Consider the following 70204-nt stretch of genomic DNA (forward strand, 5'->3'; position numbering starts at 1 on the left):
AGGGGCCAGCAGCCAGAACCCCAGAGCAGCAGCGGGCTGAGCGGCTCAGCCTGCCACCATTCTGGGGTTTCCACCACTGGCTCCTGCCAGCTGGGGTCTCAGCCCACTGCCGGCCTGGGGTTCCTTCCCCCAGGCCAGCAGCGGGTGCTGAGTGGGGCTGCGGCATGGGGGGGGACCCCGGCTGGCAAGGGGCCAGCAGCGGGAACCCCAGAGCGACAGACTGAGTGGCTCAGCCCGCCCTGCATGCTGTCAAAAATCGGCTCGCGTGCCACCTTTGGCACGCAAGCCGTAGGTTGCCGACCCCTGGCTTAGGTTATGGCTTTAACTGTGCATTTCAATTTTGCCATGTTTTGGAAGGAGTTTGCCTTGGTATGTAAACAGGATCAGGGCCTAATTTATGTTTGTCAGTTTCTTATATTAAATAAACAGTAACCTCTAGTGGGCCCATATGTCATTAGGTTTAAATGGCTATTTTATATATTTATTTCTGAAAAAGCGACAGTGTTCTCTCAGGGTTTTTCCTCTTAAAGAAACACAGAAAGATTTATCACTTCCCCCCCACTTCAGCACTGCTCTTTGCCTGGGGGAATTTAATATCGGTCCCTTCACAGAGAGCTTTGCATTTCTCTGCACACTCTCCAGAGCCTGAAAATCAAACAGGCTTCCCCCCCAGCTCAGCCAATGAGAAAGACCCTAAGTGAACAAACACCCAATTGCGGCTGCAGTCTAAAGGCAGGAAAGTGAAATGAAACCTGTCACTTTCCCCCGCTGGGAGCCATGGCTGCAGACAGCCCTGTACAGAGGCTCCAGGATGAAGCTTCTTGTTCCATCTGTCTGGAGTATTTCAAAGACCCGGTGTCTATCCACTGCGGGCACAACTTCTGCCGGGCCTGCATCACCAACTACTGGGAGGAATCGGATACCAACTTCTCCTGCCCCCAGTGCAGAGAAACTGCCCAGCAGAGAAACTTCAGACCCAACAGGGAGCTGGCGAAAATTATCGAAATAGCCAAGCGGCTGAGCTTACAGGCAGCCAAAGGCTCAGGAGGCGAGCGAGTGTGTGAGAAACACCAGGAGACCCTGAAGCTGTTCTGCGAGGAGGATCAAGCCCCCATCTGTGTGATCTGCCGAGAGTCCCAGGCTCACAGAGCTCACACGGTGGTTCCCATAGAAGAGGCTGCCCAGGAGTACAAGGTAGGGAAGCCCAGTCTGTTGTAACAGGCAGGAGTTTAAATAAGTAGAGCATCACATAGAATGCGATCTTCCACTGTGAATGTCTAGACTTGCACATATTTAGGTTTCTCGCTAGTTTAATCTGAATGCCTCATTTCCTGTGTGTGTATATATACACACACACATACCATTAAGAAGACAGGAAATGACACTCTTACATTAATTGATCTCTGTTCTCAACCTCTTGCTGAATAACGTCTGGGAGTTGGATCAAAGTGACGCTGAACTTTTGCTACCTAATAGTTCTGTTCAAAATGACATTGCTCAGGAGCTGAATAAAACTGACAGCGCTAATACAGGGCCCGATTCAGCAAAACGCTTCGGCATGAGCTTAACTTTAAGAGCATGAATTGTCTGACTGAAGACAATGGAGCTATTCCCTTAATCTAACGCAGTGGTCACCAGCCGGTAGATCACGATAGACTGGTCAATCCTGGAGCCTCTGCCAGTCAATCGCGATCTCTGGCTGCTAAAAGTCTGGCAGCACAGCGGGTCTAAGCAGGCTCCCTGCCTGCCCTGTCCCCACGCCACTCCCAGATGCATGTCTCTGTGGCATCTGAGGGGAGGGGGCAGTGGGTCTCTGTGAGCTGCTGGTGCCTGAAGCACCGCCCCCGCAGCTCCCATTGGTCATAGTGCCCGGCCAATGGGAGCTGTGGAGTTGGCACTAGGGGGGCAGGGCCAGTGGCAGCGCAAGGAGTTGCCTGCTGCCCTCTCCCCCCTGGGCCGCAGAGACATGCCAGCTGCTTCCCAGAGCGGTATGGGACCAGGACAGGCAGGGAGCCTCCCTTAGACCTGCTGCACAGTCAACTGGGAGCCACCTCGCACCCCTTCCTGCACCCCACCCCCTGCCCCAACCCAGAGTCTCCTCCTGCACCCGATCTCCCTCCCAGACCCCACACTCCCTCCCACCCCCCTGCCCCATCCCTGAACCTGCACCCAAACTCGCTCCCAGAGCTTGCACCCTCACTCCCTCCTGCCCCAGCCTGGAGCCCTCTTCTGCACCCAAGCTCCCTCCCAGAACCTGCACCCCTCCCTCCTGCACGCCAATCCCCTGCTCCAGGCTCAATCTGGAGCCACCTTCCCAGGGCCGGCTTTTGAGTTAAATCAGCTGCAAAGAGTTTAAACAAATGCAGTCGTATCCATGCAGCTGGGTTGTAGGGACTGGATTCTCCCTACGCTGCTATCCAAAGAAGGGAAAAAAAGTTGAACACCCAACATTATTTCTTTGCTCAGGAAAAAATTCAGATCCAATTACAGATTCTGAAGGAAGAGAGAGAAAAGCTGATGGGATTGAAAGTGACCAAAGAGGCAAGAATCTGGGAGCATCTGGTAGGTACCAGTTGTTATTATCCAGCAAGGACGTGTAGGTGCGTGTCCCTCCCAGGGTGGGTATCACTCTGGTAGTATGGGGGTCCCGGGGATGGGAGAGTCTGGGTCTCATGCTGTGACCACGTGTCACTGAGTGAGATCCTGTGTTTCTATGTTCCCCTTTGGGGATGTCCCGTCTCTGCCGGCTGGATTGTGGCAGAGACTATGTGTCTTGTACTCAGGCTGGTGAAAATGCTCCTGGACTCTGATGTGTGAAGGGGGAGAGATGCAGTGTGTGATCCTGGGCTGGCTTGCACCAGGCATGAGGCCATGGCCTGGCTGCCTTCCTTCCCTCTCCTGAGCAGCCAGAAGCATCACATCTGCTCCAGGGGCACAAGGCAGCTCGTGTGATACAGAAAGTGCCTGTTCTCCCCCCATCCCTGCCAAGTCCAGGCTCAGTCTGGGTCTGTGTGTCTGTGTTTGGACATGCCGGGAATTTCTGGGGGTTCCTGTTTGCACCCCTAGATGTCTACATGTTTGGGCATCTCTGGGAGCTGGGCAACTATCCGGATTTCCTGAGTTAATGTATTAGCGCAGGGGTCGGCAACCATTCAGGAATGCGATGCCAAGTCTTCATTTATTCACTTGGATTTAAGGTTTCACGCGCCAGTCATACATTGTAATGTTTTTAGAAGGTCTCTTTCTATAAGTCTATAATATACAACTACACGATTGTTGTAGGTAAAGTAAATAAGGTTTTAAAAATGTTTAAGAAGCTTCATTTAAAATTAAATTAAAATGCAGAGCCCCCCGGACCAGGGGCCAGGACCCGGGAAGTGTGAGTGCCAGTGAAAATCAGCTAGCGTGCCGCAAGTTGCCTACCCTGTATTAGAGGGTTAAGCTGTCTGTTGAGTTCTCTTTTGTTTCATTCTTTTTTGTTTGTTTGCTTCCCCCAGCCTCTCTCACTCTCAATGTCATCCAGGGTCTGTCTACAAAGTAACTAGACACCCATGGCTGGCCCGTGCCAGCTGACTGAGGTTTGCCGGACTCAGGCTGTGGGGGTCTAGGACCCTGAGAAGTGAAGGGTCCCAGAGCTCAGGCTCCACCCTGAGCCCTGAAGTCTACACAGCCATGAAACAGCCCTGCAGCCCAGAAGCACCGACTTTCTGTTTTCCCTGTGGGTGCTCGACCCCCGCTCTGCCCCACGCCCACTCTCACTTCCCCACTTCCCCCAAGGCCCTGCCCCATTCCACACCCTGCCCCGAGTGTACCCCAGCCTCGTTCCGCCTCTTCCTGCCTCCGCTTCTCCCCCTCCCTGCCCCAGCGCATCGTGCATGCCACTGAACAGTTGATCACTGGCATGTGAGAGGCGCTGTGTGAGGAGAAGGAGCTGATCAATGGGGCCGCTGGTGGGTATTGAGCACCCACTCTTTTTTCCCTGTGAGTGCTCCAGCCCTGGAGCACCCATGGATTTGGTGCCTGTGCTGCAGCCCAAGCCCTGCAAGCCCAAGTCAGCTGGCACAGGTCAGCTGCAGGTTTTTCTTTGCTCTGTGGATATACCCTCAGAGTCCTGTCTTAACTTCTCCTTCAGGGACCTACCTGAAAGGTCACAGACTCTCTCGTGTCAGGCACATAGACTCAACAGTCAGATTACAGCCAGCAGGGAACTGTAGGAAAATCTTCCCCCTAACAATACTGGGAACTAGATAAATTCCTGGAGAATTGGTCCATCAATGGCTATTAGCCAGGATGGGCAGGGATGGTGTCCCTACCTTGGTTGCCAGAAGCTGGGAATGAGTGACAGGGCATGGATCACTTGATGATCATCTGTTCTGTTCATTCCCTCTGAAGCACCTGGCATTGGCCATTGTTGGAAGACAGATAGTGGGCTAGATGGACTTCTGGTCTGACCCAGTCTGGCCGTTATGTTTTTATGGGAAAGTTTCTCTCAAGCACTATTTAAGATTGCAATAAAATACCCCTTCCCCCTCCCCATTGAGTACCCAGGGTCTCACCTGGAGCTGCCATGAATTGGCAGAGCTGCCTTGATGTTTGTAGAGTTAAACCAGCTGAAGATCTGGCCCCAGGTGACTCACTCTGTGGGGCCTGCCCTGCCCTTTCCCTTCCTCATTACAGGAGCAGGTAGAAACAGAGAGGCTGAAGATTCTGTCTGAATTTGAGCAGCTGCGGCAGTTCCTGGAGGAACAAGAGCGACTCCTGCTGGCCCGATTGGAAGAGCTGGACAAGGAGATTGAGAAGAGAAGGGATGAGAACATTGCCAAACTCTTGGAGGAGATTTCCTGTCTAAATGACATGATCAGCGAGCTAGAGGGGAAGTGCCAGCAGCCAGCGAGTGAATTCCTGCAGGTGAGATACTGGATCCTTGATATACAAGAGCCTTGGAGTCCAGGAGTCAAACACTAGAGTAGAACTCACAGGTTATGCAGCTGAAATATAATTTTTTACTCTTTCTATCCATTAGTATTGTTATTTGCTTCATTGTTCAGAGAACCTGGGTATTTTAAATCAAATATAACCTATCTAAGTACTCAAATGTCCCCCATGACCATCGGATCTGCATGCCTCCCCAAAATTAATGCATTGATCCTCTTCTTAGGGAAGGATTATTAGCTGCAATTTACAGATTGGGTGGACTGAGGCAAAGAAACCTGGATCCCAAAGGGACTTGTCATTGCAAGGTCTAACTTTCAGGTCCTTAGAAAATCACTGTAACAACAGTGGGATCCACAATGTTAGGCCCCCAGGCTCCCTGCATGAGGCACTGGCAGAGCTAGGCACCGAAGGACAGGAGCCACAAAAGCCAGCATGCTAGGCAAGGAGCCTCCGAAGCTGGCCAATGGGAGATGCCAAGGAGAGGGGTGTGTCTCACGCCCACCACTCTTACAAAGAGAGGTGCCCAAATCTGGACTGCAGGGGAGGTGCCTGGCTCTTGCAAATGGGAATCCCTTACCTGGAGACTGGTGGCTTCTGGTGCTTAAATCGTTCTTGTGGGAAAGAGTCAGGTGGGTAACTAGTGCCCAACAAAGCCACGCTGGTGGCAGAGCTGGCTTGCGCTTGTAACCTTTAGCTCAGTAATTAGGGTACTCGGTCGGGAGGTAAGAAATTCTGGTTCAATCCCTGTCTGATGAGAAGAAGAGATGTGACAGGGGTTCCCCACCTTAGAGATACACACCCTAACTCCTGGCCTAAAGAGCGGATTTCAGTTTGCTTCTTTTCTAGCCTACTCGAAGGAAGGGGCACAATGGACTAAGCAGTTAGGTACAAAGAATAGCCCTAAGGTTATATCCTGAACTCATCTAAACAGCGACCGAGATTGGTTTCTGTTGCATCTCGTTGATTTCACTAAGGTTCCTTCTCTCCCTTCCCCTTCTAGGATGTCCGAAGCACCTTGAGCAGGTATGTGGCTCCTTCTCACTCCCACTCACAAGTTTCCATTCTGTTCTTATTATCAGTTTGTATTGTGGTAGTATTTAGGGGGCCCAAACCACAGACTAATAGGGCTCCATTATGCTAGGCAATGGACAAAAACGTAACAGACACTCCATGCCATAGGCGCCGATTCCATGGGTGGTCTGTGGCTGGAGCACCCACGGAAGAAAAATAGAGGGTGCTCAGCACCCACCGGTGGCCCCACTGATCAGCTCCTCCCCATCCCTCCAGCTCCCGCCCAATGCGGATCAGCTGTTCGGTGATGTGCAGGAGGCACTAGGGTGGAGGGGGCAGAGAGAGGGCGGGGCGCACTCAAGAGAAGGGGTAGAATGGGGTGGGAAGAGGTGGTCCGGGGTGGGGTCTTGTGGGAAGGGATGGAGTGGGGCAGAGCGTGGGTTGAGTACTCCCGGGAAATGAGGAAGTCAGCGCCTGTTCTGCCATACACCTCACTGGGAAAGGATCCCTCCTTCTTTGCCCTTTTGACTAGGACAAGCATCGGTGTCCTACGCTCCAGAAAGCCTTACCTTGCAGGTCCCTCCGAATGAGGAGACTTGGGTGCTTTCCTCCTCCTAGAGGGAAGGCAGAGTGAATTTTCAAACACACAGTGGCTCTCGTAGTGAAACAAGATTTATGTGAACATAGAGCAAGAAGATAATTTTTTTTAAATTGATGATCTCCACTTATCTATGTTTATATCTCTACTGGCTGAGAGCAAAATTCTTGGCTACCTGATAACTTTTGGGTGATGCATGAGGCAAGCTGGAGCTGTGGCGTTCTCGCAGTCCACTTCCAAGTGCTTAAATGGCCACATCACAAAGATGTACAGCACAGACGTCATATTTTTTGCCCACTTATTGGTAAATTGCAGCAGGAAAGCCAAGGATCGAATTGGCCGTGGGTTCAGATGGGTTTTGTCTGGTCCATATATAAAACTCTGTTAGGGAAGCTTCAACTGAGGGCTTGTCTACACGGCCACCTTACAACATGAAACTTGCTTGGTCGGGGTGTGAAAAAACACACCCAGTGGTGAGCTGGAGCCGGTTCGCACTGGTTCGTGGGAACCGGTTATTAAATTTAGAAGCCCTTTTAGAACCGGTTGTCCTGCGCAGGACAACCAGTTCTAAAGGGGCTTCTAAATTTAACAACCGCAGCAGGTAACCCGGGGAGGCAGACACGCTCCCCGCCCCAGCTCACCTCTGCCTCCCTGGGCCTGAGCACGAAGCCGCTGCTTGCTTCTCAGCCCTCCCAGGCTTCCTGCATGAACAGCTGATTTGCGGGAAGTGTGTGTGTGTGGGGGGGGGGGCTGCAAGCTCGGCCTGACCCACTGCTCCAGGCGCTGCGCAGTGGCGTGGTCCGGCTCCAGCCGAGCGGCACGGCTGTAGCGCTGCCAGCCACCTCCAGGCAGCACAGTAAGGAGGCAGGGAGTGGTGTGTGTGTGTGGATAGGGCAGGGGAGTTCGGGGGGTGTGTGGTTGAGGGTGGAGTGGGTGGATAGGGGTTGGGGCGGTCAGAGGGCAGGGAATGGGGGGTTGAATGGGGGCAAGGGTCCCGGGGGAGCAGTCAGGAAGGAGGAGGGGTTGGATGGGGCGGTGGGAGGCAGTCAGGGGCAGAGGTTCCAGGGGCGGTCAGGGGACATGGAGAAGGGGTGGTTGGATGGGGCAGGAGTCCCGGGGGGCCATCAGAAATGAGGAGGGGTTGGCTAGGGCATTCAGGTGACAGGGAAGGGGGGTGGATGGGGCAGAAGTCCCAGAGGGCAGGGCGGGCCACGACCCCCTTGTGCAGTGAGAAGGGAACCAGTTGTTAAGATTATGGCAGCTCATCACTGAACACACCCCAATGAGTGATGCAAGTTTCAGCGCTGTAAAGCGGCAGTGTAGATAGTGCACCAGTGCTGGGAGCTACTCCCCTCGTGGTGGGGGTGGGTTTTTTACAGCACTGGGAGAGAGCTAGAGCTGGAGCCGCGTCTACACGGCCACGTTAAAGCACTGCCACGGCAGTGCCTTAATATTGGTAGAGAAGACATACCCTGAGGCTGGGATACACAAAGGCAGTCTAGGGGTAGAATCCTGGCCCTGCTGAAGTCAAAAGAAATTTTGCTATGGACTTCACTGGGCTCAGGGTTTCACCCCAGTCCTATCAGGACAGCGGGGTTCCATAGCATAAAAGTCATGGGGAAAGATTTTTTTTTTTTTAAAAAGCAAACAAACAATGGAGAATAAGGCATAAACTAAATAATGAATTAGAAGAGTCTTTCTTTCCAGGTGTGAGCTGGGGAAGGTCCCGCAACCGGAGGAGGTTTCTCCTGAGCCAGAGAAAACCCCCAACAGCATCTCTCATAAAACTATTGCTCTAAAGGAGACGCTGAGGAAATTCCAAGGTACAGAGAAGGGATCTGGGAAGAGGGGAACTTGACGTAAGACAGTGGGAGGAGATGGACCAATTAGCTGTTCTTGTAAAGTCCAGACAATAACAGTAAACCATGATGTTGTCATTACTGAACTCTGTAAGGGCCTAGAGCAGAGGTTCTCAACCTTTTTTTGGCTAGGACCCGCTTTGAAAATATTTGAAAAAATGACGACCCCCCTCCACACCTTCCTTCCTTCCTTCTGTGCTGCTGCTGGCGGCGACGCTGCCTTCAGAGCTGGGAGCCACACCCGCCACTCCTGCGAGCCCCCCCCCAATGGTCTTGTGATCCCCTTTTGGGTCGGACCCCCACAGTTTGGGAAATGCTGGACCAGAAGAGATTCCTTGGGACTAGAACGTGGGATGAGAGCTGGTTGGAAAGTGAGAGGTGTTCTCTCTCTCTCTCTCTCTCTCTCGCACACACTTACTTTTGAAAATGTTTCTTTACAAATAATTCATAAGTATTATCGAAATTTCTTTTTCCCATGGGGCAGTTCTATCCTCCCCAATGCCCTCACCTACCACCCCTGATCCCTCCTTTCACCCTGCACCCCCCCTGGGCTAGCCTTTTCTCTACTTCTACCTCTTGGCTGAGGGACCCACCCAGGCTGCTGATGCTGGTGTCCCTCCTCTGAGGGCCGGCCTTAGGGAAAATGGTGCCCTGGGCGCATGGGCGGCAGGTGAACCCTGCCCTTTGGGGAGGGTAGCCCCCAGCCCTGCCCTCCCTGTGCTGACAAAGCCCTGAGCACCCCAGCTGCACCTAGAGTGACCAGACAGCAAATGTGAAAAATTGGGATGGGGGTGGGGGGTAATAGGAGCCTATGTAAGAAAAAGATCCAAAAATTGGAATTGTCCCTATAAAATCAGGACATCTGGTCACCCAAGCTGCACCGGCCCAAGCTGCCCCAGCCAGCCCAGCCCCTGGCCTCCAGTCCGAGCTAAGTCCCTGCCGGCTTCAGGGGAACGTGGGTGGGGCCCCAGCCTGGGTTAGGGAGGCTTAGTCTCCCCTAGCCTTTGATATCCACTGCCTGTGCCTGGGCAAACTTGTATTTTGGTGCCCCTGTCCCCCACAGGTGCCCCACCACCCTATTGCCCCGACCCCACTGGTCCCCCCATCCAGGCCCCGCTGCCTTTCCTCAGTGCTTAATTTGTATTGAAAGAGATGCTGGTGCTCAGCCCTGGCACAAATTAAGCACTGGCTGTCGGCAGGACAGGGGGTAGGAGGTACCAGTCCGGTGTCGCCTTAAATACCACGCCTTGGGCGGCGGCCCAGCCCACACACCCACCTCTAAGGCCAGTCCTGCCTTCACTCTCCCCAGCTCTGTGGCTAGGAGTGGGGCAGCAGGGTGGGAAGCAGAGAGGCAGAATCTGCAGCCAAAACTGCAGCTGTGACAGCACCTCTAGTGCCTGGGAGGTGGGAGCCACAGTGAAATCCCCGCTCTGCCCCAGCAGAGGCAGCTCGCTGCAATCCGGGACAGAGAAGCAGGAAATCAGGGAGGGTCCCAGCCAGGATGGGGCTGCTGAGAAATGGTCCCAGCCGCCCCCAGGACTGAGCTCTGCCCCTAACACTCTGATTCTCTCTTGGTCCCCCCTAGCGGATGTGACTCTGGATCCGGACACGGCTCATCCCCGCCTCGTCCTGTCTGAGGATGGGAAACGCGTGAGATGGGAAGACACGCGCCAGCACGTGCCTGACAATCCCAAGAGATTTGATTCTTCTCGCTGCGTGCTGGGCCTGGAGGGCTTCTCCTCGGGGAGGCATTACTGGGAGGTGGAGGTGGAGGATGGGGGAGCCTGGGCTGTAGGGGTGGCCAGAGAGTCTGTGAGGAGGAAGGGACGGGTCAGTGTTAACCCAGAGGAGGGCATCTGGGCAGTGGGTCAATGTGGGACTCAGTACCTGGCTCTCACCTCCCCCAAGATCCCCCTCTCCCTTGCTGAACGGCCCAGAACGATCGGGATTTATCTGGACTGCGAAGAGGGGCGGGTGGCATTTTTTGATGCTGATAATGAGGCCCCAATATTCACTTTCCCACCGGCCTCTGTCCCTGGAGAAAAAATCCTCCCTTTACTGTGTTTGGGGAGAGGATCCCAGTTCAGACTGTGTCCCTGCATCACAGGGTATAATGTAGAGCCTTAGAAATACACATGGTTAGCCTCACACAGCCCAAGTTGTCCTGGAGGCCAAAGGGTATTTGTGCATGTCAAACCCAAGAGAAAGGGGAAAAGGCATCGACCTGTCTGTGTATCCCAACACTGATTCTGCAGGATTCTAGCAGCTTACAGGGGCATAGACTGGGACGGGGGCAACCGGAACCAGAAATGGGGCATTGGAGAAGGGTAATTGGGTAGGGGGGGAACGGGGAGGAGGTGGATACTGGAGAAGTGGACCTGAAAGGGTGGGAGCTAATTAATAATCTCCAGTTTTGAATGGGATTTTACAGGTGCATTTTTAAAAAAAGCGAATGGATTCTACATTCTTATGATCCATGGAATAATTGTATTAAAGTGAATTGTAAAGTTCCCAAGGTCCTTTTTAATCTCCTGGTGGGTTTAAAAAGAAAAAAAATGGATTAAGTGAAACTGCAATAAGGGAGGCAGTGTGGCCTAGTGGATACAGCACTGGATTCAGGAGAGCTGGGTTCTCTTTCCAGCATAGCCACTAGCCTGTTGGAAGAGTTTGGGCATGGCTCTGTACCGCTCTCTCCCCATCCGTGAAATGCGGCTGATACTGGTCTCCTTTGTAAAGTGATCTGAGATCCTTGGTTGGAAAGTGCTGTCTGAGAACTACATAGAGGCTTGCATCAGTGTGACTGAATCTGTTTCAAGCAACACCCTTTTAGTTGAGCCTGTGAAATGCTGTGTGTAGACAAGGCCATGCGCGCATCACGCTTGTTAGCAGAGACTGATACTGGGCTCTTGCACAAACACAGCACTATCTTCACTGGGGGACAGGAGCTGGTTGTGTCTGATGTATTAAAGCGGAGCTCCAGACCTGTCCCCCTCCCCTCCCAAGGTCTTTTCCATTGGATGCAAAACAGACTCCCAAACGGGTGAAAGCTTGTGTCCCAGGGGCAATCAAGAACCTCCAGGATGAGGAAGCAAGAGATTGGAGATGGATGGCATGGGAGAAAAAATATCCCTTGGATTTCAATGTACTGCTATTCTAGCTCTGACAAAGGAAGGAAGAATGGCCGTGTAGTTCAGATGTTAGCTTTGGACTCAGGAGAGGCAGGCTCCTTTCTTGGCATTGCCTCAGGATTCCTGTGTAATTTGAAGTGAGTCATTAGACCGCTCCATGCCTCAGATTCTCCATCAGGAGTGTGGGGATTGCACACTTTCCTGAACTCACAGAGGTTGTGGGAGGTTAGATTAGTTCGTGAATGTGAGCTACTAACACACTACAAGATGAGACAGCAAATTGGTCACACATGGTTTGAAAGTGTGAGTTCTCCACCTCGTCGCAGCGATATGGGGGTTATTGGAACAGGAAAAATGTCCGAAACTTCCAAACGGAGTGATAGAAAAAGACAGAAATTAGAAAAATTCCCATATACATGGTTGGGAAATGTAATTCACCTACTGGATGCATATGGGTATTTAGCCTGTATATAAGGTGTCTATGGCTAATTTGGATATATGGGATTGTGCTTGCACATTGGCACCAGAGTCTCAAACGCACACTATGCTGATGTTTCATTATGCATATCTCTTAAATTTATAGTTATGTTCACAGGCGCCAACTTTCCCATTTCCCCGGGGGGTGCTTTATCCCTGCTCCGCCCTAGGACCGGCCCTCACTCCACACTGTCCGCCAAGGCCCCACCCACCTCTGGACCCAGAGAGACAAAAGATTCTTGCCTTATGCCAAAGCTATAAAAGGGGGTGAAGGAAGACAAAGGGGCTGCCAGTCATGAGAAACCCGCTGCTTACCACCTAAGATGTCTGCTGGAAGTAACAAGGACTGTACCGGGGAAAGGATTGGGCCCAGACTAGGAAGGAGTCTAGTCTGTGAAAGAAGCTGTGAAAAGTGGAAAAAAACCCACCTTGGGTCAAAGTGGAATTATGCTTCCCGTTCCTCCGTCAGTATCACCAGGGAAACATACCAAAATCCCAAGAGGAACAACTCTTCTCTGTTTTATTTACCCCCACCGCAATCATCTCTGCTTCTTCTGCCTCCCTCGAGGCTCCTCCAGGGACAAAAATCATTGAGCTGATAGGATTTGGGGGATAGAAACGGAGAGAGGGGGGTTGATACCTCCTGAGAGGATGTGGCCACGATAGAACAGCTCTCTCGGTTTTAGAAGCCTCCTAGCCTGGCTCTTTTGTTGTCAATTCTGTGCCATCGGGAAGCAGCGAAAGCAGGGTAGGTAGGGCACCCGGTGACGTTGCACTCCATACGTTTTATGAAAGGATGCTTATAAGTGTGAGTATGATGTAACTGGACTATGCTTGATGCAAAAGGTCTCTTGTAAGGTATCATAACAAAGGTTCTAACCTACTGAATATATGCCTCCTATTTGTATGCATGTCTCATTCTTGTATCTGAAGCTGGAAATATGAAGTCTAACTCTGAGGTCCTATTGTAATTATGCAAAGCATGGGCCACTAATGGTGGTTTAAAACCTTGACGGCTCCCATTGACAATTGGTTGTAAATGGTTTATTGACCTGCAAACCTTCCTGTGTACGTGTGGGCCAACCCAGGAAGAATGGAAATTAGGGGTCTTACAGAGACCACGGTACTGGAATCCATCTTAAATCTGGTATTTTTCCATTTAGAAGGAAGGGTGAGGACCCGGAGAGACAAAAGATTCCCGCCTTATGCCAAAGCTATAAAAGGGGGTGAAGCAGGACAAAGGGGCTGCCAGTCATGAGAAAACCCCTGCTAACCACCTAAGATGTCTGCTGGAAGTAACAAAGACCAAAGCAGGGGAAAGGATTGGGCCCAGACTAGGAAGGAGTCTAGTCTGTGAAAGAAGCTGATTGGAACACCTCTGAGGGTGAGCTATTCCCTGGAATCAGTTTCTTAATGTATTATGCTTAGGCTTGCGTGTTTTGTTTTCTTTTGTTTGGTGACTTCCTTTGTTCTGTCTGTTATTACTTGAAATCACTTAACTCCTACTTTTTATACTTAATAAAAATGACTTTTGTTTATTAATAAACCCAGAGTAAGTGATTAATCCCTGGGGGAGCAAACAGCTGTGCACATCTCTCTATCAGTGATCTAGAGGGTGAAGAATTTAGGAATTTACCCTGTATAAGCTTTATAGAGAGTACAAGGGATTTATTTGGGGTTTTGGATCCCACTGGGAGCTGGGTGCTGGAGATAGGTGCTGAGCTGTTTTGAGTTAAAGTCTGCAGCTTTGGGGGTGTGGCCCAGAGCCTGGGTCTGTGTTGCAGCAGACTAGGGTGTCTGGCTCAACAAGGCAGGGTTCTGGAGTCCCAAGTTGGCAGGGAAAACAGGCTCTGAAGTAATTTCAGTCCCAAGGGGATCTCTGTGACCGAACCTATCACAGTGGCGTAGTCGAGCAGGATATGCGCACAGCTGATTGCTTTGAGACACTGGTAGTGATTTTTAAGCATGTTGCCCGGAGGACAGACAAAGTGCTTATTCGGGAAAGGGAAGATGACAACTTTGGTTGCAAAATTGGCTGAGAAAGCTCTGGATATATTCAGTAAGATACCTATTGCTGATGCTTCAAACTATGGTCTATTTAAGGAATTGGTTTTGAAACAGTTTCAGATTATGCCCGAAAACCTAGAGGGTTAAATTCACAACTCTTTCAACTCCCAGAGCCCTTCTACAGCCCAGATGATTTGTATACACCTTCACCGTGAGCCAAATTTGCAGGTTTCCGGGAGCCCTGTGAGTCCGATGTTGTTTTAGTCTCCCTGCTGATTAATTAGGAGAATAAAAGATGGACACCAGAACTGAGGCAGACTACGGACACCGCATTCTGAGAAAACAATGGTGAACCTCCAACTCCAGCAGTGTGGGTCACATAGACAAGTAACCAGCACCCACAATCTTGACAAGCTTTTTTCCAAAATAACTCATCTTTTGGAAAAACAGGTTAAGCCTTTTTGACAATCTGGCTAAAGATTTTTGTGCCTAACTGGGAGCCTAGTTCTTGTGAAAATCTGGCCCTAGTGGTGGGTGTGAGACCTTCTGAAAATTCTGGCCAATGTGTCTGGAAGCTCCAAGAACCATCACAACTTTGAGCATTGACTAGACCAGGATGAAGAAAACCTTCCTTCCTTGACCTACAATCACCTTGATTCCAGGTTGAGGTTTCAAGAGAATTGATTTGCTTCTTAGATGCAATGCGAAACAAACACCCCCCTGTAGACATTGGAAGAGGGAGGCTGAAATGGATCTGCCACTAAACCACGTTGCCTTTCATCAGTAGCCACCTGAGCAAGAGGGTAACCATTGGCCTAGAGGTGAAAGGCCCATAGCCCATGCTCAGAAGCCTTCAGCGGCTAGATCTTAGGAATGGAAAAGCTTAACGATCTTTCTCCGGGGTGGTTACTTCCAAAGACTTGTATATAGCGCTGGGTGAAAGGTTTTTGGATGAATATTATATTTAGTGAAATATTTTGGTGGACCCAAAATGATTGTTTGGTTTGGTTTGGTTTCACCAAGAAAAGTGAAAAAGAAAAAAAAAGATCTTGGGTGAAAGTGCAATGTTGTTATAATTTGGGTAAGGCTAGGTAAGAAGGAAAAACTAAATTGTTTGCACAAGTAAGTGTATTTGTGTAAAAGGGTGCTGCGGCTGGGCTTTAAGGGGCAGAGAGCCATATTGTAGCAGTTGGAAGCTTTGCTTTCCCCATGGCCTCCAAAGAGTTTTCAAGCCTTCTGAAGGAGGCCAGGAAGTTGCCTTCTTCCTGTTGAATTCCAAGTGAGGAAGGAAAGGTGGACTTTTGTTGAAGAGGGTAACTTAACTCCCTGACTGGGAGTTGAACCCAGGCCGTGGCAGTGAAAGCGCCAAATCCTAACCACTAGACCACCAGGGAGATTGTATGTGGGCTGTTGGGCATGACTTTCTAGACCTACTTTCTGTCCAACTGAGGCCATTCATTCGTCTTCAAAGGAGGTTAACACAAGCTCTGAGCTCTTCGTTTCCTTACGGTTCCCTTCCTATTTTTAGCACAGTCAACTGATATGAAAAAGAAACAGAAAACATATTAAAACAATTTCCAGTATTGTTATACATTGAGGACACGTCTTTTTATTTTTTTTAAACAGTTTGATTGCTATCTTGTTTTACTCTCCATGGGCTTACAGAAATGTACGAGGGATGAATAAGATGTGGTTGGAATCTTCAGCCTTAAGCAATCTCCATCCCAATGAAGAGGGCTGGTGGAGGATTTGAGAAAGAAGCAGTTATCTCAACTACTGAGTGCTGGCGAAGATCTAGAAAGAAGTAGAGAAGCTATAGATCACTGCTGGGGGTGGGGTGAGGGGCAACCAGTTTCCAAAAGGTTATTTTTTCCCTCTCTTGCCTGGGCTAGAAGAGACTCAACTCTCTTAGGACCATGGAATTGTCAATTTGTCTTCTCTTCATGATGTACTGAAGGTCCCAGACAGCCTCAGATGGTTGAGTGGACTTCCTTGGGTCCTGAGACTCTAAGGGAAAGAGTGATGTCGAAGAGTGCAAGATCAAACGCCCAACGTGGGGCTCGAACCCACGACACTGAGATTAAGAGTCTCATGCTCTACCGACTGAGCTAGTCGGGCTAGGCTTGAAGGTGTTGCAAAGGCACAGACAGTACAAAAGAAGAACGAAGGAAGTTTCTTTGCGTGCTGAGATTCGTTTCCTGACATTTGCCTTCTTTCCTGGTTCCTTCACTCTCCAGCTAGCAAACAGGGCCCGTTTCAAGGCTAGTTAGATGCTGGTGTCTAGACCAGAGAAGTGGGGTTCATCTAGCAGCTGCTTAGAGAAACCTGGGCGGGAGGGTGGAATTTAGGATTCTCCCAGCAGGAGGAGGTGCTGTTTCTCAGAAAAAGCTTCTCAGCACCCAAAGAGGGGGCAGACAAGACAGTTCCCCGCCGGCCGCCAGACACATCTTTTCGCAGGGAATCAGAACCCCCTGGGGTAAAACTCCTCCAAGGATGCGCGGCTCCAGGAATATCAGAGAAGGGAAGGACTGTTTGCTTTAGGAGGTGGGTGCGGAAACCTGCAGGTCCTTAGGTCCCTCCAGCCTGCGACGAAACCATTTGGGGGGAAGGGGCCGGGGTAGACAAAGAGAGGAAAGAAGGGCTTGCGGCTCCTGTGCAAACACCATGTTCCCAGCGGTCCAAGAGAAGCGGGTGGGGGTTCGAGCATTTTGGCTGCTTCCTGAGGGCACAGAACTCACAACCTGGCAATGCTCAGATCCCCGTTCCTCGGGAGTTTTCTTTGTGTTGGTCTTGTGATGCTGAGGGAGGAAGCTGAAGCATCATTTGAGTTTGTTTCAGTGCCTTCGGTTGGGCTAAGGTTGTGACCCTGAGCACAGGGGTTCCAGCTCTTAACCCCTGAGGGGAATGGACAATGGACCAACTGTGACGAAGTGGGACTGGTCGCACTGGGGGCTGGGTACACTTCCTAAGTATCTAGCAGCAAAAGGCCATGCAGCCAAATGCCTGACACTCTGTCTCCTAGCAACTGATGTCCGGGCCCCTCCCTGCAAAGGTGCGGGCTAGAGGTGTTGGAGACAAAGGGGTCAGGTGACCTCCTGGCCCGGGAAAGAGGCAGAGCAGGGAGGAGGGGCCGGAGGGGGGCTGGGCAGATTGGAGTTGGCTGGAGAACAGAGGGGAGGCAGAGAGACCGGGCTCTGATCCCCGAGGGGGCTGGGAGGCCCCCCAGGATGGACCTGACAGGGGGGGATCCGGTTATCTGTGCCTGCAAGACCTGTGTTGGACTGTGTTCCTGTCGTCTAAATAAACCTTCTGCTTTACTGGCTGGCTGAGAGTCCTGGTGAATCGGCAGGGAGGCCGGGGGTGCAGGGCCTGACTCCCCCACACTCCGTGACAACTGGTGGTAGCGGTGGGATCGACTGCACCCCGCGGACGGCGCTTCCTGCAGTAAGTGACTGGGGAGCAGTAAAACGAAGGGGCGATTCACCCCTGGGCGAGTGTGACCAGAGAGAAGGACTTTGCAGTAACAGGGTCCCCCGGGGGATCACAGCGAGCGATCCCAGGGGCGGAGGAGGCTGCTGCTCGACCCTGGCAGAGAGGTGGTGACCTGAAGGACTGGCACGCTAGGGGTCCCCCTGGAACCTGTGGGGAGCGGCGAGCACCCCGGCCTGCGAGTGGCCAGCAGGAAGATGTATGCCACGCAGCGCAAGTGTGAGCTGGTGGAGCTGTGCAAGCAGAGGGGGCTGCACTATGGGAAGCTCACCAAGGCCCAGCTGATTGCCCGGCTGGAGGAGAGAGACCGCGTCAATGAACCGGACCCGGTCTCTGAGGGAAGCAGCCCGGCAGATGTAGCGCAGGCACCAGCGTCTGTCCCCGCTGGGAGTGGTCAGCCGGCCGCTGAGGGCCCCCCGAGACCTCCCACCCCTAGGCGTAGGGGGAGGGGGAGGAGGAGCCCAGCTACGGAGGGCACCGTGACCCCCCCGACCAGCCGGGAATCATCCCGGCGACGCTCGGCCTCCGTGGATCTCAGGCGGCTGGACTTGGAGAGAGAGATCAAACTGAAGGAGATGGAGATGGAGGACCGGCAGAAGCAGCGTGAATTCGAGGAAAGGGAGAAGGAGAAGCAACGCGAATACGAGGACAGGGAGCAGCAGCGCAGAAATGAGCTGGCCATGGCCCAGCTGAACAACAGTAAGGCCCCGGCTGCGGCGAGTGAGGGGGGGGGCCAAGCCTACAAAGAGCTTCGATAAGAACTTCCTGGCCCGGCGTAAGGAGGGGGAGGACATAGACACCTTCCTGACGGCCTTTGAGAATGCCTGTGAGCTGCACCAGGTGGACCCTGCAGACAGGATCCGGTGCCTCACCCCCTTACTGGACTCTACCGCCGTGGAGGTGTACAGCCGAATGAAAAGCATGGAGGCGGGGGACTACAACCTGTTCAAAGAGGCCCTGCTCCGCGAGTTTGGGCTGACCCCGGAGATGTACCGGAAGAGGTTCCGGGGTCAACGTAAGACCCGGGAGGTCACCTACCTACAACTGGTCAACCGGGCGCAGGGATATGCCCGCAAGTGGACGGCTGGGGCCCAAACCCGAGAGGACCTGCTTGACCTATTCGTACTGGAGCACCTGTATGAGCAGTGCCCATCGGACCTGAAGCTGTGGTTGATGGACCAAAAGCCGGAGAACCCGCAGCATGCAGGCCAGCTGGCCGACCAATACATGGACAGTCGGGCAAGGGATAATAGGGAGGCGTCTCGAAGTAGCAGGTCGGCCTCGACGCAGAGGGAGATTCACCAGGGGACCTCCCAGAAGGGGCCGAGGGAGGACCCCCACCAAAGGGAAACATCTGGCGTCAGGTCCAGCCGTCCCACTCGAGGGGACCCACGAGACATGGGCTGCTATCAATGTGGCCAACCGGGCCACATACAGGCCCAATGCCCCAAGCTCCGGGACAAACTGAGCAGACCGACCCCACACCGGGTCAACTTGGTAGAGACCCAGCAGGATGAGGGGCAGTGTTCGCAGGGAAGGGGGGCTGGCCGCGTAACCCCTGCGAAGGAGGGAGGGGGGCCCCGGGTTGACCCCTCCGAGGGGCTGGATGCTCCCAGCCCTGAGTTTTGGGTTTACAGGGTGGGCACAGGGCTGCCCCTCCGGAGCGAGTGCCTTGTTCCCCTGGAGGTAGATGGGAAGGAGGCCACTGGGTACTGGGACACGGGCGCAGAGGTGACGCTGGCCCGGCCGGAGGTGGTGGGCTCGGATCGGATGGTGCCCAACACCTAACTGACCCTGAGGGGTGTGATCGGGACCCCATTCAGGGTGCCTGTGGCGAGGGTGCACCTAAAGTGGGGGGACAAGGAGGGCCCCAAGGACGTGGGGGTGCACCCGCATTTGCCCATGGAGGTGTTAATGGGGGGGGATCTCGAGGACTGGCCCAGTAACACACGGGGTGCCCTGGCCGTGAACCGTAGTCAGAGTCGGCGCAGGGCTCTGCACCCTGACACCGGGGAAGGCACTCTTCCCGGGGCACCGGACCCTGACCCGGTGGGGAGGGAACACCCCGGGACAGGGCTTAGAGAGGCTGTGGCCCCAGACCCAGCCGGGAAGAGAGAGCAGATCCCCGCCCCTGCCCCAGCGGCTGAGTACCAGGCCGCGGTGCGGGAAGACCCCTCCTTGCGGAGGATAGGGGACCTGGCCAGCCTCGCGGGGGGACAGACCATGGGACGAGGTGGCCGGAAAAGGTTCCTGTGGGAGAAGGGGCTCCTGTACCGAGAATGGGCTCCCCCAGGGAAGATGGAGTCAGGGGGAATCAGGAGGCAGCTGGTGGTACCCCAGGAGTATCGCCACCAGCTGCTGTGCCGGGCCCATGACATTCCCCCCTCAGGGCACCAGGGAGCCTGGCGTACCCAGCAGAGGCTGCTACAGAACTATTACTGGCCTGGGGTCTTTGCCCATGTCCGGCAGCACTGCCGCTCCTGTGACGTCTGCCAGAGGGGGAGGAAGGCCCGGGACAGGGGGAAGATGGCTGTAAGACCCGGGCCCCGCCCCGAGGAGCCTGTCCAGAGGGGGGCCAGGGTCAGGAGGGGGGCTCTGAACCGAGAGAGCCCGAATCACAGCCCCCCAGACTGGAACGTGGGGAGAAGGCCCCAGCCCAGCGTGCACCCCAGGGGTACTGGGGTGGGGAAAGGGCGCGGGCGGCATAAGGCTTCCCCCCTGCAACCTGCAAGTGCCCTCGAGTCCCCCCGACCTACAGGGGGGCAGGAAACTGGAATGACCTGGGGTAACTCTTCCCTCAGAACGGGGGGGACCCTGGGGCCTCTGTGGGAATGTAGGTGGGTTCGAACTTCCCCAGGTCACTGGCTGGAGTGACCCCGCTCAGTTCGGTCTCGAAGGGGGGAGAGGTGTGACGAAGTGGGACTGGTCGCACTGGGGGCTGGGTACACTTCCTAAGTATCTAGCAGCAAAAGGCCATGCAGCCAAATGCCTGACATTCTGTCTCCTAGCAACTGATGGCCGGGCCCCTCCCTGCAAAGGTGCGGGCTAGAGGTGTTGGAGACAAAGGGGTCAGGTGACCTCCTGGCCCGGGAAAGAGGCAGAGCAGGGAGGAGGGGCCGGAGGGGGGCTGGGCAGATTGGAGTTGGCTGGAGAACAGAGGGGAGGCAGAGAGACCGGGCTCTGATCCCCGAGGGGGCTGGGAGGCCCCCCAGGATGGACCTGACAGGGTGGGATCCGGTTATCTGTGCCTGCAAGACCTGTGTTGGACTGTGTTCCTGTCGTCTAAATAAACCTTCTGCTTTACTGGCTGGCTGAGAGTCCTGGTGAATCGGCAGGGAGGCCGGGGGTGCAGGGCCTGACTCCCCCACACTCCGTGACACCAACTTAATCTGTTGGACAGAAAGTAGCCTGAAAAAAATCAAATGATGCTTCCGGTTCCTCCATCAGGATCACAAGAGAAACACAAAAAATCCCAAGAGGAACAATTCTTCTCTGCTTTAGTTACCTCCATCGCAATCCTCTCCACCTCTTCTTCTGCCTACCTAGCGGCTCTTCGATGGAGAAAGATCCTGGAGCTGACAGAATTTCTGAGATACAAACTGAGAGAGAGGCTTTGAGACCTCCTGATAGGATGTTGACACAATCTAACAGGGCTCTTGGTTGTAGCTGCCTCCTATCTCTGCTCCCTATGTTGTCAATTCTGTGCCCTCATGAAGCAGCCAAACCAGAGTACGTAGAGCACCCAGTTTAGGGCTCAAGCCCAAACCCTGAGACCAAGAGTCTTACCTTCCCTTTATCAGTGTCTACTGTACTGCTCCCTTCTTCCTCCACCTGTATGTTTGACATCCATACCTGCCCAATATCAAGCAATGCCAACTTTCTGGTGGGGAATAAACTGGAATTTACCCAACTAGGTGCCTTGAGCGCATCGATTCTGAAGGTATTTACAATTCCCTCTAACTTCTCTTGCCGCTACTCTAAGAAAACTCCTAAACAAGGGCCATTGAAACCAGGCCACCTCTTGAGGTGGAATCAAGAGGCTGTGTCAGGAGTGGGATTTGAACCCACGCCTCCTGCGGGAGACCAGAAGCCCCAATTGTGGGAAAGACAGAGCCTTGAGTCTGGCGCCTTAGACCACTCAGCCATCCTGACACTGGCACAAAACCATCTCTCTCAACCCTCCTTTTCTTCAATATTCTATGAGCCGCTCAAGGAGGCCAAGACAGCATCTCTCTTTCAACACCTACATCACATCTGGTTTTTAGACACCATCACCCTCATCTAAAGTTGCAGGTTTCCTACAACCCTGTGCGTTCTGAGGTGTTCTAATCTCCCCCCTCACTTATTAGGGGAATAAAAGATGGCCACTAGGATAGAGGCAGAATAGAGATACTTAGCTTAATGAGAACCTCAAACTCCCGCACGGTGGGCCACACAGTCAAGCAGCCAGCACTCACAATCGGTACCGGCCTTGTTTTTTTTTTTTTTTTCCAAAATAGCTCAGCACTCAGGGTTTTGAGCCCTTCTGGAAATCTTGCAAAAGAGTTTGGAGCCTGAATGGGAGTTGAGTTCTTAAGAAAACGATGTTTTTTTTTGTTTCCCCAAGAAAATTGGGGAAAAAAGATTAATCTAGGGTGAACCTGGATGTTTATTGCTGTTTTCGTTCAGCTCCACTAGGCTGTTTCGAAAGCTGGCCCGTTCCCCATTACAGAGGGTCCAAGCAGAGAGAGTGAAGGAACGCCTGTGCTCAGCGTCACAACCTGAGCCCGAGGAAAAGCATTGAAACACGCTCAAATGACGCTTTAGGTTCATCCATCAGAATCACAAGAGCAAGACAAAGAACTCTCAAGAGGAAGAGTCCTCGGCTTTCATTTACCCCATCGCAACCCTCTTCACTTCTTCTTCTGCCTACCTAGAGGCTCGTCCAGGAAGATCACTCAACTGATTATAATTTGGGCAGAGAAACCCAGGGAGGGCTTGTGCTCCCCCTCCATGTGAGCGGATAGCATTCTGACCTCGTCTACGGGGTCTCTCAGCTTTGGCTTCCCCAGTTTGTCAACTCGGTGCAGGCAGGAAGCAGGCTCTCCTCGGCCTTGGCAAGCCACTTTCTGTCCAAATTGGGAAACCCGTCCAGTCTCCATTCCCCTGTGAGAACAAGAGCAGAGAGTTCACCAACTGAACCCAATCTGAGGCATTGAAGCAAATGGAATTATGCTTCCCGTTCCTCCGTCAGGTTCACCAGGGAAACACACCAAAATCCCAAGAGGAACAACTCTTCTCTGTTTTATTTACCCCCAACGCAATCCTCTCCGCTTCTTCTGCCTCCCTCGAGGCTCCTCCAGGGACAAAAATCATTGAGCTGATAGGATTTGGGGGATAGAAACGGAGAGAGGGGGTTTGATACCTCCTGAGAGGATGTGGCCACGATAGAACAGCTCTCTCGGTTTTAGAAGCCTCCTAGCCTGGCTCTTTTGTTGTCAATTCTGTGCCATCAGGAAGCAGCGAAAGCAGGGTAGGTAGGGCACCCGGTGACGTTGCACTCCATACGTTTTATGAAAGGATGCTTATAAGTGTGAGTATGATGTAACTGGAATATGCTTGATGCAAAAGGTCTCTTGTAAGGTATCATAACAAAGGTTCTAACCTACTGAATATATGCCTCCTATTTGTATGCATGTCTCATTCTTGTATCTGAAGCTGGGAATATGAAGTCTAACTCTGAGGTCCTATTGTAATTATGCAAAGCATGGGCCACTAAAGGTGGTTTAAAACCTTGACGGCTCCCATTGACAATTGGTTGTAAATGGTTTATTGACCTGCAAACCTTCCTGTGTACGTGTGGGCCAACCCAGGAAGAATGGAAACTAGGGGTCTTACAGAGACCACGATACTGGAATCCATCTTAAATCTGGTATTTTTCCATTTAGAAGGAAGGGTGAGGACCCGGAGAGACAAAAGATTCCCGCCTTATGCCAAAGCTATAAAAGGGGGTGAAGCAGGACAAAGGGGCTGCCAGTCATGAGAAAACCCCTGCTAACCACCTAAGATGTCTGCTGGAAGTAACAAAGACCAAAGCAGGGGAAAGGATTGGGCCCAGACTAGGAAGGAGTCTAGTCTGTGAAAGAAGCTGATTGGAACACCTCTGAGGGTGAGCTATTCCCTGGAATCAGTTTCTTAATGTATTATGCTTAGGCTTGCGTGTTTTGTTTTCTTTTGTTTGGTGACTTCCTTTGTTCTGTCTGTTATTACTTGAAATCACTTAACTCCTACTTTTTATACTTAATAAAAATGACTTTTGTTTATTAATAAACCCAGAGTAAGTGATTAATCCCTGGGGGAGCAAACAGCTGTGCACATCTCTCTATCAGTGATCTAGAGGGTGAAGAATTTAGGAATTTACCCTGTATAAGCTTTATAGAGAGTACAAGGGATTTATTTGGGGTTTTGGATCCCACTGGGAGCTGGGTGCTGGAGATAGGTGCTGAGCTGTTTTGAGTTAAAGTCTGCAGCTTTGGGGGTGTGGCCCAGAGCCTGGGTCTGTGTTGCAGCAGACTAGGGTGTCTGGCTCAACAAGGCAGGGTTCTGGAGTCCCAAGTTGGCAGGGAAAACAGGCTCTGAAGTAATTTCAGTCCCAAGGGGATCTCTGTGACCGAACCTATCACAGTGGCGTAGTCGAGCAGGATATGTGCACAGCTGATTGCTTTGAGACACTGGTAGTGATTTTTAAGCATGTTGCCCGGAGGACAGACAAAGTGCTTATTCGGGAAAGGGAAGATGACAACTTTGGTTGCAAAATTGGCTGAGAAAGCTCTGGATATATTCAGTAAGATACCTATTGCTGATGCTTCAAACTATGGTCTATTTAAGGAATTGGTTTTGAAACAGTTTCAGATTATGCCCGAAACCTAGAGGGTTAAATTCACAACTCTTTCAACTCCCAGAGCCCTTCTACAGCCCAGATGATTTGTATACACCTTCACCGTGAGCCAAATTTGCAGGTTTCCGGGAGCCCTGTGAGTCCGATGTTGTTTTAGTCTCCCTGCTGATTAATTAGGAGAATAAAAGATGGACACCAGAACTGAGGCAGACTACGGACACCGCATTCTGAGAAAACAATGGTGAACCTCCAACTCCAGCAGTGTGGGCCACATAGACAAGTAACCAGCACCCACAATCTTGACAAGCTTTTTTCCAAAATAACTCATCTTTTGGAAAAACAGGTTAAGCCTTTTTGACAATCTGGCTAAAGATTTTTGTGCCTAACTGGGAGCCTAGTTCTTGTGAAAATCTGGCCCTAGTGGTGGGTGTGAGACCTTCTGAAAATTCTGGCCAATGTGTCTGGAAGCTCCAAGAACCATCACAACTTTGAGCATTGACTAGACCAGGATGAAGAAAACCTTCCTTCCTTGACCTACAATCACCTTGATTCCAGGTTGAGGTTTCAAGAGAATTGATTTGCTTCTTAGATGCAATGCGAAACAAACACCCCCCTGTAGACATTGGAAGAGGGAGGCTGAAATGGATCTGCCACTAAACCACGTTGCCTTTCATCAGTAGCCACCTGAGCAAGAGGGTAACCATTGGCCTAGAGGTGAAAGGCCCATAGCCCATGCTCAGAAGCCTTCAGCGGCTAGATCTTAGGAATGGAAAAGCTTAACGATCTTTCTCCGGGGTGGTTACTTCCAAAGACTTGTATATAGCGCTGGGTGAAAGGTTTTTGGATGAATATTATATTTAGTGAAATATTTTGGTGGACCCAAAATGATTGTTTGGTTTGGTTTGGTTTCACCAAGAAAAGTGAAAAAGAAAAAAAAAGATCTTGGGTGAAAGTGCAATGTTGTTATAATTTGGGTAAGGCTAGGTAAGAAGGAAAAACTAAATTGTTTGCACAAGTAAGTGTATTTGTGTAAAAGGGTGCTGCGGCTGGGCTTTAAGGGGCAGAGAGCCATATTGTAGCAGTTGGAAGCTTTGCTTTCCCCATGGCCTCCAAAGAGTTTTCAAGCCTTCTGAAGGAGGCCAGGAAGTTGCCTTCTTCCTGTTGAATTCCAAGTGAGGAAGGAAAGGTGGACTTTTGTTGAAGAGGGTAACTTAACTCCCTGACTGGGAATTGAACCCAGGCCGTGGTGGTGAAAGTGCCAAATCCTAACCACTAGACCACCAGGGAGATTGTATGTGGGATGTTGGGCATGACTTTCTAGACCTACTTTCTGTCCAACTGAGGCCATTCATTCGTCTTCAAAGGAGGTTAACACAAGCTCTGAGCTCTTCGTTTCCTTACGGTTCCCTTCCTATTTTTAGCACAGTCAACTGATATGAAAAAGAAACAGAAAACATATTAAAACAATTTCCAGTATTGTTATACATTGAGGACACGTCTTTTTATTTTTTTTAAACAGTTTGATTGCTATCTTGTTTTACTCTCCGTGGGCTTACAGAAATGTACGAGGGATGAATAAGATGTGGTTGGAATCTTCAGCCTTAAGCAATCTCCATCCCAATGAAGAGGGCTGGTGGAGGATTTGAGAAAGAAGCAGTTATCTCAACTACTGAGTGCTGGCGAAGATCTAGAAAGAAGTAGAGAAGCTATAGATCACTGCTGGGGGTGGGGTGAGGGGCAACCAGTTTCCGAAAGGTTCTTTTTTCCCTCTCTTGCCTGGGCTAGAAGAGACTCAACTCTCTTAGGACCATGGAATTGTCAATTTGTCTTCTCTTCATGATGTACTGAAGGTCCCAGACAGCCTCAGATGGTTGAGTGGACTTCCTTGGGTCCTGAGACTCTAAGGGAAAGAGTGATGTCGAAGAGTGCAAGATCAAACGCCCAACGTGGGGCTCGAACCCACGACACTGAGATTAAGAGTCGCATGCTCTACCGACTGAGCTAGTCGGGCTAGGCTTGAAGGTGTTGCAAAGGCACAGACAGTACAAAAGAAGAACGAAGGAAGTTTCTTTGCGTGCTGAGATTCGTTTCCTGACATTTGCCTTCTTTCCTGGTTCCTTCGCTCTCCAGCTAGCAAACAGGGCCCGTTTCAAGGCTAGTTAGATGCTGGTGTCTAGACCAGAGAAGTGGGGTTCATCTAGCAGCTGCTTAGAGAAACCTGGGCAGGAGGGTGGAATTTAGGATTCTCCCAGCAGGAGGAGGTGCTGTTTCTCAGAAAAAGCTTCTCAGCACCCAAAGAGGGGGCAGACAAGACAGTTCCCCGCCGGCCGCCAGACACATCTTTTCGCAGGGAATCAGAACCCCCTGGGGTAAAACTCCTCCAAGGATGCACGGCTCCAGGAATATCAGAGAAGGGAAGGACTGTTTGCTTTAGGAGGTGGGTGCGGAAACCTGCAGGTCCTTAGGTCCCTCCAGCCTGCGACGAAACCATTTGGGGGGAAGGGGCCGGGGTAGACAAAGAGAGGAAAGAAGGGCTTGCGGCTCCTGTGCAAACACCATGTTCCCAGCGGTCCAAGAGAAGCGGGTGGGGGTTCGAGCATTTTGGCTGCTTCCTGAGGGCACAGAACTCACAACCTGGCAATGCTCAGATCCCCGTTCCTCGGGAGTTTTCTTTGTGTTGGTCTTGTGATGCTGAGGGAGGAAGCTGAAGCATCATTTGAGTTTGTTTCAGTGCCTTCGGTTGGGCTAAGGTTGTGACCCTGAGCACAGGGGTTCCAGCTCTTAACCCCTGAGGGGAATGGACAATGGACCAACTGTGACGAAGTGGGACTGGTCGCACTGGGGGCTGGGTACACTTCCTAAGTATCTAGCAGCAAAAGGCCATGCAGCCAAATGCCTGACACTCTGTCTCCTAGCAACTGATGTCCGGGCCCCTCCCTGCAAAGGTGCGGGCTAGAGGTGTTGGAGACAAAGGGGTCAGGTGACCTCCTGGCCCGGGAAAGAGGCAGAGCAGGGAGGAGGGGCCGGAGGGGGGCTGGGCAGATTGGAGTTGGCTGGAGAACAGAGGGGAGGCAGAGAGACCGGGCTCTGATCCCCGAGGGGGCTGGGAGGCCCCCCAGGATGGACCTGACAGGGGGGGATCCGGTTATCTGTGCCTGCAAGACCTGTGTTGGACTGTGTTCCTGTCGTCTAAATAAACCTTCTGCTTTACTGGCTGGCTGAGAGTCCTGGTGAATCGGCAGGGAGGCCGGGGGTGCAGGGCCTGACTCCCCCACACTCCGTGACAACTGGTGGCAGCGGTGGGATCGACTGCACCCCGCGGACGGCGCTTCCTGCAGTAAGTGACTGGGGAGCAGTAAAACGAAGGGGCGATTCACCCCTGGGCGAGTGTGACCAGAGAGAAGGACTTTGCAGTAACAGGGTCCCCCGGGGGATCACAGCGAGCGATCCCAGGGGCGGAGGAGGCTGCTGCTCGACCCTGGCAGAGAGGTGGTGACCTGAAGGACTGGCACGCTAGGGGTCCCCCTGGAACCTGTGGGGAGCGGCGAGCACCCCAGCCTGCGAGTGGCCAGCAGGAAGATGTATGCCACGCAGCGCAAGTGTGAGCTGGTGGAGCTGTGCAAGCAGAGGGGGCTGCACTATGGGAAGCTCACCAAGGCCCAGCTGATTGCCCGGCTGGAGGAGAGAGACCGCGTCAATGAACCGGACCCGGTCTCTGAGGGAAGCAGCCCGGCAGATGTAGCGCAGGCACCAGCGTCTGTCCCCGCTGGGAGTGGTCAGCCGGCCGCTGAGGGCCCCCCGAGACCTCCCACCCCTAGGCGTAGGGGGAGGGGGAGGAGGAGCCCAGCTACGGAGGGCACCGTGACCCCCCCGACCAGCCGGGAATCATCCCGGCGACGCTCGGCCTCCGTGGATCTCAGGCGGCTGGACTTGGAGAGAGAGATCAAACTGAAGGAGATGGAGATGGAGGACCGGCAGAAGCAGCGTGAATTCGAGGAAAGGGAGAAGGAGAAGCAACGCTAATACGAGGACAGGGAGCAGCAGCGCAGAAATGAGCTGGCCATGGCCCAGCTGAACAACAGTAAGGCCCCGGCTGCGGCGAGTGAGGGGGGGGCCAAGCCTACAAAGAGCTTCGATAAGAACTTCCTGGCCCGGCGTAAGGAGGGGGAGGACATAGACACCTTCCTGACGGCCTTTGAGAATGCCTGTGAGCTGCACCAGGTGGACCCTGCAGACAGGATCCGGTGCCTCACCCCCTTACTGGACTCTACCGCCGTGGAGGTGTACAGCCGAATGAAAAGCACGGAGGCGGGGGACTACAACCTGTTCAAAGAGGCCCTGCTCCGCGAGTTTGGGCTGACCCCGGAGATGTACCGGAAGAGGTTCCGGGGTCAACGTAAGACCCGGGAGGTCACCTACCTACAACTGGTCAACCGGGCGCAGGGATATGCCCGCAAGTGGACGGCTGGGGCCCAAACCCGAGAGGACCTGCTTGACCTATTCGTACTGGAGCACCTGTATGAGCAGTGCCCATCGGACCTGAAGCTGTGGTTGATGGACCAAAAGCCGGAGAACCCGCAGCATGCAGGCCAGCTGGCCGACCAATACATGGACAGTCGGGCAAGGGATAATAGGGAGGCGTCTCGAAGTAGCAGGTCGGCCTCGACGCAGAGGGAGATTCACCAGGGGACCTCCCAGAAGGGGCCGAGGGAGGACCCCCACCAAAGGGAAACATCTGGCGTCAGGTCCAGCCGTCCCACTCGAGGGGACCCACGAGACATGGGCTGCTATCAATGTGGCCAACCGGGCCACATACAGGCCCAATGCCCCAAGCTCCGGGACAAACTGAGCAGACCGACCCCACACCGGGTCAACTTGGTAGAGACCCAGCAGGATGAGGGGCAGTGTTCGCAGGGAAGGGGGGCTGGCCGCGTAACCCCTGCGAAGGAGGGAGGGGGGCCCCGGGTTGACCCCTCCGAGGGGCTGGATGCTCCCAGCCCTGAGTTTTGGGTTTACAGGGTGGGCACAGGGCTGCCCCTCCGGAGCGAGTGCCTTGTTCCCCTGGAGGTAGATGGGAAGGAGGCCACTGGGTACTGGGACACGGGCGCAGAGGTGACGCTGGCCCGGCCGGAGGTGGTGGGCTCGGATCGGATGGTGCCCAACACCTACCTGACCCTGAGGGGTGTGATCGGGACCCCATTCAGGGTGCCTGTGGCGAGGGTGCACCTAAAGTGGGGGGACAAGGAGGGCCCCAAGGACGTGGGGGTGCACCCGCATTTGCCCATGGAGGTGTTAATGGGGGGGATCTCGAGGACTGGCCCAGTAACACACGGGGTGCCCTGGCCGTGAACCGTAGTCAGAGTCGGCGCAGGGCTCTGCACCCTGACACCGGGGAAGGCACTCTTCCCGGGGCACCGGACCCTGACCCGGTGGGGAGGGAACACCCCAGGACAGGGCTTAGAGAGGCTGTGGCCCCAGACCCAGCCGGGGAGAGAGAGCAGATCCCCGCCCCTGCCCCAGCGGCTGAGTACCAGGCCGCGGTGCGGGAAGACCCCTCCTTGCGGAGGATAGGGGACCTGGCCAGCCTCGGGGGGGGACAGACCATGGGACGAGGTGGCCGGAAAAGGTTCCTGTGGGAGAAGGGGCTCCTGTACCGAGAATGGGCTCCCCCAGGGAAGATGGAGTCAGGGGGAATCAGGAGGCAGCTGGTGGTACCCCAGGAGTATCGCCACCAGCTGCTGTGCCGGGCCCATGACATTCCCCCCTCAGGGCACCAGGGAGCCTGGCGTACCCAGCAGAGGCTGCTACAGAACTATTACTGGCCTGGGGTCTTTGCCCATGTCCGGCAGCACTGCCGCTCCTGTGACGTCTGCCAGAGGGGGAGGAAGGCCCGGGACAGGGGGAAGATGGCTGTAAGACCCGGGCCCCGCCCCGAGGAGCCTGTCCAGAGGGGGGCCAGGGTCAGGAGGGGGGCTCTGAACCGAGAGAGCCCGAATCACAGCCCCCCAGACTGGAACGTGGGGAGAAGGCCCCAGCCCAGCGTGCACCCCAGGGGTACTGGGGTGGGGAAAGGGCGCGGGCGGCATAAGGCTTCCCCCCTGCAACCTGCAAGTGCCCTCGAGTCCCCCCGACCTACAGGGGGGCAGGAAACTGGAATGACCTGGGGTAACTCTTCCCTCAGAACGGGGGGGACCCTGGGGCCTCTGTGGGAATGTAGGTGGGTTCGAACTTCCCCAGGTCACTGGCTGGAGTGACCCCGCTCAGTTCGGTCTCGAAGGGGGGAGAGGTGTGACGAAGTGGGACTGGTCGCACTGGGGGCTGGGTACACTTCCTAAGTATCTAGCAGCAAAAGGCCATGCAGCCAAATGCCTGACACTCTGTCTCCTAGCAACTGATGGCCGGGCCCCTCCCTGCAAAGGTGCGGGCTAGAGGTGTTGGAGACAAAGGGGTCAGGTGACCTCCTGGCCCGGGAAAGAGGCAGAGCAGGGAGGAGGGGCCGGAGGGGGGCTGGGCAGATTGGAGTTGGCTGGAGAACAGAGGGGAGGCAGAGAGACCGGGCTCTGATCCCCGAGGGGGCTGGGAGGCCCCCCAGGATGGACCTGACAGGGGGGGATCCGGTTATCTGTGCCTGCAAGACCTGTGTTGGACTGTGTTCCTGTCGTCTAAATAAACCTTCTGCTTTACTGGCTGGCTGAGAGTCCTGGTGAATCGGCAGGGAGGCCGGGGGTGCAGGGCCTGACTCCCCCACACTCCGTGACACCAACTTAATCTGTTGGACAGAAAGTAGCCTGAAAAAAATCAAATGATGCTTCCGGTTCCTCCATCAGGATCACAAGAGAAACACAAAAAATCCCAAGAGGAACAATTCTTCTCTGCTTTAGTTACCTCCATCGCAATCCTCTCCACCTCTTCTTCTGCCTACCTAGCGGCTCTTCGATGGAGAAAGATCCTGGAGCTGACAGAATTTCTGAGATACAAACTGAGAGAGAGGCTTTGAGACCTCCTGATAGGATGTTGACACAATCTAACAGGGCTCTTGGTTGTAGCTGCCTCCTATCTCTGCTCCCTATGTTGTCAATTCTGTGCCCTCATGAAGCAGCCAAACCAGAGTACGTAGAGCACCCAGTTTAGGGCTCAAGCCCAAACCCTGAGACCAAGAGTCTTACCTTCCCTTTATCAGTGTCTACTGTACTGCTCCCTTCTTCCTCCACCTGTATGTTTGACATCCATACCTGCCCAATATCAAGCAATGCCAACTTTCTGGTGGGGAATAAACTGGAATTTACCCAACTAGGTGCCTTGAGCGCATCGATTCTGAAGGTATTTACAATTCCCTCTAACTTCTCTTGCCGCTACTCTAAGAAAACTCCTAAACAAGGGCCATTGAAACCAGGCCACCTCTTGAGGTGGAATCAAGAGGCTGTGTCAGGAGTGGGATTTGAACCCACGCCTCCTGCGGGAGACCAGAAGCCCCAATTGTGGGAAAGACAGAGCCTTGAGTCTGGCGCCTTAGACCACTCAGCCATCCTGACACTGGCACAAAACCATCTCTCTCAACCCTCCTTTTCTTCAATATTCTATGAGCCGCTCAAGGAGGCCAAGACAGCATCTCTCTTTCAACACCTACATCACATCTGGTTTTTAGACACCATCACCCTTATCTAAAGTTGCAGGTTTCCTACAACCCTGTGCGTTCTGAGGTGTTCTAATCTCCCCCCTCACTTATTAGGGGAATAAAAGATGGCCACTAGGATAGAGGCAGAATAGAGATACTTAGCTTAATGAGAACCTCAAACTCCCGCACGGTGGGCCACACAGTCAAGCAGCCAGCACTCACAATCGGTACCGGCCTTGTTTTTTTTTTTTTTTCCAAAATAGCTCAGCACTCAGGGTTTTGAGCCCTTCTGGAAATCTTGCAAAAGAGTTTGGAGCCTGAATGGGAGTTGAGTTCTTAAGAAAATGATGTTTTTTTTTGTTTCCCCAAGAAAATTGGGGAAAAAAGATTAATCTAGGGTGAACCTGGATGTTTATTGCTGTTTTCATTCAGCTCCACTAGGCTGTTTCGAAAGCTGGCCCGTTCCCCATTACAGAGGGTCCAAGCAGAGAGAGTGAAGGAACGCCTGTGCTCAGCGTCACAACCTGAGCCCGAGGAAAAGCATTGAAACACGCTCAAATGACGCTTTAGGTTCATCCATCAGAATCACAAGAGCAAGACAAAGAACTCTCAAGAGGAAGAGTCCTCGGCTTTCATTTACCCCATCGCAACCCTCTTCACTTCTTCTTCTGCCTACCTAGAGGCTCGTCCAGGAAGATCACTCAACTGATTATAATTTGGGCAGAGAAACCCAGGGAGGGCTTGTGCTCCCCCTCCATGTGAACAGATAGCATTCTGACCTCGTCTACGGGGTCTCTCAGCTTTGGCTTCCCCAGTTTGTCAACTCGGTGCAGGCAGGAAGCAGGCTCTCCTCGGCCTTGGCAAGCCACTTTCTGTCCAAATTGGGAAACCCGTCCAGTCTCCATTCCCCTGTGAGAACAAGAGCAGAGAGTTCACCAACTGAACCCAATCTGAGGCATTGAAGCAAATGGAATTATGCTTCCCGTTCCTCCATCAGGATCACCAGGGAAACACACCAAAATCCCAAGAGGAACAACTCTTCTCTGTTTTATTTACCCCCAACGCAATCCTCTCCGCTTCTTCTGCCTCCCTCGAGGCTCCTCCAGGGACAAAAATCATTGAGCTGATAGGATTTGGGGGATAGAAACGGAGAGAGGGGGTTTGATACCTCCTGAGAGGATGTGGCCACGATAGAACAGCTCTCTCGGTTTTAGAAGCCTCCTAGCCTGGCTCTTTTGTTGTCAATTCTGTGCCATCAGGAAGCAGCGAAAGCAGGGTAGGTAGGGCACCCGGTGACGTTGCACTCCATACGTTTTATGAAAGGATGCTTATAAGTGTGAGTATGATGTAACTGGAATATGCTTGATGCAAAAGGTCTCTTGTAAGGTATCATAACAAAGGTTCTAACCTACTGAATATATGCCTCCTATTTGTATGCATGTCTCATTCTTGTATCTGAAGCTGGGAATATGAAGTCTAACTCTGAGGTCCTATTGTAATTATGCAAAGCATGGGCCACTAAAGGTGGTTTAAAACCTTGACGGCTCCCATTGACAATTGGTTGTAAATGGTTTATTGACCTGCAAACCTTCCTGTGTACGTGTGGGCCAACCCAGGAAGAATGGAAACTAGGGGTCTTACAGAGACCACGATACTGGAATCCATCTTAAATCTGGTATTTTTCCATTTAGAAGGAAGGGTGAGGACCCGGAGAGACAAAAGATTCCCGCCTTATGCCAAAGCTATAAAAGGGGGTGAAGCAGGACAAAGGGGCTGCCAGTCATGAGAAAACCCCTGCTAACCACCTAAGATGTCTGCTGGAAGTAACAAAGACCAAAGCAGGGGAAAGGATTGGGCCCAGACTAGGAAGGAGTCTAGTCTGTGAAAGAAGCTGATTGGAACACCTCTGAGGGTGAGCTATTCCCTGGAATCAGTTTCTTAATGTATTAGGCTTAGGCTTGCATGTTTTGTTTTCTTTTGCTTGGTGACTTCCTTTGTTCTGTCTGTTATTACTTGAAATCACTTATCTCCTACTTTGTATACTTAATAAAAATGACTTTTGTTTACTAATAAACCCAGAGTAAATGATTAATCCCTGGGGGCGCAAACAGCTATGCATCTCTCTACATATCCCTAGAGCCCCGAGCAGGGGTATTCTATCTGCTACCCAAGATCTATAAACCTGGGAATCCTGGATGCCTCATCATCTCAGGCATTGGCACCCTGACAGCAGGATTTTCTGGTTATGTGGACTGTCTCCTCAGGGCCTTCACTACCAGCACTCCCTGCTATCTTTGAGATACCACTGACTTCCTGATGAAACTACAATCCATTGGTGATCTTCCTGAAAACACCATCCTAGCCAGTATGGATTTTGAAGATCTCTACACCAACATTCCACACAAAGGTGGACTACAAGGAATCAGGAACAATATCCCCGATAATGTCACACAAACTTGGTGGCTGAACTTAGTGACTTTGTCTTCGCCCACAACTATTTCATATTTGGGGATGATTTAAACCTTCAAGTCAGTAGCACTCCTTTGGGTTCCCGCATGCACCCCGAGTTTGCCAACATTTTTATGCCTTACTTAGAACAACGCTTCCTTGGCTCTTGTCCCGTAGCGCCCCTACTCTACTTGCAGTATGTTGATAATATCTTCATCATCTGGACCCATGGGAAGGAGGCCCTTATGGAATTCCATGAGGATTTCAACTATTTCCACCCCACCATCACCCTCAGCCTGGACCAGTTCACACAGGAGATCCACTTTCTGGACACTACACTGCAAATAAGCGATGGTCACAAAAACACCACCCTATACCGGAAACCTACTGACCGCTATACTTACCTACTTGCTTCCAGCTTTCATCCAGACCACATCACCTGATACATTTTCTATAGCCAAGCCCTAAGATACAACCGCATTTGCTGCAATCCCTCAGACAGAGACACACACCTACAGGATCAAGCAATACCCACCTTGGGTACTGAAGAAAGAGATTGACAGAGACAAAAGTGTACCCAGATGTCACCTACTACAAGATAGGCCCAACAAAGAAAGTAACAGAATGCCACTAACCATCACCTACAGCTCCTAACTAAAACCTCTCCAGCACATCATGAAGGATCTACAACCACCCTGAAGGATGATCTCTCACTCTCACAGACCTTGGGAGACAGGCCAGTCCTCATTTAGAGACAGCCCCCCAACCTGAAGCAAATACTCACCAGCAACTACACACCACACAACAAAAACACTAACCCAGGAACCAATCCCTGCAACAAACCCCATTGCTAACTCTGTTGGCATATCTATTCAAGGTACACCATTATAGGACATAACCACATCAGCCACACCATCAGGGCTCATCCACCTGCACATCTACCAATGTGATATATGCCACCATGTGCCAGCAATGCCCCTCTGCCATGTACGTTGGCCAAACCGGACAGTCTCTATGCAAAAGAATAAATGGACACAAAGCAGACATCAAGAATTGTAACTTTCAAAAACCAGTAGGAAAGCATTTCAGTCTCCCTGGACACTCAATAACAGACTTAAAGTGGCGATTCTTCAACAAAAAAACTTAAAAATAGACTCGAATTAATTTGAAAATTTGCCACTATCAGATTAGGCCTGAATAAAGACAGGGAGTGGCTGGGTCACTACAAAAAATAACTTTCCCTATGTTGATACTCACACCTTCTTGTCAACTGTTGGGAATGGGCCACTTCTACCATGATTGAATCGGCCTCGTTAGCACTGACCCCCCACTTGGTAAGGCAACTCCCATCTTTTCATGTGCTGTATATTTATACCTGCTTACTGTATTTTTCACTCCATGCATCTGATGAAGTGGGTTATAGCCCCCAAAAGCTTATGCCCAAATAAATTTGTTAGTCTCTAAGGTGACACAAGAACTCCTCATTGGTTAAATTAAGGACAAGTAATTGCTGATATAACTATTGTGAATATGTTTATAGAAAATGAGGAAGGCAGAAGCAAACTAAACTAACTATTGTGGGTATGTTAATAGTAAATAAAGTAGGCAGGAACCTTCTGAACTGGTAAGATTGCCTTAGACAATCTGCAAAGTGATTGGTGTATACAAAATTTGCAAAGCTATTGGTCGTTACATACAAGACGCATAGATATTGGTAGCTAGGAAAGATGTCTATTAAGTGTGTAGTGTTTGATATGAATTGGAACTGTGGTATCACCTTGCACCTAAGCCCCCTGGATCTGGGCCTGGCCAGCATGGGCAAAGAGCTGTTACATGCTTAATAAAAAACCTTAGTGTTGAGCTGGAGTTGAAATGAGATGGGTTCTTTTTGGATCCCAGAGAAATGGATAAAGTGTTCCAGAACTGGATGAGGTGTTCTGGATAAGCCAAGTGGAAAGGTCTTGGAGGGAATCCCAACAATGGTATCAAAGTTTCCCAACACAATGAAGTCTTCTGAATGTCATCACCATGTCAGATACATATTAGAATCTTCCTCAACTCCTCCAACAAGGCTTTGTTAGTTTGGGATTGACAGATTAGCAGGTTGAATAGGAAAATCTTGAAAAAAACTCCAGATGACTTTAGTGAGGGCATAACAAAGGCCATTTTTCTACTTTTCATCTGAAAAATTTCCATCACACTCTCAGTCATGTCCGTAGGGGGTGAAGTCTTCCAGGTACAAGTCATTACCAAAACATGGTAGAGTGGGGACATTTGCTCACTTCTTTGCCACACTGATGCTCTGAGTTGCTTTGGTTCTGTTCATAAATACTATACCCCCTGCAAAATTGCATCTAATTTGCTAAATCTGTTTTAACCCTTCACGGTCTAATGTAACCATTAATCACAGTGAACAAATTCAGAAGCATGGTGGACCAGTTCAGTGGTTTTAGTAAAAATAAAATAAATAAATAAACAATCCCAACAACAATATTTGCTAACCAGGGTTTTATTTGTTTAGGCTGGGCTATTCAAATATATTGAATGGAAGTTGAGTGCCTAACTCCCTTAGGATTTTTGCTTTATTTATTTTCCCAGCAACTCCTGCCTGCTTGACTTTGTTCTCTGTAGGGAACTCTTGCCTTGTTATGCACATACCAGTGACCCTCATGTGGTTCAGAGATTCTGCCCCAGAGGAGCCATCTAGAGAATGGAAATTGGTTCTCCCCTGTGATTTAGACTGTGAATATGATAAAAAGGTTCATTTGTTCCACAGATTCAGCACACCATCCAGAAGTTCATTCAATAGGAGCTTGTTTCTCTCTTCTATTCTGAAAAGACAGATATTCCTGTTATTTTTCTTCAGCGCCCTTTGACACCAGTCATTGTTATTGTTTCCATTACAAGGATGACCAAAGTGGCCCCTGGCTGAGCTTTGAGGGAACAGCATGAGAGAGTCACCAAGGGTAGGAGTTTCAAATTGCCTCAGACTCCTTTTGAAAAGCTCCTGATTTTGGAAATGCAAGTAGCCCTAACAGCCAGTGCTTCAGAAACTTGTGTATTACCCCCAAAATTAAGGTAGGCTTCTAGACTAGGAGTTTCAAAACACAGCACGTTTAGAAGGTGGCATAGGTTTCCTAGATTCATGAATTTCAAGGCTAGAAGGGACCATTATTATGATTTAGTCTGACATCTTGTATAACTAGGCTTGGAAAAATGCAATTTTTAAAAAATATATATATTTTTGATGGATAATATCAATGTTTATTTGTAAACATTTTTATCAATTTAAATTTTCACAGCTGTGGGAAATTTATGCGGGGGGGGGGAAGGTCAGACAATAATTATGTAATGACAGTGGACATTGAGATTAAAAAAGTTCAATTTTTATAACCCTTACAACACAAATTGTCAATGTAACACGTCAAAATATATGAATAGCCTTAAATTAAACTCAAATGAGTTCTCAAGCAACATTTTTCTTCTGTTGCCTAGCCATACATTTCTATTATCAACAGAAATATTTTTTCATTGTTTTGTGTGTGTATGGTGAAATTGATGTTTACCAACATTTACTGATAAAAAGCTGATACTTTCGAGCCTGCGTATGCAGCATTCATTGTAGCTAATTTTATACACATTAAGATTTGACTCTAATAAATGTTCCAGCAGCATTTTTCTACTTTTGCCTATGTCTAAATTTCAATTATCAATGGCAATATTTTTCCGTTGGTTTGCGTGTGTACATTGAAATCAATGTTCACTGTCATTTACTGATTAAAAAATAAATGCTTCCAAGCATATGTATAACATATGCCAAAGAATCCCACCACATGATTCCTGTATAACTTGTATGTGAAATATAGCAGATAGCAATGCGGGTTTTTAAAAAAAAACAAAACAGCCTAGTTTAGTGGCTAGAACGACCAACTAGGACTCAGGAGACCTACACTTTACCCCAGCTCAGCCATTCACCTGCTGTGTGACTTTGGGTAGATGGTTTCCTCCCTTTGTTTCACCATACACCCTTTATTTAGCTTGTGAGCTTGCTGGACTGGGGCAGGGCTATCTCTCACTATGTGTCTGTACAGTGTAAACAGGGCTCTAATCTCAATTGTCACCTCTAATTGCTATGGTATTACAAATCATAGCGGACATGATGGGAAATGCCCAACTGAATTGTTATTAGGCATATTGATCCCTAGATGTAGCTTCCTGTTAATGTCCTAGGATTCTAAGCAGATGTCCTCCAGTCTAAGCTCCATTATGAGTGTGCCAGACATGGCAATTTCCTGCAATATCCTTGGGATACCTTACTGGATTAAGTTTAAATATTTTGGAGGTCCATTGTATTCAATGAATGGTTTCTGTATTATTGTGGGTCAGAATTGTATGCAACCTCTCAATAGGGGAGATGTGACAGGTGTGAGAGGTAGGGGATTCAACAGACTATATTGAAAAATGTGCCAGACAAGAACAGATTTTTGAGACAAAAGTGGGGGATATCCATGAGGACTATGTAGGGGGAGGTGAATGCAAATTCCTCACCTCCAGTTATGCAAATTCCCCACCTATGCTTATGCAAAATCTCAGCCATTTGTAGCTACATCCTGAGCAGTGAGCCATTGTCTGCTGATGACCTGTTACATGATGATAAGATCAAAGGCCCAAGATATCTAAAGGAAAGATGGAACTTTTCATGGTTGTTCTGGTTCTGAATCAGTTATGAACTTGTAACCACAGGGAATACCCAGTTGTGGATCTGATGGACTGACACCTACCAGAGCCTGAGGCTGACCTCTGTTAGTCTTTTTAGCATGCATGTAGGCTATTTTATTATTTTTAATATGTTTTCTCCATAATGCTTTCACCCTACAATAAATGTCCTTGCTTATAAAGAACTTCATGGTAACATAACTGTGAGCCATTAAGCTGTTCATAGTCTTCGGAGAGAAAACAAAGCACTGGTACTGGCATGTTTAGGCAGTCTGCTTTCACTTTCTGTTGCTTTGTCCTCTTCCTCCTGCAGGGATGGAGAACCAGACAGAGGTGAGCGAGTTCATTTTCCTGGGCCTCACCAATCTGAGGGGTCTGCAGTGCTTTCTCTTTGCCCTCTTCCTGCTGCTTTACATGGCCAGCGTTTTGGGGAATGGAGTCATTGTGGCTGTGCTACTGGCCGAGCCCCGGCTTCACACCCCCATGTACTTCTTCCTGGGAAATCTCTCCAGCCTAGACATCTTCTACTCCACAGTCACTGTGCCCAAGATGTTGGCCGGCTTCCTCTCAGGGCACCAGACCATCTCCTTTACCAGCTGCCTGGCACAGCTCCATTTCTTCCATTTCCTGGGCAGCAGTGAAGCCATGCTGCTGGCTGTCATGGCCTATGACCGCTACGTGGCCATCTGCAACCCACTGCGCTACACACTGGTCATGAGCCCACAGGCCTGCCTGCTGCTGGCAGGAATCACCTGGGCCACTGGCTTCCTGCATGCCCTGATGCACACGGTCATGACCTCCCGGTTGCACTTCTGTGGCCCCAACCGTATTCACCACTTCTTCTGTGACATCAAGCCCCTGCTGAGCCTGGCCTGCAGCAGCATCGGCCTCAACCTGAGCCTCCTCCACACCGTCACTGGGATTATTGGTGTGAGTCCATTCATCATCACTCTCCTCTCCTACCTCTACATCATCTCCTTCCTCTTCCTGAAGGTACGGTCACGGGAAAGCAGGAGAAAGGCCTTCTCCACTTGCACCTCCCACCTCACTGTGATAGCAATGTACTATGGGACAGTGATCTTCGCCTACACGCGTCCTTCTTCAGGAAGCTCCAAGGGAGAAGAGATGATCATCACCCTAGTGTACAGTGTCATCACCCCAGCTCTGAATCCCCTCATCTACACCCTGCGGAACAGTGAGGTGAAATACGCCACCAGGAAATTCATCACTAGAAAACTCTTCCCTGAAAGGAACTAAATCAAATGACTGCTTCTTGTTTTGAAGTGAAAAGGAGAGATGTTGACCAAAGGAATTATAATGTAGGGGATCTAGCTTCAAAATTCCATGGAAAAATAGACTATAGGTGACATTCTTGCAGTGACCAAGATGGAGATGGAAAAATGTCCTCCCAGGATTTCTTCATCTCTAATTGTTAGAAATTTGGTACATAGGTCACATTTGAATATTTATTAGTTGTAATTCTCGTTTCCTCCCATTATTCATCATAAATGAAATTTCTTTCAGTAGAAATCTCTACTCTGGCTTGTATTCACAGCTGGCAACTAAACATACAATTGTGATTGAGGTATTTTAATGTCTGTGCAGCCAGCTTAAATGAACCTAATTTTTAAAGCTCCATTGATTTGTTTCTTTTTCCCACACCCCTCTTCTTGTCACAACAATGGAGAGTTAAGATTTTTTGGATGCCCCAACTGTGCATGTAATAAACCTTGTGTGATTATTTGTGGTATCTCTCTTGGTACACTTAAGAATTGGGGATGATCTTATGAAATGTCTTTATCTGTACGAAATTTCTGACAGTGGCTCAGCCCCAACTTTCCACCCCAATGTCCTTCTTCCTGGGCAAAACTTCTTCTATTACACAGTCACCATACCTAAGATGCTGGCCGGCTTCCTCTTGGGGCACCAGGCCATCTCCTTTAAGAGCTGCCTCACCCAGTTCCATTTCTTCCACTTCCTGGGCAGCAGGAAGCCATTCTGCCGGCTGTCATGGCCTGTGACTGCTACATGGCCCTCTTTAACCCGCTGCACTACACGCTGGTCAGGAACCCACAGGCCTGCCTGTGGCTGATAGCAGCCACCTGGGCCACTTCATCTCTGAACATGCTGATGCAACAGTCATGACCTCCTGGCTGTGTTTCTAGTGCCTCAGCTGCTTCTATGACTTCCTCTGTGACATCAAGCCCCCGCTGAGCCTGGCCTGCTGCAGCACCTTCCTCAACCTGAGCCTCCTCAAAATCATCACTAGGAGCTTCTCACTGGGTTTTTTTGTCCCCAACGTCCTGCTGTACCTCTACTTAATTTCCTACCTCTGGACAATCATGGGAAATCACGACCAATATCTTTTCTACCTGCACCTCCCACCCCATGATGGTGTCTCCATGCTATGTACCAACTCCCCTGGGGTCTCCTCTGAAAGGAATATTATAGTCATCCACATATACAATGTTGTCACCCCAATTATGAACCCCATGATCTATCTCTCAGGAAGGAGGAGGTGAAATTTGCCCTGTAGAAATTGCTGAACTGAAAACTCTTCCATGAAAGAACACGAATAAAAAAAAAGACACATAAAACCCTTTAAAATTATGATTAAAACCTTTTAGTCTTTTTGGACTCCAAGATTTTGAAGTACACATTAGATTCTCCCTCTCCCCTCATTTTTCCCCCCTTCAAGGTGTCACTATAGGGCAGTGCTAAGTTTGTTTGGGTGCCCTAATATCATTTCTTGCTGTAACATGTATGGATATTGTTTAACTTTAATTTTGAATTTCCTGTGGGATTTTGTGGGGAAATTACACCTTGTAATAAATTCTATCCTAAATTAAGGAGATGTTCTCTAAACCTTGACTCCATCTTAATGACTGCTGATAGTGAAACTTTGAAGAATAATGGTGAGGAAATTGCCATGAACTATACAAAAATATTAGTAATATATTTCCTATATGCAAAATTTCATTGTTTTAACTAGATGGGAAGTTGGAAAAAATATGATAGGGCAGAGTTAAGGTTATTTTGGTGGCTTAACTGCATTTTCATTCCTTACTATGTTTGGATTTAAGTTTAACCTTAAATTGGAAATTCTTGGGTTTTAGCACTTTATTTTGTATAATTACAACATCCCTGCAATGCATTTTACCCAAATTTCCTGGTGTAAAACATTATCTCTGTTTTAACACAGATTTTGTGTTGTACTTGCAAAGGGAATATGGCAATGGAATATATAACAGCAGCAGGCAGTCTGCACTGGACAATGAAAAACAGGTTGTAGGGGACAATCCTGGCCCTTGAACATAACGAAAAGTTGGCAATGAACTATGTAATGTGGGAGAACAATCTGTGTTAGCCACTGAAAGATTGATTCTACAAGTAAATCACAATGGCAAAAAGGGGTGGAAGGAGCTGAACAAATATCATAGCAGGACTCTCTCATCTCTACTAATTGTGGGGCAAAATTAGATGAATTATTATTATTTATTATTATTACATTAACCCCTTTAGGCATCAAATGAGATCAGAACCCCAATGACTTGGAAAAGTGAAAAAAAAAACAATAGTGAGAGCCAGTCCCTGCCCCCTAGAGACCTTCCAAAGTACAGTGTTTCAAAGGGAAATATGAGATTTAGGCAACCATGGGCTAGATACACTAAAGAACTTAGGTGCTTATCTGCTATGTTAGGTGCCTAAATCCCAGTATCAGGCCACACTGGGAACCACCTGTTCAGCTGCCTCAACTCTCCTGGAACCTAATTTTTTTCAGGAAAATTTGCCTAGGCACCTATGATTTGCCTCTGAGCATGAGAACTGCAGCCCCATGCAGGGCCGGCTCCAGGCACCAGTCTACCAAGCACGTGCTTGGGGCAGCACCTTGGGAGGGGGCGGCGATCGGGGTCTGTTCGTGTTGTTTTTGGTTTGGCCAGGCAGCGCTGGGGGGCGGGGACTTAGAATCATAGAATCTCAGGGTTGGAAGGGACCTCAGGAGGTCATCTAGTCCAACCCCCTGCTCAAAGCAGGACCAAACCCAACTAAATACTCCCAACCAGGGCTTTGTCAAGCCTGACCTTAAAAACCTCTAAGGAAGGAGATTCCACTACCTCCCTAGGTAACCCATTCCAGTGCTTCACCACCCTAATAGTGAAAAAGTTTTTCCTAATATACAACCTAAACCTCCCCCTCTGCAACTTGAGACCATTACTCCTTGTTTTGTCATCTTCTACCATTGAGAACAGTCTAGATCCATCCTCTTTGGAACCCCCTTTCAGGTAGTTGAAAGCAGCTATCAAATCCCCCCTCATTCTTCTCTTCTGCAGGCTAAACAATATCAGTTCCCTCAGCCTCTCCTCATAAGTCATGTGTTCCAGCCCCCTAATCATTTTTGCTGCCCTCCGCTGGACTCTCTCCAATTTATCCACATTCTTCTTGTAGTGTGGGGCCCAAAACTGGACACAGTACTCCAGATGAGGCCTCACCAGTGCTGAATAGAGGGGAATGATCACATCCCTCGATCTGCTGGAAATGCCCCTACTTATACAACCCAAAATGCCATTAGCCTTCTTGGCAACAAGGGCACACTGTTGACTCATATTCAGCTTTTCGTCCACCGTAACCCCTAGGTCCTTTTCTGCAGAACTGCTGCCCAGCCATTCGGTCCCTAGTCTGTAGCAGTGCATGGGATTCTTCCGTCCTCAGTGCAGGACTCTGCACTTGTCCTTGTTGAACCTCATCATATTTCTTTTGGCCCAATCCTCTAATTTGTCTAGGTCCCTCTGTATCCTAGCCCTACCCTCCAGCGTATCAACCACTCCTCCAAGTTTAGTGTCATCTGCAAACTTGCTAAGGGTGCAGTCCACACCATCCTCCAGATCGTTAATGAAGATATTGAATAAAACCGGCCCCTGGACTGACCCTTGGGGCACCCCACTTGATACCGGCTGCCAACTAGACATGGAACCATTGATCACTACCCGTTGAGCCTGACCATCTAGCCAGTTTTCTATCCATCTTACCGTCCATTCATCCAGCCCATACTTTTTTAACTTGCTGGCAAGAATACTGTGGGAGACTGTATCAAAAGCTTTCCCCTGCTTTCCCCTCATCCACAGAGCCGGTTATCTCATCATAGAAGGCAATTAGGTTAGTCAGGCATGACTTGCCCTTGGTGAATCCATGCTGACTGTTCCTGATCACTTTCCCCTCCTTTAAGTGGTTCAGAATTGATTCCTTGAGGACCTGTTCCATGATTTTTCCAGGGACTGAGGTGAGACTGACTGGCCTGTAGTTCCCTGGATCTTCCTTCTTCCCTTTTTTAAAGATGGGCACTACATTAGCCTTTTTCCAGTCATCCGGGACCTTCCCTGATCGCCATGATTTTTCAAAGATAATGGCCAATGGCTCTGCAATCTCATCGGCCAACTCCTTTAGCACCCTCGGGGAGGGGGATGGGCGGTGCTCACAGTGGCAGGGCTGCACTATTTTTTTTCGCTTGGGGCGGCAAAAATGTTAGATCCGGCTCTGGCCCCATGCCAGGTGTCTGGACATCTGAGCCCCACAGTGATGCAGAAAATAGAGGAAGATAGTTGTTCCTCCATCTAACCAGCCTGAGGAGTATGATCTGGTAAGCCTGCTCAGAGCTCACCTACCAGATTAGGCTCCTACAGGCAAGTTTATACAAAACAAACAGGGGACAAGGGTGGAAACACAAGGTGGAGGAGTTTCCTTGCTAAGTTTTAGGCCAGTTGTCATGGTATTCATCCAGCATGTGGGAGACCCCCAGTTGAAATCCCCCCTCTGCCTGAGTGGGAGAAAGGATATGAATAGGGATCTGTCACCTCTGAGGGGTTATGGTATATTGTGATGTTGGGCTTCTACAGTCCCTCCTATTTAAGCTGTTCCACTGTTAATAAATAATGAAAGAATCCATAGGCCAGAGAGAGAGAGAGAGAGAGAGGGTACGTCTACACTACGGGACTATTCCGAATTTGCATAAACCGGTTTTGTAAAACAGATTTTATAAAATCGAGTGCGCGCGGCCACACTAAACACATTAAATCGGTGGTGTGCGTCCACGGTTCGAGGCTAGTGTCAATTTCTGGAGCGTTGCACTGTGGGTAGCTATTCCGTAGCTATCCCATAGTTCCCGCAGCCTCCCCCACCCCTTGGAACTTCCGGGTTGAGATCCCAGTGCCTGATGGGGCAAAAATTGCCGAGCTATGCCCTGACCCACCGCGGACACGGTGTTTGACCCTAGAAGCATTTGGAGCTCTGTCTGGAGATTTTAAAAAAATGATTTTGAATTTCGTCTTCTGTAACGGAGCGCTGATAGAACAGATTTGCCTGCCCTTACAGCGATCACGTCCGCATGGTCCATGCGGGAGCTCTTTCTTTATTTTGATTTTTAACTGCATCGCCACACGTGCTGATCGGAGCTCCATGCTGGGCAAACAGGAAATATTCAAAAGTTCGCGGGGCTTTTCCTGTCTACCTGGCCACTGCATCCGAGTTCAGATTGCTGTCCAGAGCGGTCAGTGGTGCACTGTGGGATACCGCCCGGAGGCCAATACCGTCGATCAGCGGCCACACTAACCCTAATCCGATATGGTAATACCGATACTAGCGCTACTCCTCTCATTAGGGAGGAGTACAGAAACCGGTTTAAAGAGCCATTAAAATCGATATAAGGTGCCTCCTAGTGTGGACGGTTGTGGCGTTAAATCGGTTTTACGCTCCTAAAACCGATTTAAACGCCTAGTGTAGACCAGGCTAGAGAGAGAGAGAGACCAAGCATGAGGATGACTCTTCAGCCTGGTGATTAGAGCGCTCACTCAAGAGGTAGCAAATCTCCTACTCTCCCTCAAGTAGAGAAGGAACTTGAAATGGGGGTCTCACACATCCCACGTGAGCATCCTAACCACTGAGCTAAAAGTTATGAGGGAGCTCTTTCTCCCTCCATCCCCCCACACCCCGGCTTCTTGCAATAACACCATAGGCACCAAACACCAAGAGAGAGAGTTTGCAGCTGAGAATCCCAGCCAGAGGGAGGCACCTCCCCACATCCTGGACATAGGCGCCTATCTCTAGAAGTGGGGCGGGGCTTAGGACACAACTCTCTTCTTGGAATCTCCCATTGGCTAGCTTAGGTGAGGAGCCACCTATCATGCTGACTTTTTTAAATTCTATTGTGAGGCATCATAAAATCATAGGACTGGAAGGGACTTTGAGAGGTCATCTAGAGCTCAAATTTTACAAGTGTATTCTCTATGCCATTATCTAAATCACTGATGAAGATATTGAACATCGAGGTGATGCAGTTGCACAAATCCCACTGACTTTGAGTGGGATTTTGCTCCTAAATCACTTAAGATCTTTTGAAAAGCTTGTCCCTAGTTACTGAAGAAGGCAAGAAATCAGGACACAGGTTCTATTCTTGGCTCTCCCACTGGCCTGCTGTGTGACCGTGGACAAGTCACAGCCTCTATCTGTGCCTCAGTTTCCCTTTAGAAGAATTAAGGTAATGGTGCTATCCCATCTTTCTAAAGTGCTTTATAAGATGTGCATGCAGCTGTGCAGATTCCCTTGATAGCAGAGCTGTTATTCCATTAATCCGGGGTTTCCCAAACTGTGAGCTGCAGCCCAAAGATGGGCTGTGCCATAGTCTTGGGTGGTTTGCTGATGCAGACATGGGGAGGATGGGGGGGGGCATTGAGAAGCAGACAGCAACGGTGTGGTGGCTAGCAATGGACTCTGCCCAGAGCCGGAGGAGGTCAGCACCCCTGACGGGCAGGTGAGGGTGAAGCAGTGACGCTAGGCGATGGGTGGAGGGCGAGGAGAAGGGGCCATCCCCAAGAGGTGGCGACTCCCAGGGCAGCTGGAGGAGGCTGGATGGTTCACGGCCATTCCCGCTCTGAGTCACCGTCCCCCGCAATCCATGGCTGCTGGGCCTCCTGGATCATCAGCCCCACAGGCCTCCCAGGGACAATGCCATGATTGGGTCCATCAGCAGCACAGGTGGGCCTCAGGGATAAAAAAAATTGTGAACCCCTGCATTAAGCAGTGGTGTAGGGCTGCTCTGAACAGAGATTCAGCGCTTTCTGTTAAAAATCCTATTTCAAACACTGAATAGTATTACCAAAGCCTGAAAGGCTTTTGACCAACACATTTTCAGTTTAGGCAGAAAATAAAATTTTTCTGACATTTTATCAAAAACAAAGTCATTTTTTGTCCAAACTCTGTTAGATGGAAAACAATGACCAGCTCTAGTGCTGAGGTTGAAACAGAGCCTGGCAGGAGCCAAAGAGCCTAAAGGAATTAGGCACCAAACTCCCAAAGTGTGGTAATGGGAATTGGGCACTTGACTCCCTTTGCCACTTTTGAAAAGTCCAGCCTACATTTCCAGCACAGAATATAAATCAGCCATGCAAAAATTAGATTTAAATAGCAGGTTAGATGGTCAGGGATGGTCTAAGTATATTTACTCCTCCCTCAGCATGGGGGCATGGACAAAATGACCTCTTGGGGTCCCTTCCATCCCTACATTTCTATAATGCTAGGTAAATAAAACCTTTGGAACATTTTCACGCAAACAGGTCTCACTCCCAAAGGGTTATAGCACAGAGATGATTAAAAATTGGGATCATAAGCAAATGAATGTCAATGGGATTTGGCCACTCGAGTCCCTTGGGCTCCACTGAAAATCCCAGACATAGACAATTACTCTCAGCCTGTTTACAAATTGGATGCAAATATCTTCTAAGAAACTGATGAACAAATGTGGAAGAACTTTTGTGTTTTAATATGGCTAAATGTCAATGTATACATCTCAGAAGAAACAATGTAGGCAGGGGGCTCTGTCCTGGGAAGCACTGACTTTGAAAAAGATTTTGGAGGTACAGGGGGTGGGGGAAGAGGTAATCATTAGCTCCCAGTGCAATGCTGTAGGCAAAAGGACTAATGTGATCCAGGGATGCACAAGCAGGGGAATCTCGAGTAGGAGTAGAGAGGTTATTGGCATTGGTGCAACTGCTGCTGGAATACTGTGACCAGTTCTGGTGTCCACCATTCAAGAAGGATGGTGAGAAACAGGAGAGGGTTCAAAGAAGAGCCACAAGAATGGCTAAAGGATTAGAAAACTTGCCTTATAGTGATAGACTCCAAGAGCTCAATCTGTTTAGCTTAACAAAGAGAAGGTTAAGGTGTGACGCAGAAAAAGGTACAATGTGATCCACTCAGTGGAAGTTGAAGCTAGACAAATTCAGACTGGAAATAAGATGCACATTTTTAACAGTGAGAATAATTGACCATTGGAACAATTTACCTAGGGTGATGGATTTTCCATCGCTGACAATGTTTAAATCAAGACTGGATGTTTTTCTAAAAGATCTACTCTGGGATTATTGTGGGGAAGTTCTATGGCCTGTGTTATACCGGAGATCAGACTAGATGATCACAATGGTCCCTTCTGACCTTGGAATATAGGTATCTATGAACTCCCCTACCTATAAGTTTATCACTGCTTGCCTTTGTGATGCACTGTACCTTAAAATAGCACCCATGTAACTCCCACACTCATAATTTGTATATGATTATGATATTTTGTACAAAGGATGCCATGTAAGATATCTAATGAAAGGTCATGATATGTTGAAACTCATTGTTCTGTCAAAATATCTGTATCATTGTATATGGAATTATGATATTCTGCTATATGGTTGATAGGAAATATGTTGTGTCTGGGAGATGCCCACAGCTAGCTATCTGGTGGCAACAAAGGTGGTGACCCACATCCAAACAGGCATTAAGCAACCATCATGAGCCATTGACTAGCAGGGGAATTGTAAACAAGAGGTTTACAATTCTGTAAGAGACAGTTGTGCAAGCACCTGCTCTGCTCCAGAACAGGGTGATGTGCACCCCCACTGTGAGCCCCCTGGACTCTATTCAGTTAATTGAAGAAAAAAGCTTCTTCGCCATCATACTCCCGAGAGCCTCTTTCACATCCTTGTTCCTGAGGGCGTAGATGAGAGGGTTTAGCACGGGGATCACCAGGGTATAGAACATGGACACGATTTTGCTCTGGTTGGGAACGGATATAGTGACTGGCTGGGCAGAGATGAAGAAGGCTGTCCCATAGAACAGACTCATGGCCACCATGTGGGAGGCACAGGTGAAGAAGGCTTTATACCTACCTACTGCAGAGCAGGTCTTGAGAATGGTGGTGGGGATGAAGGCATAGGAGGTGAAACTACAGTGACAGCTATGATGACATTACAGAAGATGAACATCATGACCTCATTGACATGTGTGACATACATTGTAACATGAAAAGGGATGATATAACATTTTGCTTTTCACATTTTGAACTTTTCCTCCCCCTTTCTCCTTTCCTTTACTTTTTTTCAGTGGCAAAAATGGAAAATGAAGCAAAGGCAGGGGAGAGGGGAAAGTAAGGAAAAAAAGAGGAAACCAAAAAATGAAAAACTGAAAATAAAATTTTCAATACACATTTTTTGTGAAAAATGATGAATTAATGAAAGAAATTGCTTTCTGATACTTGTACATTTTTTCACATTTTCACGAGTTTTCATGAAAAAATATTTACCAGTTTTTGATTAGTTCAAATGAGCATGTGAGGCTTTAGTTATCACTTAGTTTAAAGGGGGTTAGATTGAAATATAGAGTTGGCCAGTGGAGTTACAGCCTAGATTTCCATAGAAGTTCTCAATTTACACCATCCGAGTTTCGGGCCCCAAACTGGAACAAAACTAAAATCTCAAAATTTCCCACAAATACCTCTTTTTGGGTCAATAAAAATATTCCATTAGGATAAAAATCTGCTTTTTTAAAATTTTATATCGTATTTTCTAAAATACAATCAATTTTGAAACAGAAAGTTTCTTTTGAAATGAAAAATTGCATTCCAATAAGGCTGAATTGGAGCTTTCATTGAAATGCTTAGCAAATCTTGTCACAAAAATTCATTTCCTTTTTTTCAAGGAAATTTTGAAAAAATAGACACTTTCCCATGGAAAGTTCCAATTTCAACAAAACAATATTTTATCTGAAGAAAAAATTGTTCCATGGGTAAATTTTAGATCAGCTCTACTCTAAGTGCTTATCTAGCCCTCATCACTGCAGTATCTGAGTGCTTCACAGTCCTTAATAGATTTGGGGACAGATTTTTAGACCAAGTGGGAATTACAAATGTGCCTCACTTCCACTGATTTCAATTTAAATAGGCACCTATGTGCTTGTAAAACCAGGATATGGGGCTTCCAGGACCCCCGAACTTGCCACTTTGCTGCCTGGCAGGTTGCTGGGCCTTTGAGCAGTTTGTGAAGAGGTGGAAACATTTTGAAAAGTCAAAACAAAATATTCTAAATAAAATTTGGGAATTCCTGCTCTGTGGGAAATTAAATTTGTTTTCTTCAACATAACTTCTCTTTTTGAAATTTCAGAATTTCCTACAGAATGTGAATTTGAGTTTCCAGGCAGTTCCACTACTGAGAAAACAAATTCAGTGGTGTGCATTCAAACTTGGCCAGTTGTGCTGGTGCATTGTGTCCACATAGCATCAGGTATTATTGGCAAAAGATGTGTGCTCATATGGGTAGGGATAGGTATCCCTGTAGACGTGCGGAGTCACCCCTGCGGCACCTCCTGCTTGTCTGTTCCAGGAATTAGCTCGTTCCAGCTCCAGAGCGCCCTCTGCAGGCTGGTGATCTGCCTGTCCTCTGGTCCCTGTGTCCCTCCCAGGACCCTGGTGCCTTATTAGCTGGGGTGCTGCCCCCTGGCAGTAACCCCTTTCTCTTTGGGTGTCCTCCTCCCAGGGGAACCCCCACCCTCTATCCCAGCCTTGCCTCAGTATATGGCTACTGCCAGTCATTGTCTAGCCCCCGCGCCCTGGGGCAGACTGCAGTATCAGCCTACTCATCACTGGCAAGGTTGGGTTTGGACCTGCTGCCTTGGCCTACCCCTGGGCTGCCCTCTGCAACCCCCAGCACCTGTTGGCCTTATGCTAGGCCGCAGCCTGGGGCTTTCCAGGCTGGAGCTCCCCAGCTCCTCTGGCTTTCCCCAGCCCTGCTCCACTCAGGTACCCTGTCTCTAGCTCCCTGCAGCCAGACCCTTCTCCTTGTTGAGGCAGAGGGGGACTCTCTGGGCTTCTGGCTCACAGCCTCTTATAGGGACCAGCTGTGGCCTGACTGGGGCGTGGCCCAGCTGTGGCTGCTTCCCCAGTCAGCCCAGCTTTTAGAGCTGCAGCTCTCTCCAGGGTTGCTTTACGCACCGAAGGGCAGGAGTGGGTAACCACCCAGCTACAATCCCATTGTCCTTTTCCCCACCTTCTGGCATGCTATCTTGGGGGACATTTTCACAGTGCATTGTGGGATACACTCACACCTCTCAGGGAAATGTCAAACTGATAAGTACAGGTAGTCACACCCAACATCCGACTCTCAGAGTTAAATTAATCATTTCAGGGAGTAGACAAAAGTACCATTTGACCTGCTAGGCCAATCAAATCTAATCAGTCTAATTTCAAACACACTCAGAACTTTCCAGGGTCTGGCTACAGACTAAGGGTCTGATCTGCCTCTCACTTATCCTAATGTAAATCAGGAGTAACTCCACTGGAATCAATGGAGCTGATTCTGACCATTATGTAAATCAGAAAACCACCCCCTTCCACTCCCAATATAGGTTACAATGCCTTATCTGTTCCATATATACAAGAAAGACATACGTTTAAAGTATAACTCCTTACTTTAAGATACTTTTAGAAATCCTGTTGGATTTCGTAGGAGGAAAATAAAAGCCACTTCTAATACATATCTCCTTGTTTGGAAATATACACTCAGCAATGTTCAATTATACAGTGCTGAGGCTGCTGGGTTTTCAGATGACTTCTTCAAAATGGAGGTATCTTCCCCCACCATCCTGATTTTGATTACGATGTCTGAATCTTTCTCTGTTGGTTGAAATGCCAAGTAATTCTAGGGGGAGTGCTCTATTCTCATTTGTCCTGGGGCCCCTGGGTGGAGTTATGGGAGGGAGAGAAAAAGCCATGAGACTTTAAGAAGCCTTGTCAGAGACGGGTTATCAGTTTAGCTATTGTATATTTATCTCCAGAAGTCACGGGACTGGATGAAAAGGCATTTCTTCATCTCCTGTGCTGGGGTGAAGGAATCCAACAGCATACTCAACTTCAAATAATTTTCACAGACTGGTGAGTCACCATTCTCCTGCCGGCTAGCGAAAGAGGCAGCAGAGCTGATACAATCACCATCAATGGCAAATAATATTGAAGAAGTGCCATAAGAGACATGAAGCTCAAAGGACTTTCTTAAGTATGCAGTCTTTATCCTTTTAGTTTTCCATTTTTGCCAGCAGGGATACATGCTAATATGCAAACATGCTATTAAGCATTTTGTAACAGCAGAGAATTGGGCGGAGGCAGTATTTGTGTGAATGTGTTTCAGTGTGTCTGGTTGAATTCACATGTGAATGGCCCCTACACAAGTAATTTATCAGATTTTAAAATCAGACCTAAATTAAATAATTTTATACCTTAAGGAGACCACACAGATTTGTAGATGCATAGATTTGTTCTGAGGTCCAGAAGGAGGTGAGAGGCAGATCAGTTGAAAGTCCCTGGGTGAAGATAAAAGGGTGAAAATACAGGGGTGATGTCATGGTAGGGGTCTGCTATAGATCATGAAATCAGGAAGAGGAGATGGATGTGGACGCTCTAGAACAAACAACAAAAATATCCAAAACGTAAGACCTGATAATAATGGGGGACTTTAACTACCAAGACATCCTTTGGAAAAGTAATATGACAAAACACAAAATAGTCAACATGTTCTTGGAATGTTTGGGGGACCACTTTTGTTTCAGAAGGTGGAGGAAGTAACCAGAGGAAAGGTCATTTCAGACTTGAATAGGACTAACAAGAAGGAATTGGTTGAGAATCTGAAGGCTGAAGGTAATTTGAGTGAAAGTGATAAATGATAAATTTAATAATTTTAAGGAAAGGAAGGAGTGAGAGCAGCAGAATAAGGGCAATGTACTTCAAAACTCAAAGAAATGGGTAGGTAAGGTCCCATGAGAAGAAAATGTAAGGGAAAAAGGAGTTCATGGGAGTTGGAAGTTTCTCAAAGATACAGTCTTAAAGGTGCTACAGCAAACTATCCTGATGTGGAAGAAAGATAGGAAGAATAGTCAGAGGCCAATATGGCTCCATCAGGAGCTTTTTAATGTTGTGAAAATGAAAAAGGAATAAATAAAAAAGTGGAAACAGATTGCTAAGGATGAGTACAAAAGGACAGCACAAACATGAGGGACAAAATCCGAAAGGCTAAGGCACAAAATGAGTTACATCTAGCAAGGGACATTAAAGGCACTAAGAAGAGGTCCTTTAATACTATGTTAGGAGTAAGAGAAGGACAAAGGAAAGTGTAGGTCCTCTACTTAATAGGAAAGGAGAGCCAATAACTGATAATATTAAGAAGGCTGAGGTATTTAACGGCTATTTTGCTTCAGTCTTCATTAAAAAGCTTAATGGTGACCAGATGTTTAACACAATTCATAATAACTGCAAGGGGGAAGGAACACAAGCCAAAATAAGGAAAGAACAGGTCAAAGAATATTTAGATAAGTTAAATGTATTCAACACAACAGGCCTGATGAAATTCATCCTGGGGTACTTAAGGAACTAAATGAAGCAATCTTAGAACTATTAGCGATTATCTTTGAGAACTCATGAAGGATGGGTGAGGTCCCAGAGGACTGCAGAAGGGCACACATAGTTCCTGTCTTTAAAAAAAAAAAGGACGAAAGAGGACCCAGGGAATTTTAGATCAGTCAGAACTTTGGTACCTGTAAAGCTACTGGAACAAATTATTAAACAATCAATGTGTAAGCTGCTAGAGGATAACAGGGTAATAAGTTATAGCCAACATGGATTTGTGAAGAACAAATCATGCCAATTCAAACTCATTTCCTTCTTTGACAGGATCATTGACCTAGTGGTTAGGGGCAAAACTGTAGAAATTATATTTCTTGAATGTTCCATTGTCATAAGCAAAGTAGGGAAATGTGGTCTAGATGAAATTACTATAAGTTGGGTACAATAATGGAAGACTGTACTCAAAGAGTAGCAATTGGTGGTTTGCTGTCAAAATGGAGGAACATATCTAGTGGGATCCTGAAGAAGTCTGTCCTGGGTTTGGTATTATTCAGTAAAGAAAAGTACAAAGTACTATACTTCAGAGGAAAAAGTCAACCGCACAATTACAAAATGGGAAGCAAATGGCTAGATGGTAGTACTGCTGAAAAGGATCTGGGGGTATAGTGTATCACAAATTGAATATGAGCCAACAATGAGATACAGCTGTGAAAAGGGCTAATATCATTCTGGGGTGTATTGACAAGAATGTTGTATGTAAGACACAGCATGTTTAGTTTTGAGAAAAGAAGCCTGAGGGGGGGACCTGATAGCCCTTAATATATTTGAAGATTGTTATTATAAAGAAGTCGGAGAACAATTGTTGTCCATGTCCTTTGAGGTCAGGAAAAGAAGTAATGAGCTTAATCTGCAGCAAGGGAGATTTAGGTTAGATATTAGGAAAAACTTACAACTATAAGGCTAGTTAAGCACTGGAATAGGCATTGAAGGGAGGTTGTGGAATCTCTGTCATTGGAGGTTTTTTGAAGAAGAGGTTAGGCAAATACCTCTCAGGGATGGTCTACATATACTTGGTCCTTTCTTTGTACAGGGGAATGGACTAAATGACCTTTTGAGGTCCCTTCCAGCCTTACATTTCAATGCTTCTATGATCATCTACTGATCTCTGTTTTGAAACGCTAAACTGATTGAGCTCTTTAATTCTCTCACTGTAAGGTATTTTCTCTTCCACTCAAATAATTTGTGGTTATTTTCTGCACCGACTCCAATGTTTCTACATGAATTGAGGGCAACTGTATGTTCATGAGCTCCAATTGTGATGTTGTGTCTAAAAAAGCTAATATCTTCTACCATCAGGCATTTATAGACCATGATCAAATCATGTCTTAACCATCTCTTGAATAATTTAAATAGATTGATCTCCTTTGTTAGTTTATTGTAAAACCTCTACTCATTTCTGTATCTCTTCTCTGAACACTTTTCATTTTCTCAATGTCCTTTTAGAAGTGTGCACACCAAAAGTGGACAGTTCGTCTGTACTTTGCCATATACAAAGGTAATTAACCTCCTGATTCAGAGAGAGCCATTTGATGTGACCTATCTACTGCTCTCACAACAGTGGATGCATGAACACAACTAACCTCTTTCAGGAATGGAGGGGCAGGGTGGGCTGGGGGGGCTTAGGATAGTGCTGAAATGGAGAAATGAGAGAATTCAAGAAGACCATTGAAAGATTTCCCTCCAAAAATTAACCTGCAGTACTCAGAAGAGTCGGAAAATTGCTAGCTCAGTCAGTTCAATAGGAGATGCATACCACTGAAAATCCCAACTTCAATAATCTAACATGAGGCAGAATTAACACTTCACTGGAATCAGAGAAATACAGACATCTCTGCATCTTCAGAGGATTCCCTGAACATCTTCAGGTGTTGCCCTAGATTCCAGTTGTGAGATCTCAACTGTCTTTCATCTGACCGAAGAGAATCACATCTATAGTGACAGTTTGTGAATTCCCTTACAACTTTGACTAACCTGTCTTAAAAAAAAAAAACTTCCAGTGACAGGGATTCCACAGCCTCCCTTGGAAGCCTATTCCAGAGCTCAGCTACCTTTACAGTTAGATAAAATTTCCTGATATCTAACCTAAGTCTCCCTTGCTGCAGAACCCTTTACTTCTTTTCCTACCTTCAGTGAACATGGAGAACAATTGCTCACAATTCTCTTTATAGCAGTCCTTAACATATTTGAAGACTCTCATCATGTGCCCCTTCAGTCTTTTTTTCTCAAGTCTAAACGTGCCTAGTTTTTTTAACCTTTCCTCGTAGGTCAGATTTTCTAAATCTTTCATTGTTTTTGTTGTTCTTGTCTGGACTCTCTCCAATTTGTCCACAAACTTCCTAAAGTGTGGCACCCAGAACTGGACACAGTACTCCAGCTGAGGCCTCACCAGTGCCACGAAGAGTGGGATAGTTACCTCCCATGTCTTACATACGACACTCCTGTTAATGCAACCCAGAATGATATTAGCCTTTTTGCAACTGCATCACATTGTTGATTCATATCGAATTTGTGATCCACTATAACTCCCAGATCCTTTTCATTAGTACCACCACCTAGCCAGTTGTTTCTCATTTTGTTGTTGTACAATGAATGTTTTTCTTCCTAGGTATAGTACTTTGCAGGTTTCTTTACTGAATTTCAGTTTGCTCATTTCAGACCATTTCTCCAATTTGTCAAGATCCTTTTGATTTCTAGTCCTGTCCTCCAAAGTGCTTGTGAACTCCAAGATAGGTGGCTATCCAGCTTGATGTCATCCAAGCTGGATAGACAGGTGTGTTGGATGGTTCAGAAACAACAAATCCTGCCTCTTTGCAGGGGGTTAGACTTGATGACCCTTGCGGCCCCTTTTAAACCTATGATTCACAAATGTTATAAGCATACTCCCCACTCTATTATCCAAGTCTTTAATCAAAATATTGAATAGTACAAGACCCAGGACTGACCCAGACTCACAGATTTTAAGACCAGAAGGCAACATTGTGATCATCTAGTCTGACCTCCTGCACGTCACGGTCCACAGAACCTTGCCTACCCACTCCTGTAATAGACCTGTAACCTTGAGTTTAGTTACTGAAGTCCTGAAATCATGATTTAAAGACTTCAAGTTATAGAGAATCCACCATTTACTCTAGTTCAACCCTGCCATTAATCCACGCCTCATGCTCCAGAGGAAGGCGAAAACCCTCACGGTCTGCCAATCTGGCCAGGGGAAAATTCCTTCCTGATGCCAAATATGGAGATCAGTTAGAACTTGATCATGTGGGAGAAATGCACCAGCCAAAAATCTGGGAAAAAATTATCTGTAGTAACTTAGAGCCTTCCCCATCTAGTGTCTCATCTCTGGCTATTGGAGATATTTGCTACTAGCAGTTGTATATGGGCCACGTGCCATCGTAGGCAGTCTCATCATACAATCCCCTTCATAAGTTAAGCTTTTTGTCCCCACTGCTCCTGGTGGAAGGCTGTTCCAGAACGTAACTCCTCTGATGGCTAGAAACCTTCATCTAATTTCACGCCTGAACTTGTTGATGGTCAGTTTATATCCATTTGTTCGAAGGCCTATATTGGCCCTTAACTTAAAGGCCTCCTCTCCCTCCCTAATGTTTATCCTTCTGATGTATTTATAGAAAGCCATCATATTTCTCCTCAGCCTTCATTTGGCTAGGCTAAACAAGTCAAGCTTCTTAAGTCTCTTCTCGTAAGGAAGGGTCTCCATTCCTTTGATCATCCTAGTAGCCCTTCTCTGTACCTGTTCCAGTCTGAATTCATCTTTCTTAAACATGGGTGATCAGATTTGCACACAGTATTCCAGATGAGGTCTCATCTGTGCCTTGTATAATGGTGATTACACTTCCCTGTCTCTCCTGGAAATACTTCTCCTGATGCATCCTAGGATTGCATTAGCCTTTTTCATGGCCACATCCAGTGGTGATCTTGAGTCGGTTCACACCGGTTCGCAGGAACCGGTTGTTAAATTTAGCAGCCCTTTTAGAACCGGTTGTTCCAGGACAACTGGTTGTATAAGGGCTTTATTTAACATAAGCTCTGGCCCAAGCTCACTTCCCCCTCCTCTCCTGCTCTGCCCTCCTTCTTCTCCCCCTCCCCTGCTTCCCACGAATCAGATGTTCGCCTGAACAAGCAGCAGGCAGGCAGTTAAGCTGGGGCGCGTGGGGGAGGGGAGGTGTGGCTGGCTCAGCAGCTCCCTCAAGCACAGCTCTTGGTCCCGGAGTGTGGCTCCCTCCATCCTGGCACTCCCCGGCTGAGCGCCCCCAGTCCCAGCCCGGTCCCGGCCCCCGCTGAGCGCCCCCAGCTTCGGCTCCACAGCTCCAGCCTGGCCCCATGCAGTGCTGGTGCTGGTTCTGGCCCCCACGGTTGCGGCTCCAGCCCGGCTCGGGCCCCACGGCGCCGGCGCTGGTCCTGGCTCTGCAGCTCCAACTGGTCCCGGGCGCCAGTGCTGGCTCCAGCCCGGTTGATCCCGGGTGCCGGTGCTGGGCCCGGCCCCGCGGTTGTGGCTTTGGCGCTGGTCCCGGCGCTGCGGGTCCGGACAGTCCCGGGCGCCAGCTCTGGCCCAGCCGGTCCCCAGTGCTGGTGCTGGCTCTGGCCCGGCCGGTCCCGGGTGCTGGTGCTGGGCCCCTGCCCCGCGGCTCCAGCCTGGCCCCCACGGTTGCGGCTCCAGCTCGGGCCCCACGGTTGCGGCTCCAGCTCGGGCCCCGCGGAACTGGCACCAGTGCTGGCTCCGGCCCGGCCGGTCCGGGCGCCAGTGCTGGGCCCTGCCCCACGGTTCCAGCTCGGGCCCCGTGGCGCCGGTGCTGGTCCTGGCCCCCGCAGTTGCGCCTCCGGCCCAGCTCGGGCCCAACAGCACCAGTGCCAGTGCTGATCCTGGCGCCGCAGCTCTGGCCCAGCCCGGCTCCGGCCCCATGGCGCTGGTGCTGGTGCTGGTCCCGGCGGAGCGGCTCCAGGCAGCACTGTAAGAGAACAGGGAGGGGGTGTTGAAAGAGGGCAGGGAAGTTTGGGGAGTCGTGGGGGGGTGGATGGGGTGGGCAGTCAGAGGGCAGGGAACAGGGGGATTGAATGGGGGCAATGGTCCTGGGGAGGCAGTCAGGAAGGAGCAGGGGTTGGATGAGGTGGCAGGGGGTAGACAGGGGTCAGGGAAGGGGGGTGGATGGGGCAGGGGTCCCAGGGGGGCATCGAAGAACGTGGGGGATTGGATTGGGTAGGAGGCCTGGCGGGTGGGTAGGGCGGCCACAACCCCTTCGTGGGGTGAGGAGGGAACCTGTTGTTAATATTTTGGCAGCTCATCACTGGCCACTTAATATTGATATTATCGACCACCTGACCAGGACAGTAATAGTGATGATGAAATGCTAAGGGAAATTAGAGAGGCTATCAAAATTAAGAACCCAATAATAGTGGGGGATTTCAATTATCCCCATATTGACTGGGAACATTTCACTTCAGGACGAAATGCCGAGATAAAATTTCTCGATACTTTAAATGACTGCTTCATGGAGCAGCTGGTACGGGAACCCACACGGGGAGAGGCGACTCTAGATTTAATCTTGAGTGGAGCACAGGAGCTGGTCCAAGAGGTAACTATAGCAGGACCGCTTGGAAATAGTGACCATAATACAATAGCATTCAACATCCCTGTGAGGGGAAGAACATCTCAACTGCCCAACACTGTGGCCTTTAATTTCAAAAGGGGGAACTATACAAAAATGAGGGGGTTAGTTAGACAAAAGTTAAAAGGTACAGTGACTAAAGTGAAATCCCTGCAAGTTGCGTGGGCCCTTTTTAAAGACACCATAATAGAGGCCCAACTTCAATGTATACCCCAAATTAAGAAAAACAGTAAGAGAACTAAAAAAGAGCCACCGTGGCTTAACAACCATGTAAAAGAAGCAATGAGAGATAAAAAGACTTCCTTTAAAAAGTGGAAGTCAAATCCTAGTGAGGCAAATAGAAAGGAGCACAAACACTGCCAACTTAAGTGCAAGAGTGTAATAAGAAAAGCCAAAGAGGAGTTTGAAGAACGGCTAGCCAAAAACTCCAAAGGTAATAACAAAATGTTTTTTAAGTACATCAGAAGCAGGAAGCCTGCTAAACAACCAGTGGGGCCCCTTGATGATCAAAATTCAAAAGGAGCGCTTAAAGATGATAAAGTAATTGCGGAGAAACTAAATGGATTCTTTGCTTCAGTCTTCACGGCTGAGGATGTTAGGGAGATTCCCAAACCTGAGCTGGCTTTTGTAGGTGACAAATCTGAGGAACTGTCACAGATTGAAGTGTCACTAGAGGAGGTTTTGGAATTAATTGATAAACTCAACATTAACAAGTCACCGGGACCAGATGGCATTCACCCAAGAGTTCTGAAAGAACTCAAATGTGAAGTTGCGGAACTATTAACTAAGGTTTGTAACCTGTCCTTTAAATCGGCTTTGGTACCCAATGACTGGAAGTTAGCTAATGTAACGCCAATATTTAAAAAGGGCTCTAGGGGTGATCCCGGCAATTACAGACCGGTAAGTCTAACGTCGGTACCGGGCAAATTAGTTGAAACAATAGTAAAGAATAAAATTGTCAGACACATAGAAAAACATAAACTCTTGAGCAATAGTCAACATGGTTTCTGTAAAGGGAAATCGTGTCTTACTAATCTATTAGAGTTCTTTGAAGGGGTCAACAAACATGTGGACAAGGGGGATCCGGTGGACATAGTGTACTTAGATTTCCAGAAAGCCTTTGACAAGGTCCCTCACCAAAGGCTCTTACGTAAATTAAGCTGTCATGGGATAAAAGGAAAGGTCCTTTCATGGATTGAGAACTGGTTAATGGACAGGGAACAAAGGGTAGGAATTAATGGTAAATTCTCAGAATGGAGAGGGGTAACTAGTGGTGTTCCCCAAGGGTCAGTCCTAGGACCAATCCTATTCAATTTATTCATAAATGATCTGGAGAAAGGGGTAAACAGTGAGGTAGCAAAGTTTGCAGATGATACTAAACTACTCAAGATAGTTAAGACCAAAGCAGATTGTGAAGAACTTCAAAAAGATCTCACAAAACTAAGTGATTGGGCAACAAAATGGCAAATGAAATTTAATGTGGATAAATGTAAAGTAATGCACATTGGAAAAAATAACCCCAACTATACATACAACATGATGGGGGCTAATTTAGCTACAACGAGTCAGGAAAAAGATCTTGGAGTTATCGTGGATAGTTCTCTGAAGATGTCCACGCGCAGTGTGCAGAGGCGGTCAAAAAAGCAAACAGGATGTTAGGAATCATTAAAAAGGGGATAGAGAATAAGACTGAGAATATATTATTGCCCTTATATAAATCCATGGTACGCCCACATCTCGAATACTGTGTACAGATGTGGTCTCCTCACCTCAAAAAAGATATTCTAGCACTAGAAAAGGTTCAGAAAAGAGCAACTAAAATGATTAGGGGTTTAGAGAGGGTCCCATATGAGGAAAGATTAAAGAGGCTAGGACTCTTCAGTTTGGAAAAGAGAAGACTAAGGGGGGACATGATAGAGGTATATAAAATCATGAGTGATGTTGAGAAAGTGGATAAGGAAAAGTTATTTACTTATTCCCATAATACAAGAACTAGGGGTCACCAAATGAAATTAATAGGCAGCAGGTTTAAAACAAATAAAAGGAAGTTCTTCTTCACGCAGCGCACAGTCAACTTGTGGAACTCCTTACCTGAGGAGGTTGTGAAGGCTAGGACTATAACAATGTTTAAAAGGGGACTGGATAAATTCATGGTGGCTAAGTCCATAAATGGCTATTAGCCAGGATGGGTAAGAATGGTGTCCCTAGCCTCTGTTCGTCAGAGGATGGAGATGGATGGCAGGAGAGAGATCACTTGATCGTTGCCTTTTAGGTTCACTCCCTCAGGGGCACCTGGCATTGGCCACTGTCGGTAGACAGATACTGGGCTAGATGGACCTTTGGTCTGACCCGGTACGGCCTTTCTTATGTTCTTATGTTCTTATGATGGGTCATAGTTATCCTGTGACTGACAAGTACACCCAGGTCTTTCTCCTAATCTGTCACTTCCAAGTATGTCCACAGTTTATAGCAAAAATCCTGTTGTTAGTCCCTAAATGCATGACTTTGCACTTTATGCTATTAAATTTCATCCCCATTTCTATTACTCCAGTTTTCAAGGTCATCCCATCTTCTTGTATGATATTATTGATGTCAAAGTCTCATTCTCCCACCTTTTTATAAATCAATGGGATCACACATGAATGGATAGAGCCTGCAATTGTCCAACTTGGCTGAAGAGATGTGCTTTGTATTACAGCTGTAAGGAATAGTGTGTTTATTTAGCTGCTAGTCTGGAAAAGATGCCTTCCAAAAGAACAACTCAAATTTTATGAGGAATTTGTTTAACTTGGATTACAAGGGGCTTATCTGCTTACAGTCAAGTCAAAGGCAGCTTTGCCATCAAATCTATGATGAAATTTTCAAAAGAACTGTGAATTAAGGATGCAAATATTATAAAAAGTCAATGGGGAGTTGGGTGGCTCATTTAGAAAATCACTCACAAGGTACTTTTTTTATGCCTTGCCATGGTAGCATTTGAACAATTCCAAAATATTAATGATTTTATTATCACAACACCCTCTCAGTTCTGGAAATAATGTTATCTTCATTTTCAGGACTGGGAACTAAGGAGCAGAAATATTAAAGCTGAGAGTTTTCACAAGAGCTTAATGGTTAGACCCCTGATTTTTAATGATATTTAGGATCAATTTACGGATTTTGGGCATTTAGGATTAAAGGTATTGATCAGAATGGCCCCTTCTGGTCTTGGAATCTAGGAATCTAGGAGCCTAGTGAGATTTTGCAAAAGCATCTAGATGTCCAACACTCATTGAAATCAATGAGATTTTGGTGCCTTGGTGCTTTTAAAAATTCTACTAGGCACAGAAATACCTTCAAAAATCTGGTCCTAGGTGACTAAATCCTATTGAAATGTAATGGAGTTGAGTGCCCAATTCCCTTTCGCTGCTTTGGAAATCCCAGCCCAAGTGACTGGGCCAAGGCCTCACAGGGAGTCTGTGGCAGAGCTGGAAAATGAACATTGATCTGCTGAGTCTCAGACCAGGGTCTATTCCACATGACATCCTCCCTCTTTTCATGAAGCCTGTCATTGCATCTTCTTCATTTGCCTCTTCTTTAATCCTTATCTCATGCCTTTTCCAAAGGATTGAACAGCCATGGCGCCAGTGAGAGAGTGGAACCGCACAGCAGTCATGGAATTCATCCTGCTAGGGTTTGGAAATGGTCCAGGATGCCAGATGATCCCCTCTGTCTTGTTTCTGGTGATTTACACAGTAACCGTGCTGGGAAACACCGTCCTGGTCCTCATCATTAGAGTCAATTCCCGCCTTCACACCCCCATGTACTTCTTCCTCATGAACCTGTCACTCTTAGACCTCTGCTTCACCTCCACCATCGCCCCCAAAGCCATGGCAAGCTTCCTATCAGGGAGCAAAGCCATTTCCTATAACGGATGTGCCACCCAATTCTTCCTCTTCTGTCTCTTCCTCACCACCGAAACGTTCCTCCTGGCAGCGATGGCGTACGATCGATACACTGCCATCTGCAACCCACTCCTGTATCCCGTCACCATGTCCAAGTGGGTTTGCATTCAAATGGTGGTAGGGTCATATATCTGTGGCTGTGTGAACGCCATGGTGCAAACAGGCTTCACCTTTACGCTGCACTATTGTGGGCATAATGAGATCGATCATTTCTTCTGTGATGGCCCTCCCTTGATCAGTCTCTCCTGCAGTGACACGTACATCAATAATCTTGTGATGTTTACCTTATGTGGCCTCATCATAGCGAGCACTGCCTTGATTGTGCTCATCTCCTACATCTACATCATCTCCACCATCCTCCGGATTCGCTCTGCTGAGGGCAGGCACAAAGCCTTCTCCACCTGCACCTCCCACATGTTGGTTGTGACTTTATTTTATGGGACCATTGCTTTCATGTATGCCCAGCCCACTTGGTTATCTTCTCTGTACCCAAGGAGAGCAGTATCTGTGTTTTACACCTTTGTCATCCCCATGTTGAATCCCTTCATCTACAGCCTTAGGAACAAGGATGTTAAAGAAGCTTTGAGAAGGACTATGGGCCACAAATCCTTGACAAAATGAACCTTGCATTTCGACAGAGAGAAAGAACACAGCATGTCAGCATTCTTTATAATTTGCACAAAAAACTGGAGCAACAAGAAAAAACTACAAAATTATGACACACCGTTTGATTGTGTTTTTTTCTTATTTCTTATCAGGTTATAAATGAATGAGTTTTTGAGACATGTGGGTGGACATCTAGTACAACTCATCTGTATGTCCATCTCTTTCTCTCTGACTGTCACTATCACTTCTCTCTCTAGTTAACACTCTAATCACACTTGTGCATGTCGGTGGCTCAGGAGATCATTCAGACATAGAGACTAACAGAATTCTAAAATGTCTTTATCATTTGTAGAGACCTTCGTGCTTCAGGACATGAGCCAACCACTGACTGCCTGGGCTAGGATGAATTTTTCCTCACAATTTAGCCTATAATTTTCCTTTCTCTGAAGCAGCTGATACTGGCTACCCCTGGAGAAGGGTGCCTGGACTAGAAGAACCACAGGGCTGATGCTGCATGGCAATTTCTCTGTCAAGTGACAATATAGCATGTTAAAAACAATAAAGTATTTCCACAGACTTCAAATCTTTGTGTATGTTTTTACATTCCTGTATCTGTAGAATAGGTAAGAGCCATCTCCAAACCTGGGGGAGCTGAAATTAGTGTGCGCTACAAGAGGATTTAGGCATCTAATTGCTACTTTAGATGCCTAAATCCAACATTTCAGCGCCACTGAGCTCCACAAAACCCCTGTCACTTAACCCTGTAGGCCTTTAAAATCCCTAGATGCGTGACTTTCCAACATCCAAGTCCCCAAGGCTCTTTAATTTCTGCCAGTCAGCAGGTGCACAGACACCTTGGTCTAAGTGCCTGGGTGCCTATCTGATCTCTAAGCCCCAATGGGGTCCTCAGAGCAGGCGTGGCACCACCTGCCTATCCTGTGGGGATTGATCTGGTAGGTGGTCTCAGAATACACCTAAACAGACACAAAATGATGGGGGTGGGGGCAGGTGAGGCCTCCCTTATCGCTTTTATCTCATGGGTTGAAGCACTCACTTGGGATGTAGAAAACCTGAGTTCAGTTCCCCTCCCTGTGTGAGGTGCGGTTGGTATTTGGACTTGGATTTCTAGCCTCCTAGGTGAGTGCCCTAACCCTGGGCTATGGGATTGTAGGCTGAATGTCTCTCAATCGCTCCTGTAGAAGCTGTTCCACTTTGTATGAAATAATTAAATATACACCGAGCAACAAAGGGAGTGAGAATGAGTCTATCATGCAGCAGTTTTTTTTTCAGGCAGAAGGGGGAAACTGAACTGGATTTGTCCACAGCCTGGCTTGCTACACTAACCACTTGACTGAAGGGGAGGCCTCCCAGACCCACCCCCTGGTAGTCATAAAACCCCTGCTCAGCGGCTGAATCCTTTAGGCCCCTAAACTCACTCAGTGCCTAAATTCTCAGTGTAAATGTTCCCTAGATGTCTATGTTTCTGCCTCTGGGCATTAGCGCTTCAGCATCACGTGGGGAGCTGGACACCTATCATCCGCTTGAGCCCCAGTGCAAATTCCCAGGCTGGGAGAAGGTGGGTGTTCCTCTGCCTACCTTGCTTGCAGGGCCTGATCTGGTAGGATGTATTCATAAATCCACATAAAAAAAGCAGGGGAGGGGCAGGGCCTTCCTTATAACCTTTAGCCTAGTGCTTAGGACACCTTTAGTTCTAGCCCCATGTACCCTGGGGGTGAGAAGGAAGCTGAACAGAAATTCTACCTCTTAGATGAGGGACTGAACCACTGAGCTATGAGGTATTCAGATCTAGAGCTCCCTTAATCTCTCCTGTTGAAGCCATTCAGCTTTGGAGGAATAGACAGAATCATATGGGTGGGTGGGTGGGGAGGGGGGAAGAGAGAGACTGCACGAGAATGACTGTATATCATGGTGCTTAGTGCCCTTACCCTGAATGCAGAAGACCTTGGATCTCTCCCCCCCCCCACCCCGTGATGCTTTAATTATTTATTCAAAGTGGGAATACACCAGTGGGAGAGATTGAGGGGGTCCCACATGAGAACATCCCATAGGCCAGTGGTTAGAACCTTACATGGGACATGGCAGAGCCCTGTTCAGCCCAGTTCTGTCCCTCAGGCAGATGGGGGATTTGAACCCATGGTCTTCTAGGTGAGTACACGGACCACTGGGCTAAAAGCAATGAAGGAGGAAATTCTTCCCCACCGCTTGCAAGAAACACCTTGGGTGCCATACTCCAGGCGAGGGCTCACAGCTGAGAACTCCCTGAAAGGGGTGGGGCTTAACACTCCCCTTCTGTTTGGCACCTCCCATTGGCTAGCTTAGGCAAGGAGCCATGCAGCATGCTGGCTTTGTGAATCTCATTCTCAGGCATCTGTCTCCCTGCATTCATTGTACGGGAAGCCTGAGCACCGAACTAAGGCTTTGTGAATCCCAGTGATTTTCAAGGCACCTAAAAGTTAGTACTTGTGACTCTGATCATCACAACACCTAAATCCCTTGTTGAATCAAGGCCTAGGTACCTAAATACCTTGATAAATCAGGGACAAAGTGCCTAAAAGTTAGACTTTGCAGTACCCAAGTCCCTTCGTGGGTCAAGCCCCAAATGACTTCCATGGAGCTACATTGATTTACACCAGCTGAGGATCTGGTTTTTGCAGTATCTCAGATGCCATGGTAACTGCTGCAAAATGGTCAACAATGTGACACCTGTGTCAGGTCGTGGTCACTGTGGACTAGATCCACAAAGGGAACTTAGTCATAGGCTGGGCCAGAGGGAGGTCTCTCTGTGCTCTGCTGTGAATCAAGAGTAACTCCACTGAAGTCAATGTAGTTGTACTTTTGTAAAGCTTGTGTCAATGAAAGAAGAACAAGGCACATTCTCTGCATTTGAAGAGGCAGTGAATTTAGTGACTGGAGCTTATGAAAACACATGTCTTTTTTGATCTGGCCATGAAATGAAAATATTTTGGGCCCCATTCTGTACATTACGCTGAAGCAAAAATCCACTTACCTTCAATGGGGATTTTGGTGGTATATGACTGTAGTGGTGCCTTCCCCCAGCCCTTCCACAAATGCAGTCATAGACCAACTGAAGTGCAGCACCTGTGTCCTTTTATTGTTTGTGTCTGTTCCCACCACCTATTATTTACAGATATCTACAGAGACCAACACTCTGGGAGACTACTACCTTCCCAGCCAGCAGGGATCTAGAGCCCACACGCCTCCCTTTCCTGTCTCTTAGCCAGCTTTATAGGGCAGGCTGGTTACCCAGCCCTGCAGGTGGATCCACTCTAGTAATTACGGTGTGGCCCCTCAGCCAGCCCAACTAATACCCCTCTTCCTCTGGAACAGGGCGAACAGGGGCCTGGCTTGTTTCTCCAAGCCAGCACCCTGTTACAATGACTCATAGGTTTGGGTGCGCTCTCAGCATTTAACAGGGAGGTCCCAGGACAGCGATTACTGAGTTTCTCTCCCTTGCAAAGATGGGTAATGAAAATCTGAATGCATCAACTATTTAAATAAAGATCTAATTATGAAGGGACATACAGTCTCTCTGTTTCCAGAATGTGAAGATTTAGGGCTAGAGCCTGGAACTCGTACCCATATTTAGAAGCAGTAAGGCACAGATCCTCAAAAGTACCAAGGCATCCAACTCCCAGTGATTTCAATGAGAGGTAGGCATGTAAATATGTTTGGAGGTCTGGGCCTTTCTCCCTTGATTAACCTTACTGGCTGCAGTGAGGCTACTCATTTAAGTGCCTGCTGTCCATTCACCATCTGGCCTTTAGTTTAGTGGGCTCTTTTTATGTTTCCGTGGTTTAAATTTTCTGATCAGCTTAAGAACAATCATGCTGCTGTTACAATCACTGTGAGATTTACCACTGATTTCTATGGGAGAACATCTAGTGCCTACTGAAAACAATATGTCGACATCCACGTATCTTCCACTTCCAGAACTTCATTCTCTCAGCCAAGATAATCATCATCAAAAGGGTGTGTTTCTAGTAGGATTCTGCAGGGATCGGTTCTTGGTCCTGTGCTATTTAACATTTTTATTAGTGACACTGGCAGACCAACCAACCTGTGTATGACGCATAACAATTTAACAAGAGGCATTACAGTCGTATCAGGATAATTCACTTGTGCGTGAATTTCAAACAGATATACTAGACAAGCGGTCATTAACCCATTCATTTGTAGTAATAGAAATCAAGGGTAGATGCTAAGTGTATTTGTGTGTGTTTATCTATATCCCATTAGACGTTTTACATTGTAACCAAATTAGCTTGTAGATGCTAATTCCCTTTCATATCTTAATCGCCTTACATTATGTGTGTTGTGTATTTGGTTGTCATGGTAATAGAATCTTGTGTTGCTATGGCAACTGAGTCAGACTATTAGGGGACAGCCCAGCCTGTTTGGCTGGCTGTTGGTTAGTTCTATGAGTAGCAATAAATGGCTGCTCCAAGGTGGTGGGTCAGTGTGTGCTCAACAGAGAAGGATCCTCAGTCACATGCTGTGCTCAAAACACTTGGCAGCACATTTCAGCTATAAAAAATGAAATGTTGGGCCAGTTATAACTCTCTTCTTTTCTTTTCTTTATAAATTTTAATTAGTTTACTAAGGATTGGCTGACAGCATGATATTTGGGTAAGATCTGAAATACATATTGACCTGAGGGTAAGTTTCTGATCCTTTGGGATTGGTAGAACCTTAAATGTGGTGCACAGGGTTTTCAATAACCTCTCACTATATTAGGTCTGTTTGCCTAGATAGGAGCCAAGGACTGGAATGCTTAAAGGGGATTGTCTTTGGCTTCCTGTTAACCAGTATAGTACTATAGAAGCTCTTTTGATACTGGTTTGGTGACTTTAATTATAGGATAAATCGCCAGTTTGGGGGGACTACTTCTTGCAGTCTGCCCCGAGCGTGGCATTCTCAGTGTGGTCCATCCAGGCAACCAGTCACAGCCACACTGACACGATGGGGGACTCTATCCTGCGAAGCAGTGACTCTGAGAAAGATTTGGGGGTCATGGTGGATAATTAGCTGAACAAGAATTCCTGGTGTAACACTGTGTAAAGCAATCCTTGGATGCATAAACAGGGGAATCTTGATTAGGAGTAGAGAGGTCAACCTCTTATCAGGATGTTTATGCTCATTAGGTTCCAGTTCCAAACTTGGAAATGATTCATTATCTATACTATTTGACACTGATCTAGGGAATCTCTGCCATTTACTCCATTGGAGGGATTACCCATAGTTTATTTCTCCATTCCACTAATGTTGGTGTAGCTCTCCTCCAAACATGAGCTATCACGGATCTGGCTACTAGCAATAATTGAGTTATCAATGAGTCCTTCCTTGGATCAGTACCAAGTTTAGGCTGCAACTATGGGTTCCATAAGTGACCTAACTTTAGTAATCTTGAAAAATATATTTATTTTCCTCCAAAATATTGGCTTCTTGCTGTCCTAATATCTTAGGGCTTTCCCAGCATAAATGCAGGAAGGCTGCTATATCTCAGATATAGATAGGTTTCAGAGTAGCAGCCGTGTTAGTCTGTATCCGCAAAAAAAACAGGAGTACTTGTGGCACCTTAAAGACTAACAAATTTATTTTAGCATGAGCTTTCGTGAGCTAAAGCTCACTTCTTCGGATGCATAGAATGGAACACACAGACAGGAGATATTTATACATACAGAGAACATGAAAAGGTGGAAGTATGCATACCAACAGGCAGAGTCTAATCAATTGAGATGAGCTATCGTTAGCAGGAGGAAAAAAAACTTTTTGAAGTGATAATTAAGATGGCCCATAGAAGGTGTGAGGAGAACTTAACATAGGGAAATAGATTCAATTGGTGTAATGACCCAACCATTCCCAGTCTTTGTTTAGACCACAGTTAATAGTATCTAGTTTGCATATTAATTCAAGTTCAGCAGTCTCTCTTTGGAGTCTGTTTTTGAAGTTTTTTTGTTGCAAAATTGCCACCTTCAAGTCTGTCACTGAGTGGTTAGAAAGGTTGAAGTGTTCTCCCACTGGTTTTTGAATGTTATGATTCCTGATGTCAGATTTGTGTCCATTTATTCTTTTG

The 70204-nt window shown here is 48.3% G+C and overlaps 3 protein-coding genes, 6 non-coding genes and 1 pseudogene across 9 annotated transcripts; 4 read left to right on the forward strand and 6 right to left on the reverse strand.

The window, feature by feature from the left end:
• Positions 1-271: 271 nt before the first annotated feature.
• On the forward strand, positions 272-10552 carry LOC123347052 (E3 ubiquitin-protein ligase TRIM39-like). Its single transcript, XM_044984483.1, has 6 exons — positions 272-1194; positions 2467-2562; positions 4678-4908; positions 5936-5958; positions 8252-8367; positions 9989-10552. The coding sequence occupies exons 1-6, from the start codon at positions 778-780 to the stop codon at positions 10528-10530; spliced, it is 1425 nt and encodes a 474-aa protein (XP_044840418.1). The 5' UTR covers positions 272-777; the 3' UTR covers positions 10531-10552.
• Positions 10553-15337: 4785 nt separating this feature from the next.
• Positions 15338-15409, reverse strand: TRNAE-UUC. The gene has a single exon. It is a non-coding gene; the product is annotated as a tRNA-Glu (tRNA).
• A 651-nt stretch (positions 15410-16060) lies between these two features.
• Positions 16061-16133, reverse strand: TRNAK-CUU. Its single transcript has one exon. It is a non-coding gene; the product is annotated as a tRNA-Lys (tRNA).
• A 5414-nt stretch (positions 16134-21547) lies between these two features.
• On the reverse strand, positions 21548-21656 carry TRNAL-CAA. Its single transcript has 2 exons — positions 21619-21656; positions 21548-21593 (listed from the first exon to the last, which is right to left on the reverse strand). It is a non-coding gene; the product is annotated as a tRNA-Leu (tRNA).
• Positions 21657-25596: 3940 nt separating this feature from the next.
• On the reverse strand, positions 25597-25668 carry TRNAE-UUC. Its single transcript has one exon. It is a non-coding gene; the product is annotated as a tRNA-Glu (tRNA).
• Positions 25669-26319: 651 nt separating this feature from the next.
• On the reverse strand, positions 26320-26392 carry TRNAK-CUU. Its single transcript has one exon. It is a non-coding gene; the product is annotated as a tRNA-Lys (tRNA).
• A 5412-nt stretch (positions 26393-31804) lies between these two features.
• TRNAL-CAA lies at positions 31805-31913 on the reverse strand. Its single transcript has 2 exons — positions 31876-31913; positions 31805-31850 (listed from the first exon to the last, which is right to left on the reverse strand). It is a non-coding gene; the product is annotated as a tRNA-Leu (tRNA).
• A 5503-nt stretch (positions 31914-37416) lies between these two features.
• Positions 37417-40864, forward strand: LOC123346255 (olfactory receptor 12D2-like). Its single transcript, XM_044983553.1, has 2 exons — positions 37417-37522; positions 39474-40864. The coding sequence occupies exon 2, from the start codon at positions 39476-39478 to the stop codon at positions 40415-40417; it is 942 nt and encodes a 313-aa protein (XP_044839488.1). The 5' UTR covers positions 37417-37522; positions 39474-39475; the 3' UTR covers positions 40418-40864.
• Positions 40865-63156: 22292 nt separating this feature from the next.
• Positions 63157-64104, forward strand: LOC123346810 (olfactory receptor 12-like). The gene has a single exon (XM_044984265.1). The coding sequence runs from the start codon at positions 63157-63159 to the stop codon at positions 64102-64104; it is 948 nt and encodes a 315-aa protein (XP_044840200.1).
• Positions 64105-68737: 4633 nt separating this feature from the next.
• The window catches only part of LOC123346172, a 7594-nt pseudogene continuing 6127 nt past the window's right edge, over positions 68738-70204 (forward strand).

The sequence above is a fragment of the Mauremys mutica genome, chromosome 12, assembly GCF_020497125.1.
Source record: "Mauremys mutica isolate MM-2020 ecotype Southern chromosome 12, ASM2049712v1, whole genome shotgun sequence".
Taxonomy (NCBI): domain Eukaryota; kingdom Metazoa; phylum Chordata; order Testudines; family Geoemydidae; genus Mauremys; species Mauremys mutica.

Bases quoted from the DNA above. Each gene is read 5' to 3' on its own strand.
- LOC123347052 (XM_044984483.1), top strand. From the start codon at position 778: ATGGCTGCAGACAGCCCTGTACAGAGGCTCCAGGATGAAGCTTCTTGT. The intron at 2,563-4,677 runs GTAGGTACCAGT...TCCTCATTACAG, and splicing joins CAAGAATCTGGGAGCATCTG to GAGCAGGTAGAAACAGAGAG. The intron at 8,368-9,988 runs GTACAGAGAAGG...GGTCCCCCCTAG, and splicing joins GACGCTGAGGAAATTCCAAG to CGGATGTGACTCTGGATCCG.
- LOC123346255 (XM_044983553.1), top strand. From the start codon at position 39,476: ATGGAGAACCAGACAGAGGTGAGCGAGTTCATTTTCCTGGGCCTCACC.
- LOC123346810 (XM_044984265.1), top strand. From the start codon at position 63,157: ATGGCGCCAGTGAGAGAGTGGAACCGCACAGCAGTCATGGAATTCATC.